The 71,700-nt window shown below is 47.0% G+C and overlaps 4 protein-coding genes across 5 annotated transcripts in view; 3 read left to right on the top strand and 1 right to left on the bottom strand.

Annotated features, from left to right (window-relative positions):
- The window catches only part of LOC122931896 (mitochondrial uncoupling protein 2-like), a 23,041-nt gene extending 17,407 nt beyond the window's left edge, over positions 1 to 5,634 (top strand). For both annotated transcript variants that reach the window (XM_044285957.1, XM_044285956.1), the window contains exons 4-7: positions 1 to 45; positions 271 to 372; positions 4,102 to 4,282; positions 4,728 to 5,634. The exon at positions 1 to 45 is cut by the window's left edge and continues 153 nt beyond it. In XM_044285957.1, the coding sequence (XP_044141892.1) occupies positions 1 to 45; positions 271 to 372; positions 4,102 to 4,282; positions 4,728 to 4,842 (443 nt within the window). In that variant the 3' untranslated portion in view covers positions 4,843 to 5,634. The remainder of the gene's footprint in view (positions 46 to 270; positions 373 to 4,101; positions 4,283 to 4,727) is intronic.
- Positions 5,635 to 20,980: 15,346 nt separating this feature from the next.
- LOC122932640 (mitochondrial uncoupling protein 2) lies at positions 20,981 to 27,610 on the top strand. The gene is made up of 8 exons (XM_044287166.1): positions 20,981 to 21,131; positions 23,039 to 23,198; positions 24,266 to 24,474; positions 25,072 to 25,279; positions 25,492 to 25,686; positions 25,775 to 25,876; positions 26,175 to 26,355; positions 26,517 to 27,610. The coding sequence occupies exons 3-8, from the start codon at positions 24,349 to 24,351 to the stop codon at positions 26,629 to 26,631; spliced, it is 927 nt and encodes a 308-aa protein (XP_044143101.1). The 5' UTR covers positions 20,981 to 21,131; positions 23,039 to 23,198; positions 24,266 to 24,348; the 3' UTR covers positions 26,632 to 27,610.
- Positions 27,611 to 32,070: 4,460 nt separating this feature from the next.
- DNAJB13 (DnaJ heat shock protein family (Hsp40) member B13) lies at positions 32,071 to 36,975 on the bottom strand. Its single transcript, XM_044285177.1, has 9 exons — positions 36,968 to 36,975; positions 36,783 to 36,902; positions 35,702 to 35,805; positions 35,200 to 35,361; positions 34,905 to 35,062; positions 34,698 to 34,811; positions 34,496 to 34,609; positions 33,534 to 33,610; positions 32,071 to 32,311 (listed from the first exon to the last, which is right to left on the bottom strand). The coding sequence occupies exons 2-9, from the start codon at positions 36,848 to 36,850 to the stop codon at positions 32,158 to 32,160; spliced, it is 951 nt and encodes a 316-aa protein (XP_044141112.1). The 5' UTR covers positions 36,851 to 36,902; positions 36,968 to 36,975; the 3' UTR covers positions 32,071 to 32,157.
- A 279-nt stretch (positions 36,976 to 37,254) lies between these two features.
- Positions 37,255 to 70,656, top strand: LOC122931170 (histone-lysine N-methyltransferase PRDM9-like). Its single transcript, XM_044285176.1, has 10 exons — positions 37,255 to 37,310; positions 37,812 to 37,950; positions 42,973 to 43,161; positions 56,919 to 57,021; positions 60,277 to 60,366; positions 60,441 to 60,520; positions 60,614 to 60,695; positions 65,326 to 65,426; positions 65,514 to 65,583; positions 67,791 to 70,656. The coding sequence occupies exons 2-10, from the start codon at positions 37,831 to 37,833 to the stop codon at positions 68,327 to 68,329; spliced, it is 1,374 nt and encodes a 457-aa protein (XP_044141111.1). The 5' UTR covers positions 37,255 to 37,310; positions 37,812 to 37,830; the 3' UTR covers positions 68,330 to 70,656.
- The last annotated feature ends 1,044 nt before the right edge of the window (positions 70,657 to 71,700 follow it).

Genomic DNA, 71,700 nt, shown 5'->3' with positions numbered 1-71,700 from the left:
ATAGGACCATCGCCAGGGAGGAAGGAGTCCGAGGACTGTGGAAAGGTGGGAGACCCGAGGACCAAATCCACATAGATTCATATAAGTCAGGAATATCTACAGAAACAATGTCCACGACGTTTCCCCTTCCTTACTGAGCGTTCTCCATTTTCACACACATCGAGCCAACAGGGGGCGCTAAGTCATTATAACACACAAACAGGAAATATTTTTATTATATAGATCTGTACAGACTATAATGGGTTAATAATTTCCTTTTTCTCCACACAGGTACTGTACCCAACATTACCCGCAACGCCATCGTAAACTGCGCAGAACTAGTGACCTACGACCTGATCAAAGAGGCCATCCTTAACCGCCAGCTGATGACAGGTGAGGATTACTGTGTGCGAACATTGGAGCCTCCGATATCTGCTATCCCCGCAGTACAGGACATTCCAATACCTGCAGTGCCAGTACATTATACCGCTATATAGTGATAACAGACAGCCGATTACTTATCTGTACACCGTCATCAAGATAATGGAGAGGACGATATGTCCACCGCGAAATATTACACCTGACGGATAACAACTCCCAAGTACCTTCAACAGCACAACAGATACAGAAAAACACAATAATGTTCTTATAGTAGTTATAGTCTTGTACATAGGAGCAGTATTATAGTCGTTATATTCTTGTACATAGGAGCAGTATTATAGTAGTTATAGTCTTGTACATAGGAGCAGTATTATAGTAGTTATATTCTTGTACATAGGAGCAGTATTATAGTAGTTATATTCTTGTACATAGGAGGAAGTATTATAGTAGTTATAGTCTTGTACATAGGAGGCAGTATTATAGTAGTTATATTCTTGTACATAGGAGCAGTATTATAGTCGTTATATTCTTGTACATAGGAGCAGTATTATAGTAGTTATAGTCTTGTACATAGGAGCAGTATTATAGTAGTTATATTCTTGTACATAGGAGGAAGTATTATAGTAGTTATAGTCTTGTACATAGGAGGCAGTATTATAGTAGTTATATTCTTGTACATAGGAGCAGTATTATAGTAGTAATATTCTTGTACATAGGAGGCAGTATTATAGTAGTTATATTCTTGTACATAGGAGCAGTATTATAGTAGTTATATTCTTGTACATAGGAGGCAGTATTATAGTAGTTATATTCTTGTACATAGGGGGCAGTATTATAGTAGTTATATTCTTGTACATAGGAGCAGTATAACTTAGTAGGTTATATTCTTGTACATAGGGGCAGTATTATAGTAGTTATATTCTTGTACATAGGAGCAGTATTATAGTAGTTAATATTCTTGTACATAGGAGCAGTATTATAGTAGTTATATTCTTGTACATAGAAGGCAGTATTATAGTAGTTATATTCTTGTACATAGGAGCAGTATTATAGTAGTATATTCTTGTACATAGGAGCAGTATTATATAGTTTATATTCTTGTACAATGCGCAGTATTATAGTAGTTATATTCTTGTACATAGGAGCAGTATTAGAGTAGTTATATTCTTGTACATAGGAGGCAGTATTATAGTAGTTATATTCTTGTACATAGGGGCAGTATTATAGTAGTTATATTCTTGTACATAGGAGCAGTATTATAGTAGTTATATTCTTGTACATAGGAGCAGTATTATAGTAGTTATATTCTTGTACATAGGAGGCAGTATTATAGTAGTTATATTCTTGTACATAGGGAGCAGTATTATAGTAGTATATTCTTGTACATAGGAGCAGTATTATAGTAGTTATATTCTTGTACATAGGAGGCAGTATTATAGTAGTTATATTCTTGTACATAGGAGCAGTATTATAGTAGTTATATTCTTGTACATAGGAGCAGTATTATAGTAGTTATATTCTTGTACATAGGAGGCAGTATTATAGTAGTTATATTCTTGTACATAGGAGCAGTATTATAGTAGTTATATTCTTGTACATAGGAGGCAGTATTATAGTAGTTATATTCTTGTACATAGGAGGCAGTATTATAGTAGTTATATTCTTGTACATAGGAGCAGTATTATAGTAGTTATATTCTTGTACATAGGAGCAGTATTATAGTAGTTATATTCTTGTACATAGGAGCAGTATTATAGTAGTTATATTCTTGTACATAGGAGGCAGTATTATAGTAGTTATATTCTTGTACATAGGAGGCAGTATTATAGTAGTTATATTCTTGTACATAGGAGGCAGTATTATAGTAGTTATATGTCTTGTACATAGGAGCAGTATTATAGTAGTTATATTCTTGTACATAGGAGCAGTATTATAGTAGTTATATCTTGTACATAGGAGCAGTATTATAGTAGTTATATTCTGTACATAGGAGGCAGTATTATAGTAGTTCTATTCTTGTACATAGGAGCAGTATTATAGTAGTTATATTCTTGTACATAGGAGGCAGTATTATAGTAGTATATTCTTGTACATAGGAGGCAGTATTATAGTAGTTATATTCTTGTACATAGGAGGCAGTATTATAGTAGTATATTCTTGTACATAGGAGCAGTATTATAGTAGTATATTCTTGTACATAGGAGCAGTATTATAGTAGTTATATTCTTGTACATAGGAGGCAGTATTATAGTAGTTATATTCTTGTACATAGGAGCAGTATTATAGTAGTTATATCTCTTGTACATAGGAGGCAGTATTATAGTAGTTATATTCTTGTACATAGGAGGCAGTATTATAGTAGTTATATTCTTGTACATAGGAGGCAGTATTATAGTAGTTATATTCTTGTACATAGGAGCAGTATTATAGTAGTTATATTCTTGTACATAGGAGGCAGTATTATAGTAGTTATATTCTTGTACATAGGAGCAGTATTATAGTAGTTATATTTCTTGTACATAGGAGCAGTATTATAGTAGTTATATCTTGTACATAGGACACTAGTATTCTTGTACATAGGAGCAGTATTATAGTAGTTATATTCTTGTACATAGGAGCAGTATATAGTATATATTCTTTGTACATAGGAGCAGTATTATAGTAGTTATATTCTTGTACATAGGAGGCAGTATTATAGTAGTTATATTCTTGTACATAGGAGCAGTATTATAGTAGTTATATCTTGTACATAGGAGGCAGTATTATAGTAGTTATATTCTTGTACATAGGAGCAGATTATAGTAGTATATTTCTTGTACATAGGAGGCAGTATTATAGTAGTTATATTCTTGTACATAGGAGCAGTATTATAGTAGTTATATTCTTGTACATAGGAGCAGTATTATAGTAGTTATATTCTTGTACATAGGAGCAGTATTATAGTAGTTATATTCTTGTACATAGGAGCAGTATTATAGTAGTTATATTCTTGTACATAGGAGGCAGTATTATAGTAGTTATATCCTTGTACATAGGAGCAGTATTATAGTAGTTATAGTCTTGTACATAGGAGCAGTATTATAGTAGTTATATTCTTGTACATAGGAGCAGTATTATAGTAGTTATATTCTTGTACATAGGAGCAGTATTATAGTAGTTATATTCTTGTACATAGGAGGCAGTATTATAGTAGTTATATCCTTGTACATAGGAGCAGTATTATAGTAGTTATATTCTTGTACATAGGAGCAGTATTATAGCAGTTATATATAAGTGTGAAAGTAGCCTAATTAGTTTGCAGTCATCAGTGACTTTAAGGGCTTATGCCCATGAACATAAGGGCTCCGGGCACGTGTTGTGGACCACAAATAGCGGTCTGCGATACATGGGCACTGGCTGTGTGCACTCCATGCCGCAAATACGGACCCATTGACTTGAATGGGTCTGCGATCTGCAAGATCTAGCAAAAGATAGAAGATATCTCTTGTGGTGCGGAGGCACAGACCCAAAAGCCCATGCAAGCGCTTCGTAGTGTTTCCGTGGACTTTCGGGTCCATGCTTTTGCCGTATCTTGCAGATCACAGACCCATTCAAGTCAACGGGTCTGCCATTTGCAGCACAGAGTGCACACGGCCAGTGTCCATGCATTGCGGACCGCACGGGCACAAAGCCCTAATAATGGGTGCACAGGATGATATTAGATTATTTTCAATCCCCTGTATTGTGATGAATCGTTTCCAGATAACCTTCCGTGTCATTTCGTGGCTGCATTTGGTGCTGGTTTCTGTACGACAATCGTGGCCTCTCCGGTGGATGTAGTGAAGACCCGATACATGAACTCTGCAGCTGGTCAATACAAGAATGCATTGAACTGCGCCTTCACCATGCTGGTTAACGAGGGCAGACTGGCATTTTACAAGGGGTAAGCTAATAACGGATTGGTACAAAATAAACCACAAAGGGCACATTGCAGAAATCTGCAATGCCTTTAGACGGCGACCATGAAAAAGGGAGACCTCACCACTGCTTTGGCTTTCACCTATTACAACTGTCTCTTCTTCAACACCGCACCCTCATGCAAACTTAACACAAGCTGCAAGCTTACATGCTGCACACCTTCTGTACTTCTTCAAGCAGTACTGTATAGGGTTGTATAGTCTGGATACAACTGTGACAAACCCTCAGCTGTGAGAAGTATTAGGTCAGGACGGATTTTTTTGTTTTTTTGGTGTAAACGAGAATGCTTACATTCACTGACAGCAAGCAGCAATATTGAAATGGACGGTAAATTGAAATAGGAATAGACGAGACTTCACGTGACACGTTCGAGGTGCATTCTTTAATAATTTTTGGGTTCCTTTCCACAGGTTTGTCCCGGCGTTCCTCAGACTCGGCTCCTGGAATATCGTCATGTTCGTCAGCTACGAGCAGCTGAAGAGAGCTATGATGATGGTCAATGGCTCCTGGGAAGACCCCCACTAAAGAGCGGTGACATTTAGGGGTCAAAATACTTCCCGGTGACCAGGTTAAGCCACTTGCCTCTTGTTGAGGGAGTCAAAGGTCATGCCTTCTGGATGCCAACCTACCCTTGCCTATAGACACGCGGCAGCCATGTAGCGGGGGGAGACGGCGTGAGCCGGCTGTGTGATAACGGAACCTGGAGGATTACATGGAGGCGGATTGTATCTCATAGTGTTGCCGTGCCAATATCTGACTGTAAATTGCTTCGTTAGCACTTAATTTGAACTTTAAAGGTGCCACGCCTTGTGCCATCTGGGTATAAAACAGGGTAAGGTCCAAGAGGACAGAGAGCAGATCAGGACTGTGAAATCTACAGTACATATCTGTACGTTTAGTGAAAAACATTTCCCTGTGCCAGGAGGCTGGCCATAAATGATGAATGGCGCACCGCAGAACTGATGGCGCCCAGCGGGAGGGTGGCACTGCTGCCCCTAAGGTCCATTGCAATCATAAGTCCCCACCACTAGAGGACCAGCAGTAGGCCCCTATCAGAACCACTGACTACTGGCACTGTGCCCGCTGTGCCCCCATCACTGTACTCTGGAGAATTTTAGGGAACAAGATGGATGAACCAACTGGTCACAATGGTAAAAATCTAATCGCTGGATGACTGTGTCTTAAAGGGGTATTACACCAACTGGTGAAATCCTTCACAACGACCAATACCAGGAGACCCGATGAGGACGCCTGACGTTCAGGATCCATTCCATGTTACCGCACCATACATGTGTCATGTTTACTGCAATGTGAAGCATTAAAGTTTACAGATAAAGATCATGCAGCCTACTGAACTCTATATTATTGGTGTATCTAAGCCTATCATGTGTGATTGTGTCTGCTGAGCTGTGTATCTAATCCTATCCTGTGTGATACTGTCTGCTGAGCCGTGTATCTAATCCTATCATGTGATACTGTCTGCTGAGCTGTGTATCTAATCCTATCCTGTGTGATACTGTCTGCTGAGCTGTGTATCTAATCCTATCCTGTGTGATACTGTCTGCTGAGCTGTGTATCTAATCCTATCCTGTGTGATACTGTCTGCTGAGCCGTGTATCTAATCCTATCCTGTGTGATACTGCCTGCTGAGCTGTGTATCTAATCCTATCCTGTGTGATACTGTCTGCTGAGCTGTGTATCTAATCCTATCCTGTGTGATACTGTCTGCTGAGCTGTGTATCTAATCCTATCCTGTGTGATACTGTCTGCTGAGCTGTGTATCTAATCCTATCCTGTGTGATATTGTCTGCTGAGCTGTGTATCTAATCCTATCCTGTGTGATACTGTCTGCTGAGCTGTGTATCTAATCCTATCATGTGTGATACTGTCTGCTGAGCTGTGTATCTAATCCCATCATGTGTGATACTGTCTGCTGAGCCGTGCATCTAATCCTATCCTGTGTGATACTGTCTGCTGAGCTGTGTATCTAATCCTATCCTGTGTGATACCGCCTGCTGAGCTGTGTATCTAATCCTCTCCTGTGTGATACTGTCTGCTAAGCTGTGTATCTAATCCTATCCTGTGTGATACTGTCTGCTAAGCTGTGTATCTAATCCCATCATGTGTGATACTGTCTGCTGAGCTGTGTATCTAATCCTCTCCTGTGTGATACTGTCTGCTAAGCTGTGTATCTAATCCTATCCTGTGTGATACTGACTGCTGAGCTGTGTATCTAATCCTATCCTGTGTGATACTGCCTGCTGAGCTGTGTATCTAATCCTATCCTGTGTGATACTTTCTGCTGAGCTGTGTATCTAATCCTGTCCTGTGTGATACTGCCTGCTGAGCTGTGTATCTAATCCTATCCTGTGTGATACTGTCTGCTGAGCTGTGTATCTACAGGGAGTGCAGAATTATTAGGCAAGTTGTATTTTTGAGGATTCATTTTATTATTGAACAACAACCATGTTCTCAATGAACCCAAAAAACTCATTAATATCAAAGCTGAATATTTTTGGAAGTAGTTTTTAGTTTGTTTTTAGTTTGAGCTATTTTAGGGGGATATCTGTGTGTGCAGGTGACTATTAATGTGCATAATTATTAGGCAACTTAACAAAAAACAAATATATACCCATTTCAATTATTTATTTTTACCAGTGAAACCAATATAACATCTCAACATTCACAAATATACATTTCTGACATTCAAAAACAAAACAAAAACAAATCAGTGACCAATATAGCCACCTTTCTTTGCAAGGACACTCAAAAGCCTGCCATCCATGGATTCTGTCAGTGTTTTGATCTGTTCACCATCAACATTGCGTGCAGCAGCAACCACAGCCTCCCAGACACTGTTCAGAGAGGTGTACTGTTTTCCCTCCTTGTAAATCTCACATTTGATGATGGACCACAGGTTCTCAATGGGGTTCAGATCAGGTGAACAAGGAGGCCATGTCATTAGATTTTCTTCTTTTATACCCTTTCTTGCCAGCCACGCTGTGGAGTACTTGGACGCGTGTGATGGAGCATTGTCCTGCATGAAAATCATGTTTTTCTTGAAGGATGCAGACTTCTTCCTGTACCACTGCTTGAAGAAGGTGTCTTCCAGAAACTGGCAGTAGGACTGGGAGTTGAGCTTGACTCCATCCTCAACCCGAAAAGGCCCCACAAGCTCATCTTTGATGATACCAGCCCAAACCAGTACTCCACCTCCACCTTGCTGGCGTCTGAGTCGGACTGGAGCTCTCTGCCCTTTACCAATCCAGCCACGGGCCCATCCATCTGGCCCATCAAGACTCACTCTCATTTCATCAGTCCATAAAACCTTAGAAAAATCAGTCTTGAGATATTTCTTGGCCCAGTCTTGACGTTTCAGCTTGTGTGTCTTGTTCAGTGGTGGTCGTCTTTCAGCCTTTCTTACCTTGGCCATGTCTCTGAGTATTGCACACCTTGTGCTTTTGGGCACTCCAGTGATGTTGCAGCTCTGAAATATGGCCAAACTGGTGGCAAGTGGCATCTTGGCAGCTGCACGCTTGACTTTTCTCAGTTCATGGGCAGTTATTTTGCGCCTTGGTTTTTCCACACGCTTCTTGCGACCCTGTTGACTATTTTGAATGAAACGCTTGATTGTTCGATGATCACGCTTCAGAAGCTTTGCAATTTTAAGAGTGCTGCATCCCTCTGCAAGATATCTCACTATTTTTGACTTTTCTGAGCCTGTCAAGTCCTTCTTTTGACCCATTTTGCCAAAGGAAAGGAAGTTGCCTAATAATTATGCACACCTGATATAGGGTGTTGATGTCATTAGACCACACCCCTTCTCATTACAGAGATGCACATCACCTAATATGCTTAATTGGTAGTAGGCTTTCGAGCCTATACAGCTTGGAGTAAGACAACATGCATAAAGAGGATGATGTGGTCAAAATACTCATTTGCCTAATAATTCTGCACGTAGTGTAATCCTATCCTGTGTGATACTGTCTGCTGAGCTGTGTATCTAATCCTCTCCTGTGTGATACTGTCTGCTGAGCTGTGTATCTAATCCTATCCTGTGTGATACTGTCTGCTGAGCCGTGTATCTAATCCTATCCTGTGTGATACCGTCTGCTGAGCCGTGTATCTAATCCTATCCTGTGTGATACTGTCTGCTGAGCTGTGTATCTAATCCTATCCTGTGTGATACTGTCTGCTGAGCTGTGTATCTAATCCTATCCTGTGTGATACTGTCTGCTGAGCTGTGTATCTAATCCTATCCTGTGTGATACTGTCTGCTGAGCTGTGTATCTAATCCTATCCTGTGTGATACTGTCTGCTGAGCTGTGTATCTAATCCTGTCCTGTGTGATACTGTCTGCTGAGCCGTGTATCTAATCCTATCCTGTGTGATACTGTCTGCTGAGCTGTTTATCTAATCCTATCCTGTGTGATACTGTCTGCTGACCTGTGTATCTAATCCTATCCTGTGTGATACTGACTGCTGAGCCGTGTATCTAATCCTATCCTGTGTGATACTGTCTGCTGAGCTGTGTATCTAATCCTATCCTGTGTGATACCGTCTGCTGAGCTGTGTATCTAATCCTATCCTGTGTGATACTGACTGCTGAGCTGTGTATCTAATCCTCTCCTGTGTGATACTGTCTGCTGAGCCGTGTATCTAATCCTATCCTGTGTGATACTGTCTGCTGAGCTGTGTATCTAATCCTATCCTGCGTGATACTGTCTGCTGAGCTGTGTATCTAATCCTATCCTGTGTGATACTGTCTGCTGAGCCGTGTATCTAATCCTATCCTGTGTGATACTGTCTGCTGAGCCGTGCATCTAATCCTATCCTGTGTGATGCTGTCTGCTGAGCTGTGTATCTAATCCTATCCTGTGTGATACAGTCCCCAGTATGAATGAATGTCCTCGGACGGGTCACATGTGGGTTCTGATAGGACAAGGTCTGAGTGTTCGCCGTCACTGTGGGTACAGCGTAGACGCGGAGGACGCAGTTCCTGGAATCCTGGCCGGGTCTCCATGTCCCGTACGATGCCGGTGATGGGACTGGGGACATCTGTTTCCTTGGTCAGTGGAAAATAAAATATAGCGATGGCACAAATACCATGTATGACTTAAAGGGCAACTCCGCCTCTTATACCCCTCTGCCTGGATGCAGCCACCATTAATATAGATATATGGCATAAAGGTGATCCTGGGTGTGAGCGGGATCTCCTCCTCCTCACTGCCAGTAAAAGGAGGTGACAACCATTCTGCCCGCCCTATAGGGATGCTTGGAGTAGTAGTCACGTTGTCTCTTTCCCACGTCCCCTCTCTAGTGCACATTCAAAGATATTTCCAGCTTTAAGGGGAACCCCGTCCTATTTCAGTCATTTCTGTTTTGATTCGTTCATTTTTGACACTGACAAAAAAGGTTGTCACACCCCGCCCTCTTCACACCTGACCGGGCTATGACGGGAGACCGTCCCATGTTTAGAAGCCCTTTAATGGTCCCCTGGGTCCCTAGGCATAGCAGCGTATAATGCCCCCCTCTGTAGTCCCAATTGTCCCCTTCTTCCTTGGTGCCCCCTGTAGATAATGCCCCCCTCTGTAGTGCCAGGTATAATATAATATCACAATACAGCATAATATACCGCCATATAGCATCATATAATGACCCTCTTATACCGATGTCCTCTGTCCCCGACTCCTTCCACTCAGGCTTATAATAGTGTTATTTACACAGAACACGACTGGATGGATCCGGCTTGTGACACCGGACACCGTGCACCGCGCTGGTGCAAATATCCGCCACCTGCGTCTCCTGCGCGGTCACATGATTAATTATAGCTACATGAGCTTCAGACAAGGCTGAAAACATCCCTAATCACACGTCCTAAATATACCGCACCCCCTAATTACACGCCCTAAATATACCGCACCCCCCTAATCACACGCTCTAAATATACCGCATACCCCTAATCACACTCCCTAAATATACCGCACCCCCCTAATCACACGCCCTAAATATACCGCACCCCCCTAATCACACGCTCTAAATATACCGCATACCCCTAATCACACTCCCTAAATATACCGCATCCCCCTAATCACACGCCCCCTAAATATACCGCACCCCCCTAATCATATGCCCTAAATATACCGCACCCCCCTAATCACACGCCCTAATATACCGCACCCCCCTAGTCACACGCTCTAAATATACCGCATCCCCCTAATCACATGCCCTAAATATACCGCACCCCCCTAATCACACGCCCTAAATATACCGCACCCCCCTAATCACACGCCCTAAATATACCGCACCCCCCTAGTCACACGCTCTAAATATACCGCACCCCCCTAGTCACACGCTCTAAATATACCGCATCCCCCTAATCACACTCCCTAAATATACTGCACCCCCCTAATCACACGCCCTAAATATACCGCACCCCCCTAATCAAACGCCCTAAATATACCGCACCCCCCTAATCATACGCCCTAAATATACTGCACCCCCCTAATCACATGCCCTAATATACTGCACCCCCCAATCACATGTCCTAAATATACCACACCCCCCCTAATCACACGCCCTAAATATACCGCACCCCCCTAATCACACTCCCTAAATATACAGCACCCCCCTAATCACACACCCTACATATACTGCACCCCCCTAATCACACTCCCTAAATATACCGCACCCCCCTAATCATACGCCCTAAATATACTGCACCCCCCTAATCACACGCCCTAAATATACTGCACCCCCCTAATCACATGCCCTAAATATACAGCACCCCTCAATCACATGTCCTAAATATACCGCACCCCCCTAATCAAACGCCCCTAAATATACCGCACCCCCCTAATTACACGCCCTAAATATACCGCACCCCCCTAATCACACACCCTACATATACTGCACCCCCTAATCACACGCCCTAAATATACTGCACCCCCCAATCACATGTCCTAAATATACCGCACCCCCTAATCACACGCCCTAAATGTACAGCACCCCCTTAATCACACACCCTACATATACCGCACCCCCCTAATCACACTCCCTAAATATACAGCACCCAAATATAGTGCCAAAATAATACTGCCATACTGTACGTGGCGTGCAGACGGGCCTCGTCCACATTATGGTGCACTATAAACCCGCACTGGAGATTTATATTCTTGCTATTTGTGTATTGTTTATCGCATACATCAGACTATACCGCCCCAGATTTCTTCTACATTTCAGTATCGTATTGCTGGAGCATGCTGGGAATGTAGTCTCTTCCTGAAGACACCACCATATGGCGGCATACCTAGCTCATGTACATAATAAGGCTTTAATTATGGAGACATTTCTCCTGGGTCATGTGACTCTCTAGTAATACCTAACAGCCATCCCTTCTATTAATGAGACCGCCATATCGAACACCAGCACTCTGCCCCATGGGGCCTCATGTAAAAGAAAATCCAATACAAGTGCAGACAAGAAATTGAGGAGTTGCCCATAGCAACCAATCTAGCATGAAGTGATTTGATTGGTTGCTATGAACCACATGTAGGAAAAGAAGGCTGTGATCTGATTGGTTGTTATGGGCCAGGTTAGAAAATGAAAGCAGCGATCTGATTGGTTGCTATGGGCCCCTTCCCCCCTTTTTGTCTGTCACTGTTCACATTCCCGCTGTTGTTCCCTTTGTTGTATCTTCTTCAGTCATTATAAGACGTCCTAAAGCTGTGAGCCCCTTATTTACAGTAAACTGCGCCCCACCCAGACCCCCTGACTGAGCTGTATGTCACATAAGAGAGGGGAGGAGATCCCTGCAGAGATGTAATTGTGACCGCAACCACCCGACCGTACCGCCATTAATCACTGAGGCTAAAGTATCCGGTACCGGATCCGGCCTAGCGGCGTCCTGCCGTTCACTGCCAGACAACATTGACTAGAATGGGATCCAGGACGGTTTCTGGCATAAGTGCGGGGTTTCAGCTGGGCCAGGGATCAGCTGTTGTGAAACTACAACTCCCAGCATGCACAATTGCTTGCTTGTTCTCAGATCTCCCACTGAAGTGTATAGAGCATGCTGGGAGTTTTAGTTTCACAACAGCTGGAGGTTGCTGATCCCTGGTCTAGACAAAAACTGCCGCACGCACACAACGCTCCTGTCAGAAACCGGCCATATGCCTGCCGGATCTCATAGTCAATGGGCTCTGGCGGTGCACAGCCCTCTCCGGCAGAATGTTCCTCGGGACAGCGGCACCGCGTGTGTGAAAGTGGCCTTACTGATAGAGATAGATAGAGAGATAGATAGATAGATAGATAGATAGATAGATAGATAGATAATAGATAGATAGATAGAGGGATAGATAATAGATAGATAATATATAGATAGATAATAGATAGATAGATAGATAGATATGGGATAGATAGAGAGATAGATAGATAGATAGATAATAGATAGATAGATAGATAATAGATAGATAGATAATAGATAGATAGATAGATGATAGATAGATAGATAGATAGATAGATAGATAGATAGATAGATAATAGATAGATAGGTAATAGATAGATAGATAATAGATAGATAGATAGATAGATAGATAGATAATAGATAGATAGGTAATAGATAGATAGATAATAGATAGATAGATAGATAGATAGATAGATAGATAGATAGATAGATAGATAATAGATAGATAGATAGATAATAGATAGATAGATAATAGATAGATAGATAATAGATAGATAGATAGATAGATAATAGATAGATAGGTGATAGATAGAGATATAGATAGATAGATAGATGATAGATAGATAGATAGATAGATAGATAGATAGATAGATATTAGATAGATATGAGATAGATAGATAGATAGATAGATAGATGATAGATAGATAGATAGATATTAGATAGATATGAGATAGATAGATGATAGATAGATAGATAGATAGATAGATAGATAGATAGATAGATAGATAGATATTAGATAGATATGAGATAGATAGATAGATAGATGATAGATAGATGATAGATAGATAGATAGATAGATAGATTAGATAGATATTAGATAGATAATAGATAGATAGGTGATAGATATGAGATAGATAGATAGATAGATAGATAGATAGATAGGAGATAGATATGAGATAGATAGATAATAGATAGATAGATAATAGAGAGATAGATAGAGGGATAGATAGATAGATAGATAGATAGATAGATAGAAGATAGATGATAGATAGATAGATAGATAGATAGATAGATAGATAGATAGAAGATAGATGATAGATAGATAGATAGATAGATAGATAGATAGATAGATAGAAGATAGATGATAGATAGATAGATAGATAGATAGATAGATAGATAGATATAAGATAGGGCCGGGGCTATCCATAGTAGTCAGTATATTGGGCAGACTAGATGGGCCAAGTGGTTCTTATCTGCCGACACATTCTATGCTTCTATGTTTCTAAATGAGATAGATATAAGAGATATTAGATAGAAATAAATAGATAGAATAAAAAAAAGGAGCAGCGCCTCCAGAGATAATCGCAGGCACACGTTACCATAGCAACTATGTAGAAAAACAAATAAGTAGCCGCACACACTAAATGCTCTAGGACTGGGTGAACAGGGTCAATTACCCGACGCCCATACTTACTATTAGGCCTTATTCGCACAGTCAGTGTTTCGTCAGTGATTTTCATCAGTGATTTTGAGCCAAAACCAAGTGCGGGTTCAAAACACAGAACAGGTGCAGATCTTTCCCTTCCACCTTATGTCTGTGTAGGATCCACTCCTGGTTTTTGCTCACAATCACTGATGGAAATCACTGACCAAACACTGACGTGTGAATGAGGCCTTAAGCGGAGTAGAAGGTCTTAGCGCATATAATGCGGGCCCATCTGCCAGACGTCACGGTGGCTTCTCATCAGATGGGACCTGCTCTAACACGCAGTGTCCACCTGTTTACTTAGTGGTGTGCTGCTACGTTTTTGTTTTTCTCCATAGATAGATGCGGTCTGGTCACTGTGGGGTTAATGTTACACTCCCTTCAGTTCTCAGTAATTATAAACCTTCCAGGACTCCAGGAAAACAGGACTTGGTTCCTGCGCTGCTATTGGCTGGTCGGGTGGGGGGTGCTGTCCTGCTCCTCCAATAGGAGAGAAGCTGGGAAACCGTCAGACTCTGTAGATTGGAGATCACAGTACTGGCCACATTGCAGCCATGTGGATTAACCTACCTCACTGCCATGATCCGTGTGCCTGAAAGTTTTAGAAGAATGTGGCTGATTATGTAATACTGGGCGGAGTTTATTTACAAGTTTAAAGGGGAACTCCATATTCCCAGGATAAAGGGGCCAGGGCTGTCATAATGCACCCATGCCGCAGCTGCCATTACAGACGTCACGCAGCTTTCCACCAAGACCTCTGAACAGTAAATGTGCCAGTGCACCAATACCGTGCCCCTGTGGCTGCTGTAATAGGGGATAACTTGGTTGTCAACCAGCATTCCCAGAAACATTTTTTTTATGGACATATTATTTTCTGGAGTGGTTGAGCAGCAATGAAGTAAGTAACACACCCATCATCCTCTAAGTAAAGGACACCTGTGGGTAACATGAGCTGGGTGTGATCAGGAAATGACATCATGGGCACGGTTTCCTCTGTCAGACAATTGTCACCCTGAGGCTGGCTATTTGAGGAGGCTTCTGGTTCCTCAATTTATTGTAGCAAATATCACCATATGCTGCAGGACAAAGGACCACTGGACACCAGGGACCCCAAACCACTGGACACCGGTGACACCGGACCACTAGACACCAGTGACCCCAAACCACTGGACACCAGGGACACCGGACCACTAGACACCAGGGACCCCAAACCACTGGACACCATGGACCCCAAACCACTGGACACCGGGGACACCGGACCACTGGACACCGGGGACACCGGACCACTAGACACCAGGGACCCCAAACCACTGGGCACCAGGGACCCCAAACCACTGGACACCGGGGACACCGGATCACTGAACACCAGCAAACCACTGGACACCGGGGACACCAGACCACTGGACACCAGGGACTGAGACACAAATCCATTAGGCACCAGGACTTAAATACGAAGGTCCAAGGATAGGAACACACAACCAGTAGGCATATAGGACTGGAGAACAGAACCACCAGACACCAGGGAACAGGGCACCAAACCACTAGGCACCATGGACAGGAATATCAAACCACTAGGCACCAGGGATAAGACAGGAGGGACCATGGATAGTAACACACAACCAGTAGACACATAAGGAAGAACAGAACCACTGGACAAAGGGGAACAAGGCATCAAAGCAATGGAAACCAGGGAATAGGACACCAAACCACTAAACGCCATGGATAGGTGCACAAAACCACTAGACACCAGGGATGGAGGCACAAATGAATTAGGCACCAGGGATTAGACAAAAGGGACTTTGCAAGGACCCATAAGAAAACAGGGACATGAACATACAACTACTAGACACATAGGACTGGAAACAAGACCACTGGGCACCAGGGAATAGAACAAGAAACCACTACATATCATGGATAAAGGACACCAAAGTTCTAGCAAGGACCCATAAGAAAACAGGGACATGAACATACAACTACTAGACACATAGGACTGGAAACAGGACCACTGGGCAGCAGGGAATAGAACAAGAAACCACTACATATCATGGATAAAGGACACCAAAGTTCTAGACACCAGGGACTGGAGAACAGAACCACTAGACTCCAGAGACTAGGGCACCAATTCAAACGGGTTTGGAAAACAGGGCCATAGTACATCAGGGAATGGGCCACGAAACAACAGGGATTGGGGTACTATAGGTCTATAGCTTTGGAGAAAAGAACCACTGGACACCAAGACATGGGGTGCCCAGCAATCAGATAACTGAGATTGGAGCAGAGAACCTCTAGACGTCATCGAATGGGACACTAAACTACCAGATCCCCAGGGCCTGGGGCACTAAACCAGCAGATACCAAGGACTGGACACTAAACCGCCAGACAGCAGGGACTGGGCACTAAACCCACCAGATACCAGGGACTGGAGCATTAGCCCACGAGACACCAGGGATTGGAGCACATAACCTTCAGACATGAGGGACTTAGCACCAGCACACAAGTACCTAGGGATTGGAACATGCAGCCACTAGACACCAGGGACTGGAGAACAGAACCAAAAGGCACCAAGGAACAGGACACCAAACCACTAACAGCAGGGACACCAGCCCCCCACAGCAAGGGTTGGAGAACAGACTCCAGGGACTGGGGCACCAAACCACTAGACACCAGGATTAGAGCACAGGACCACTGGACACTATGGATTAGGTCACTAAACTACCAGACATGAGGGACTGTGGAGATACGTTTACAGCGATCAGCCATATCAATAATACTGTGCGGGTCCTATGGACTCCACCAGACCTTAAAGGGCCCAGCAGTAACTTTTTCAGCGGTTTGCTCTACAGTACTTCTTCTGGGGGATTGGAGCAGATATCACATCAGTGACTTGGGTGCTCATGATTTCCATTGCTAGTTCACCAGATGTCCCTTCTTGGACCACTTTTGGTAGGTACTAACCACTACATATCAGGAGCACCCCACAAGACCAAATGTTCTGGAGATGGTTCTTACACAGTCTTCTACACATCACACTTGGGTCCTTCTCAAAGTGGTTCAGCTCCTTACACTTCCCCATGTTTCCTGCTTCCAACTCATCACCTTCAAGGACTGACTGCTCACCGGCTAAAAACTAATATACTGCCATATAGACAGTGTTTTTCACTTCACCTGTCCCTTGTACCTACAGTGCTGTCCATAATTATTCATACCCCTGGCAAATTTTGACTTAAAGTTACTTTTATTAAACCAGCAAGTAATTTTTTGACGGGAAATGACATAGGTTTTTCCCAAAAGATAAGACAATGTACAAGAGGCATTATTGTGGGGAAAAAAACATTTCTCAGCTTTTATTTACATTTGAGCAAAAAGTGTCCAGTCCAAAATTATTCATCCCCTTCTCAATAATCAATAGAAAAGCCTTTATTGGCTATTACAGCGATCAGACGCTTCCTATAATTGCAGACCAGCTTTTTGCAGGTCTCCACAGGTATTTTTGCCCATTCATCTTTAGCAATGAGCTCCAAATCTTTCAGGCTTGGAGGGTCTTCTTGCCATCACCCTGATCTTTAGCTTCCTCCACAGATTCTCAATTGGATCCAAGTCTGGACTCTGGCTGGGCCTTTCCAAAACGTTAATGTTGTCTTCTGACCATTTCTTCACCTCTTTTGCTTTGTGTTTTGGGTCATTGTCATGCAGAAATGTCCACTGGTGCCCAAGGCCAAGTTTCTCTGCAGACTGCCTGATGTTGTCGTTGACAATCCTCATGTATTGCTCTTTTTTTATGGTGCCGTTTACTGTGATCAGGTTCCCTGGTCCATTGGCTGAAAAACACCCCCAAAGCATTAGGTTCCCACCACCATGTTTGACAGTGGGGATGGTGTTCTTTGGGTTGAAGGCTTCTCCTTTTTTACGCCTAATGAAGGAAACATCATTGTGACCAAACAATTCCATTTTTGTTTCATCTGACCATAACACAGAAGACCAGAAGTCTTCTTCTTTGTCCAGATGAGCTTTTGGAAAGGCCAAGCGAGGTTTTGTGTGCCTTACCTGGAGAAGTGGCGTCCTCCTTGGTCTGCAGTGTGCAGTGTCCGTTGGATTGTCTGCCTTGAGACATTGCCACCAGCAGAGCCCATATTCACCAGGATGGCCTTGGTGGTGATCCTTGGATTCTTTTTCACCTCTCTAACTATCCTCCTGGCCAGCACAGGTATCACTTTTGGCTTCCGACCACGTCCTCTGAGATCTTCCACAGTGCGGAACATCTTGTATTTTTTGCTCAAATGTAAACAAAAGCTGAGAAATGTTTTTTCCCCACAATAATGCCTCTTGTACATCGTCTTATTATCTTTTGGGAGACACCTATGTCCTGACCGCCACCTGGTACTGCAGCCGTCAGCTCTGATATTTAGTAACTGCTGGTCATTATTACCCCGTCTGGTCTATATTAGGTTATATCAGGGGTGCACAAGCCATGACCCTTTTACCGGAGCGCCGCACAACGATGGATTAAAGGTCCCCCGGGTGTCTCTAGCAGGAGCAGGTCAGGTCCCCCGGGTGTCTCTAGCAGGAGCAGGTCGGGTCCCCCGGGTGTCTCTAGCAGGAGCAGGTCGGGTCCCCCGGGTGTCTCTAGCAGGAGCAGGTCGGGTCCCCCGGGTGTCTCTAGCAGGAGCAGGTCGGGTCCCCGGTTATCTCTAGCAGGAGCAGGTCGGGTCCCCCGGGTGTCTCTAGCAGGAGCAGGTCGGGTCCCCCAGGTGTCTCTAGCAGGAGCAGGTCGGGTCCCCCGGGTGTCTCTAGCAGGAGCAGGTCGGGTCTCCCGGGTGTCTCTAGCAGGAGCAGGTCGGGTCCCCGGGTATCTCTAGCAGGAGCAGGTCGGGTCCCCGGGTGTCTCTAGCAGGAGCAGGTCAGGTCCCCCGGGTGTCTCTAGCAGGAGCAGGTCGGGTCCCCGGGTATCTCTAGCAGGAGCAGGTCGGGTCCCCCGGGTGTCTCTAGCAGGAGCAGGTCGGGTCCCCCGGGTGTCTCTAGCAGGAGCAGGTCGGGTCCCCCGGGTGTCTCTAGCAGGAGCAGGTCGGGTCCCCCGGGTATCTCTAGCAGGAGCAGGTCGGGTCCCCCGGGTGTCTCTAGCAGGAGCAGGTGGGTGTCTCTAGCAGGAGCAGGTCGGGTCCCCCGGGTGTCTCTAGCAGGAGCAGGTCGGGTCCCCCGGGTGTCGCTAGCAGGAGCAGGTCGGGTCCCCGGGTATCTCTAGCAGGAGCAGGTCGGGTCCCCCGGGTGTCTCTAGCAGGAGCAGGTCGGGTCCACGGGTGTCTCTAGCAGGAGCAGGTCAGGTCCCCCGGGTGTCTCTAGCAGGAGCAGGTCGGGTCCCCGGGTGTCTCTAGCAGGAGCAGGTCGGGTCCCCGGGTATCTCTAGCAGGAGCAGGTCGGGTCCCCGGGTATCTCTAGCAGGAGCAGGTCGGGTCCCCCGGGTGTCTCTAGCAGGAGCAGGTCGGGTCCCCGGGTGTCTCTAGCAGGAGCAGGTCAGGTCCCCCGGGTGTCTCTAGCAGGAGCAGGTCGGGTCCCCGGGTATCTCTAGCAGGAGCAGGTCAGGTCCCCCGGGTGTCTCTAGCAGGAGCAGGTCGGGTCCCCGGGTATCTCTAGCAGGAGCAGGTCGGGTCCCCCAGGTGTCTCTAGCAGGAGCAGGTCGGGTCCCCGGGTATCTCTAGCAGGAGCAGGTCGGGTCCCCCGGGTGTCTCTAGCAGGAGCAGGTCGGGTCCCCGGGTATCTCTAGCAGGAGCAGGTCGGGTCCCCGGGTGTCTCTAGCAGGAGCAGGTCGGGTCCCCGGGTGTCTCTAGCAGGAGCAGGTCGGGTCCCCGGGTGTCTCTAGCAGGAGCAGGTCGGGTCCCCGGGTATCTCTAGCAGGAGCAGGTCAGGTCCCCAGGGTGTCTCTAGCAGGAGCAGGTCGGGTCCCCGGGTGTCTCTAGCAGGAGCAGGTCGGGTCCCCGGGTATCTCTAGCAGGAGCAGGTCGGGTCCCCGGGTGTCTCTAGCAGGAGCAGGTCGGGTCCCCCGGGTGTCTCTAGCAGGAGCAGGTCGGGTCCCCGGGTATCTCTAGCAGGAGCAGGTCGGGTCCCCCGGGTGTCTAGGGGGCAGGGCAGAGCAGGTCGGGTGCCCCGGGTGTCTAGGGGGCAGAGCAGGTCGGGTCCCCCGGGTGTCTAGGGGGCAGGGCAGAGCAGGTCGGGTGCCCCGGGTGTCTAGGGGGCAGAGCAGAGCTTGTACAAAGCTCCCACTTTGGATGCCCCAGTTACAATAGAAACAGTGAAAAATCTTTTTTTTTTAAAGTGTCAGTGTACCCAGAGGCCTTTTAATTACCCCTTGGGGGACATATGTGGCAAATATATATATATATGTATGAAAAGGAAAGTAAAAAAATAAATAAATGAAAAATAATAAAATAAATAAACAATAAAATACAAGTTAAGAAAAATAATAAACAGGAAAATTTGCAATAGAAAAGAGTCAGTGTCTCTCAGATTCTTTTAATGACCTCTTGGGCCAAAAACTATATATAAAAAATGATAAATAAAAGTGAAAACCATAAATGCCCAGCCGACCACTGCGGTCAATCATTCCTCCCATTCACTTTGCATCCGCCTGCGCAATAGCCGATGCAAACGAGCGCCGATCAACAATTTTTTTGGCGGCCACGTGACAATGCAGCCCCCCTGGGTTATATAGAACTGCTAATACCAAGGAAGCTCTGAAGCAGCAGCTGCTTGTCCTCCTGAGCAGACTGTGCTGAGACTTTTAGTTCTACCAGGTGCCTGCTGCTATTTGATTGCATTGCATAATATCAGTTGTGTAACCAGTGACACCTGCTGCCTGGAGGGGGTCAATCTTGGGATGGGGAGCTGCTAGAATATGGGATGGAGCATGTTAGGGTTGTAGGGTAGGATGGGGGTTGGGTGCAGGGTTGCAGGCTGGAAGTGGTGAGCACTGGCCCTCCCCCACCTCCAGTCTATATAAAGCAGCAGAGACTGGTTTTCAGTGACTCAGCCTTTCTTACCCAGCTGAGGACAAGCACTTCTCATCCTCCTGCTCCCGCCATTGTTACATCCCAGCCCCCCCTCCAGGCTCCAGACCCTCCACCAGCATTGACTCCCTTTCTTCTCTTACTGGTAAGTGTCTCCATGTTTGTCTATGAACCGTAGATACATTGTCGCCACCTGTCACTAAATAGGAGCATTTGATACAATGTTGCAGTTTGTATTTGATTTCTTTTTTGTAGAAAAGTTCTTAAATGTGTCTTCTGACATTCGAATTGACTTTTATTTATTTTTTTAACCACTGTCACCCTCCACCTGTGGTGTACATAGAGAAGTAAGGGCCCCATAGCAAGGATCGGCCCAGGCCCCCCACACAGGACAGAAGGGTTTCCGCCTAAACCCCTCTCAATGACCCTTGGGCCATTTTTGTTTTCTCTAGAGGGTAGAGTCCTGACTGAGTTCTCACCCCAAGTAGAAGAGGGGATGATGCCAACTGGACCCCCTCCTGCCCTGGGCCCCATAGCAGTCGCATGGTCTGCTGCTATGGTAGTTACGCCCGTGCCCTCCACCTATGTGGCATTATGTCTGTTGTGGTAACCTGTGGTTGGAGGACCCCTTTAATACCTGCTCTGCTGTATTTCTAATTAGTGGTGATTCTCGGTGGAAGAAACTCTTCAACCATAGGGCTAAGGCAACTTTCACACTAGTGTTAATATTTTCCGGTATTGAGATCCGTCATAGGGTCTCACTACCGGGGGAAAAAACTGCTTCCGTTTTGTCCCCATTCATTGTCATCGGGGAGAAAACGTAATGGAACAGAGCGCTCCAAACTGTATTCCATTCCATCTGGTTGTGTTCCCACACCGGAGAGCAGCACGCTGCTGATTTCTGTCATGGGACGCAGAGCAATAGAAAACGGATCCGTCCCCCCCCCCCCCCCCCCCATTGACTTTCAATGGAGTTCATGACTGATCCGTCTTGGCAATGTTACAGATAATACAACCGTCTGCAGCCGTTATGAACGGATCCGATTGTATTATCGGTAACGGAAGCGTTCTTGCCGGATCCAGCAAAACACTAGTGTGAAAGTAGCCAAGCTGTGGCCCCTTTGTTCTAGAGATTCTTTGGGGGGGGGGGGGAGGGGCTTTCAGTTTATAGACCCTTAGGTGTCAAGTTCCCCTTTAAAATCCCTATTTGTCACTTGTCTTAGACCTATCAAACACTTGGTGACGACTGGTATATGTCTAGAACACCCACCCACAAGTGTCACCCAGCTTTCCTGGATGGCAGATCTGCCTACGACCTGATGCGTCCCCTCCTAACAAGATGTGCCTCTGCCTTTCTGGACCCGAAGAAAGCTGGGTGACCACCCACGTCAGAGCTGTAATGGGGGGGGCCTTGCACCCTAATTGGGGGGGGGGGGGGTTTAATAGTCACAGCTCCTTAGCCAAATAACATAGACAGTGGTGTCCTCTGTAGGTGGTTTTCATTGCTGGGAGCGGATGTTGAAGGGGGGGGGGGGGGCGGTCAAGTCCTTATCTGTTAACTGCACATCTGGAGATGGAAGCAGGGGACCCCATACAGACAGTGGACCATAAGGGGTTAATGGTCACAGGAACAGTGGGTGTTATCGGTCACCCGTATGGAGGTTCTCGCCCCATAAAGTGGTGATCACGAGGGACGGGAAGGTGTTTAGTTATTAAAGTATGGCTGATAACGGGGAACGATGGGCTGCACCGTAACCTATAGGGCGATATTCACACCCGGCAGATCTGTTGCAGAATTTTCTGTAATTGAAAATCCCTCCTATTGTCGGCAAACACACTGGTTTCCATAAAGTTCCGCCCCGGATCTGCTGTGTGAATGGACCTTGGATCAGTAAACGTACCGTACAGGTGCGGCGTGAAAAGAGCCCGACTGGTATCGGGCACATCAGGATGCTCTGTGGTGCGCCATAGTTTTTAAAACTTTATTTTTTTTTTTCTAAAATTTTGGTCTTTCTTATTGCTGACATCCCTTCTCGCTCTCCTCTCTTCCAGCATAAGTATTATGGTTTTACAGCATCGTTTTTACCAACACTTTTCTATGGAAAGCAAAGGGTATCGTGTATCCACTGCCGGTGGTAAATCTGACGGGCGCGACGCCTTCAGAGAAGCCTGATCTTCAGACCTGTCTCCACTCCAGCTGAGATACTTGAAGGTAACGTCCTCTCTGGACCGTGTGGGATTAAAGATTACAAATTAAAATTACAATTTAAGTTAATGATAGAAAACGAGGTAATAAACGGACTGGTTTCTGCAGGGTAGGGTTCTCACACCTTCCACTGTGTGGCCCCCGGTTCCACAAGGTGTGGCCCTCCTGTTCTGCAGACTTTAGACTTGACCTGGTGGTAATATGATGCTGGGGGTTGTTGTTCTTACAGGAGATAACTGTGGAGACAGACTGTTCCCTGTTGTACAGGATGTAGGTGAAAGGTCCCAGCCAGCGCAGGAGATAAGGGGGGGGATGGGGCCTTGTAGAGAGAAAGAAAACGACGTCACGAAGAAAAGTGTAAATTAAGAAAATTACCATAGAAACATAAAAAAAAGCTCTGTACATTTTATTTTTTATGGTCTAGACAAGTTCCCTTACATATCGGACAGTCTTGATGCGTTAGGTTTAGCTAGGCTTTGGGCCGCAACGCACGTCACCTGGTCGGACGGCGGCATCGCAACCAACGAAAAGGAACAAGGTTGCGTTGTGACCCCCCCCTCCCCCCCCTAAAGTTGCCGCGACAACTTACTTTCAGATTGCAACGTGATCGCACTCTCGCCGGCTGTGACGCTGCCGCGCTGTAGTCGGCGATGTGTGGCGGACAATCTGTGTTTAAAAATAAACAAACTAAAAATAAATAAATACTGCATTGAACAGAATTAATAATGCCTAAAATAAAATTTAATTGGTTTCATATAGATGTAAAATATATATTAGCTAAAAAAGTAAAAATACGCTTCATCCTGGAACCGTATGGGTCTGGTCCCCTGGGGATGGCTGCGTACAATGGCCGTGGTGAACCGGACTGAACCGGCCGCTTCTATAGGAACCATTGTTATCGTCTGCTGGTGGGGGATGGAGCGATGCACAGAATCTCCAGAATCCTCCAAGTGCAATGTTACATTGTGTTCTGTTTGCAACATGTGGATATTATTTTATGTTCCGAATCTTGTCGTTTTTGGTGCAATCAATTTTTACACAATTTTATTTAATAATTTTTTTTTTTTTTTTAGGATCGGGCGGAGTTGATCTGCCTTGTCTTATCACTACATCACTATAACCCCAGTCATCTTCTTGATTATTTGCATCATCCAAAATGGTTGGCTTCAAACCCACCGACGTCCCCCCTACCGCCGCAGTGAAGTTCATTGGCGCAGGTACGGCAGCGTGCATTGCTGACCTGTTCACCTTCCCTCTGGACACTGCGAAAGTCCGTCTCCAGGTGAGTCCCGGGGGTCCATACATTCATCCTAAGGCCTCTCGCACGAACGTGTGTCGTCGTCCCCCGTGACCGGGCTGCAAACCGGAAATTGCAGGTCCACAATGCACGGGCACCGACCATGCGGATCGCAGACCCATTCACTTGAATGGGGTCCGTTCCGCAGAAAAGATTGAACATGTTCTATCTTTTTGCGGAACGGAACACCACAGAATCGCATCGTAGTGCTTCCGTTCTGCATCGCATAACCGGATTTGCGGACCCATTCAAGTGAATCGTGGATGTGAAATGCACACGGCCACGGGAGACACACGGTCGTTTGGAAGAGGCCTAAAACTGCCATTTAGTGTTAATCTGTTCCTGGGAAAGCTGGGTGACGGGCATCGCAGATTTTTGAGGGTTGTCCGATATCTGCCAGGCTACCCCCCCCCCCCCCTACTACATAATCTGCCATTTTGAATCCTAGAAAAGCTGGGTGACAACTAGTATTGCTGCATTTCAGCTCTGGGTAGGGGTTGTCACCCAGCTTTCCTGAGAGCTGATAATCCATACAGTGGATAGACCTGTGTAGCTACATCTACCTTCCCTCCCCCCATGTAGCTCCAAGGAGAGACCAAGACATCAGTCAACGTGAAGTCTTCCCAGTATAAGGGCGTCTTCGGAACCATCTCCACCATGGTCAAGACTGAAGGACCACGGAGCCTTTACAACGGGCTGGTGGCCGGTCTCCAGCGACAGATGAGTTTCGCGTCCGTCCGTATCGGACTCTATGACTCTGTCAAGCAATTCTACACCAAAGGATCTGAACGTAAGTAGACCGCACTAACTGCGTGGGGTTTTTTCTACTCCAGTCACATCCAAAGCTGCACAAAAAAAAATGGTTTCCTGCACCGGACACTGTCTGCACAGTCACCCTGCTTGTTCAGTGTCTGCACAATGGGAGATGTAGCAATGTTTCAGCATTAGTAGGGTTAATGACGTCGTGAGCAGAGTTTTATCATCCGTGGCTTTATCCCACAGATGTCGGAATCGGGAGCAGACTTCTCGCCGGCTGCACGACCGGAGCCATGGCCGTCGCAATCGCTCAGCCCACGGATGTGGTGAAGGTGCGCTTCCAAGCTCAGGCCAAAGTCTCCAGCTCCAGAAGATACAAGGGGACGATGGACGCCTACCGGACCATCGCCAAGGAGGAGGGCATGCGCGGCCTCTGGAAAGGTTTGCACTGAACTTTTGGTTTATTTCCTTTTCTTCATTGCAAAAAAAAGTAGGTTTGAGGTTTATATTTTTTATTTTTTTCACGTAGGCACCGCCCCCAACATCACCCGAAACGCCTTAGTAAATTGCACTGAGCTGGTGACCTACGACCTCATCAAGGACGCCCTCCTGAAATCCAACCTCATGAGCGGTGAGTGTTCCCGTCATTAAAAAAATCCTCAAATTTTAAACTTCAGCAATTGGGCTTCTTTAAAGATCTGATTGCTGTAAGTGAATGGAAACCTTGATTGCTTAAATCCAGATCCGGATGTCTGTCCTTGGGCTGATTGCTCAGTTGGCTCTCGCTGGAATGAGTGGTCTGTGATCAGGACAGATATCCATCCTCTGGTTGCTGTCAGTGAATGGAAACCTTAGCTGAATTTCATTGCAAACCGTTAATATGTATGTGTGAGATGGCGCTGATGGTGACCCCCTGTCTAATCCTGCAGACACCCTCCCGTGTCACTTCACCTCTGCGTTCGGCGCTGGTTTCTGCACCACGGTGATCGCTTCCCCCGTTGATGTAGTGAAGACAAGATACATGAACTCTGCCAAGGGACAGTACCAAAGTGCCCTGAACTGTGCCCTCACCATGGTGCGGCAGGAGGGACCCATGGCTTTCTACAAGGGGTAAGTGCTGACAATTGGGCAACTTGTGGAATCCAGTAGAACAGCGCCCCTAGTGGCCAAAACTGGGAACCCCTCTAATGCCTTGAATATTGACTGTCAATTTGGCGGGGATCTTAAAGGAGAAGCGTCCGTAATAACCCGCCGCCTCTCTCCTCACGCAGGTTCATGCCGTCCTTCCTGAGGCTGGGCTCCTGGAACGTCGTGATGTTTGTGACTTACGAGCAGCTGAAGAGAGCCATGATGTCCGCCCGCGTCTCCTGGGAGGCTCCTTTCTGAGGCGCCGCTCTGGCCTTTGGGTTGTAACCTCTCCCCCCTCCCCCGGCCTGTCCTCTACCTCTTAGTACGGTTTACGTTAGGCCCCCCCCCTCCCCCTCCGTCCTTACTTCACACTTATTTCTGGCCACTTGGAAATAAAAAAAAAAATAAAAAATAAAAAAAAAGGAATAATTAAAAAAACTAAAATTCCCATTCTTCACCAGTCTAGGAGCGAGCGGGAATGTCCTATGGCGGCCATGTTGCCATCTCCTAGTTTTCTGTAACAAAAAGGGAACTTTAAAAAAATATATATCCCCCCCCCCCCCCCAATATTTTACTTCAGCTTTTAGTGTTTTTTTATTTTTTTAATAAGAATTTGTCAATTTTGATGCCTGAGTTCAGGTTTAGCTCCAGTTTTGAGAATTTACATAAAATTTAGTATTTGGAAGTCTTTTGCTTCATTAATCCTGTGAGTTATTCACTAGTCACAGCCAAAGCTGCATTCAGAAGTATCATACTGGTCGGCTGGTGCCCCTCAGTTGTCAATTCCCAGCACGTTCTGACAGCTGGCTGTCGGGGCATGCTGAGAGTTGTAGTTTTGCTTCATCTTGGGGGCTGATGCCATCCGTGCATTACCAGAGCTTTTTCTGAACTGCCAGTACAGTGCAGCTTTGGTTGTGACTACAGTATGGTTATCCTAGTAGTGTTTGCAGGATTACTGGTCTGGTGGTTGTGTAGTCATATGGGGCCACAGTTATCGGTTGCAGCTTTCAATTCCTTCAAGCACACCACAAGCTGCAACCCAAGGTGACTTCCGCTTTTATTTTTTTTTGTTTGCTCATCTGTTGCGTGACGGTCACACTCCAGGGGCTGCTGACGTGACTCATCCGCCGACTACTCCCCTCACCCTCCTCAGGACCAAACCACTCCTGTTCACGTTTTTAATTGTCTTTTTTTGTATGACTTTGCATGAACTAAAAATAAAGATGCACAAAACGGTCGCCTCGCAGCTTATTTACTGGGAGGGAGAGAAGCGAAACCGCAGCACAGGCTGGATGAGGCGATGTAGCAGAGCTCATTCAGCGATTTGATGGGTTTTCCCTTCTTGAGAACGTGGGGTGATGCCAGTCCGATTATCTGACGCTTGTCTAGCGCCAGAACTGCCTTTATTTCAAAGACGGGGGTGCACTTCAGGAATTCTGGGTGCCGGCTGCATTGGGGTCCCTGCTGTCTCCTGGGGATGGGTGAACTGGTGTCTTACAAGTTCGGGTTTTATTACAATTCTGATATAGAACTCCGTCATGGCCCGCGGTATCGGGATTGTAATAAAACCCGGACTTGTAAAGCGCAAGTTCGCTCATCTTTCTGAGAATCGGCTGAATACAGACTTGCTTCAAGGGGTTGTCCAAGATTAGCAGAACATGGCGCCACGCCGAACCACAGGTTGTATGTGATAACGCAGTTCACGTCCATGCAGCTGCAGTACCGGAGACGACCTGTGGCCAGGGGGTGGTGCTGTTTCTGAAACGTGGCTGCTAATCTTCAGCACCTCCTAAACGTGCCATCCATTACCCCCAGTCTGGAGCGGTCACTACCCAGGGGGCGGCCGACAGACCCAGCAGTGAACACGGCGGATCACTGACTGATTTTGAATGTAAAATAGGGCGGCTTACTTACAAGCCTGCAATGTACGGGGAGACGCTCGAGGTCTGTGTGCGGTAATAGACATACAATGGCAATAATAAAATACTGCAGCCAGGGCTAGGCTGTAAGAGTGAATGGAAAAAAGGTCATTTATTAAGACTGGAGTTTTAGATGCCGGCCTTAAAGGGGTTGTCTCCATATACAATGATATGCCCCCATTGTCTTGTGGGTGTGGGCCCCAGCAGCTATATAGCGAACAGAGCCCCGCAAGGTGGTGGCTGGAGGACTCTGGTCTGGCCACCACCAAGCTGGCTCCCCATAGAAGTGAATGGGAGCGCACCGCGCATGTGCACCCCTGCTCCTATTCATTTTCTATGGGGCCGACTGATAGCTGATCAAGCGCTCGGCTATTTTCGCCGGCCCTGTAGAAAATGAATGGAGGGCGGCTGTGCATACACCCGCCTTCACTTGCTGGCTCCGTTATCGATGTAGGTGTGGGACCCACACCCAGGGCCGATTCTAGGTGAAATGGAGCCCGGGGGTGAAAAACAAGGTGCCCCCCTCATGACTTTTACATAAGAAACTGTATATTGTGTGGCACAGTGTAGCGGTATACTGTATATTGTGGGGCACAGTGTAGAGGTATACTGTATATTGTGGGGCACAGTGTAGCGGTATACTGTATATTGTGTGGCACAGTGTAGAGGTATATTGTGGGGCACAGTGTAGCGGTATACTGTGTATTGTGTGGCACAGTGTAGAGGTATACTGCATATTGTGGGGCACAGTGTAGCGGTATACTGTGTATTGTGGGGCACAGTGTAGTGGTATATTGTGGGGCACAGTGTAGCAGTATACTGTGTATTGTGGGGCACAGTGTAGCGGTATATTGTGGGGCACAGTGTAGCGGTATACTGTATATGGTGTGGCACAGTGTAGCGGTATACTGTATATGGTGGGGCACAGTGTAGCGGTATACTGTATATGGTGGGGCAGAGTGTAGCGGTATACTGTATATGGTGGGGCAGAGTGTAGAGGTATATGGTGGGGCACAGTGTAGCGGTATATGGGTATAACAAACATATTTCACATGAAAACTTAGTTACTTGGCCCTTGGGGGTCTCGGACGCCACTTCCACACTTTGGCCGGGGGCTCGGCGGAGCTGATGTTGTGTTTTATCCTGAGAGAGATTTCATAATAAGGATTTGGAGAAGGGGCAGAGGCAGTGTCGGACTGGGGTGCCTCGGGCCCACCAGTAAAATTTATTTTGGAGGCCCACCGTACGGATACATTCAAATACTACCTGCTCACACCGCAGCAAGATGCTACCAGATGATTGAATATGGGGGTCCCTGCAGCAACTTTGAGAAGGTAGGTCCTGGTTGAGGTTCTGTACATTGAGTATATGTATGTAGTGCTCAGGGGCCCACCGGGGGATTTACCTGTACCCGTGGGCCAGTCCGAGCCTGGGCAGAGGGATAGCAGAGCAGGGAGAGGCTGGGGCTGCTACTAGGGGGTCATACCATGGGGGAGTAATAAAGCCCACCATAATGCCCCCCCAGTAGAAATAATTCTCCTTATGTCACAGTGCAAAAAAATACCCCTTGTAATGCCCCCAGTTAAGCTAATGTCCCCATAGTGCCCCCATAATGTGGAAGTATAAAATACCCCTATATAATGCCCTTAGTAAATGCCCTCAGTGTCCTCCATAATTTGTAAGTATAAAATACCTTCTCAGTGCCCCCATAGATGACCCCATAGTACTCCTCTCCCCTTCCCCATAGTACCCACCATAATGTGTCCCAGTATAAAATAAATAACCGTTATTTGTGGCCTCAGTAGATGCCCTTATAGTGCCCACCAATAATGTGCCAGTAATAAGTGCCCCCATAGATGTCCCCCTAGATCGTGTGCCAGTAGCCAGAGCCCCCCTAGATCGTGTGCCAGTAGCCAGAGCCCCCCTAGATCGTGTGCCAGTAGCCAGAGCCCCCCTAGATCGTGTGCCAGTAGCCAGAGCCCCCTAGATCGTGTGCCAGTAGCCAGAGCCCCCCTAGATCGTGTGCCAGTAGCCAGAGCCCCCCTAGATCGTGTGCCAGTAGCCAGAGCCCCCCTAGATCGTGTGCCAGTAGCCAGAGCCCCCCTAGATCGTGTGCCAGTAGCCAGAGCCCCCCCTAGATCGCGTGCCAGTAGCCAGAGCCCCCCTAGATCGCGTGCCAGTAGCCAGAGCCCCCCTAGATCGCGTGCCAGTAGCCAGAGCCCCCCTAGATCGCGTGCCAGTGGCCAGAGCCCCCCCAGATCGCGTGCCAGTGGCCAGAGCCCCCCCAGATCGCGTGCCAGTGGCCAGAGCCCCCCCAGATCGCGTGCCAGTGGCCAGAGCCCCCCTAGATCGCGTGCCAGTAGCCAGAGCCCCCCTAGATCGTGTGCCAGTAGCCAGAGCCCCCCTAGATCGTGTGCCAGTGGCCAGAGCCCCCCATATCGTGTGCCAGTGGCCAGAGCCCCCCTAGATCGTGTGCCAGTGGCCAGAGCCCCCCATATCGTGTGCCAGTAGCCAGAGCCCCCCCCCCCCCCCCCCGCCATGATGTAGCCACCAGTATTGTACACAAAAATAAATAAACTCCCATACTTACCTCCATGTCAGCGATGTGATGCAGCCTCTTCCGGCCTGTGTCCCGCGCTGTACGGCTCAGGCGGCGCCGCCACCACCGGCCTCTGATAGGCTGCCAGCCTAGTGCCTGCAGCCTATCAGAGGAAGGGGAAGGAACACACCCCTCCCCTGCCCGTTCACATTTGCAGCACTTCCATCTGTATGGCAGATTCATTTTACAGCATGGAGCCATGAACGAGATGCTGAGCAGGTCGCTGATCTGGGCAGTTTCTTATTAATGTCATTGTATTTTATACAGGTCACTAGCAGAAAGGAGCCGCTTCGCACGGGTATATTTCATCTAATGTTTGTGTGCGTTGTTAAAAGATATCGACAGTATCCCCCATAACTGTGACCTCTACAGCGCCCTGCCCCTTTAAAGCTGACCTACAGCAGTGAAGAAAGATGACTGGGTTGTTATGGAAACCTGGAGTAAAACTGTGTGTATGTGGAGACTAAGGGCCTGCGAGCTCTACTGGCTGATTAGGGATATGTGACCAGACTTCTATTGGCTAATGCTTTTTTGGGGAATATCTCACGCAGGGATGTCCTTTTGAACAGCTCACTCTCAGACTGCAGCACTGTGCTGTCTGAGTGTAAGCTGCAGGGAGAAAGTCTCCCTCCCTCCCTCCCTCCCATTTCAGGTGACTACCTCTTGAAGCTCATCAAGAGAATGCCGAGAGTGTGCAAAGCAGTAATCAAAGCAAAAGGTGGCTACTTTGAAGAACCTAGAATATGACATATTTTCAGTTATTTCCCAATTCCCACTTTTTTGTTATGTATATAATTCCACATGTGTAAATTCATAGTTTTGATGCCTTCAGTGTGAATCTACAATTTTCAGTCATGAAAATAAAGAAAACTCTTTGAATGAGAAGGTGTGTCCAAACTTTTGGTCTGTACTGTATATATATATATATATATATATATAGATTGTTATATGTGTCTATTGGTATATATGCCTGGAGTATTTCCCCATATTGTGCATGCTTATCCCACTGGTGGCTTTTGCCCCCTTGATTTTGTTACTGGCAGTGATGTCACTGCACCAGAGATGATGTCACTAGGCCCTGGGTAGTCTCGTCTCCGCCCAGCTGTATGACCAATCCCTCTAGTGGTGCAGTGCTCTCTCTGCACTGTGTGAACAGCTATGATCGCACTGGAGATCTCCTACTGTCAGATGTCTCTTTATTATCAGAGTCCACACAGTACACTGGTGAAGATCGGATACGCGGCTGGGATACATGTATCACGCGGGTCAGGACAGGAGGGCTTTCCGGAGCAGCTGCTTCTTCTGTGGCGTCAGATGTTCTGGAAACTGGATATCAAACTGGACGATGAGGTCGCCCCTCATCGTGATGTCTCCGGCCGTCCGCATCCCCTCCCCGGGGACAACTTTACTGTATTTGGGGCTGAAGGGAAGAAGAAAGTGGTAAGCTTAGCAACCATCGGGGTACGTGTAAAGAGGGGGCACCTCATCCCCAGAACAGGAGGTCCAAGGCCTATTGCCCACCCCGTCTCCTCTAAGGATGGACCCACAGTGTCATCAGGCAGCAAGTACCATGTCACCTGCGTATCCTACACCCTCAAATATCCAGGAGCCTGGTCCTCCCCTCTATATGGAGAGCTGCTGCCATAAGACCTCACCCCGTCAGTCACAACAAAGCCACTGCCAGGCGAATAGCACTGATTATCTGGTGTCGGGGGGGGGGGGGGGGGGAGATACACTGGGCACGTGAAGGTGATGTGTGGGAAGCGTAAGGATCTGGGCGACTAAGGGGTCAAACGATGATGACTAGGGCACAGCATCTCCAGAACAGCCAGTCTTGTGGGGTGTAGAGGTCAGCACCTACCAAAAGTGGTCCAAGGGGTCAATGATGGCCAAGGCTCAGAGTCCACAGGGGAGCTACTGTAGAGTCCATTGCTGTTGTTGATGATAGAAAGGTGTCAGCTGATGCTGGACATGTCTGCCTGCTGTATAGCCTTCAGAAGGGTCGGAGCACCCATGCTGGCACCTGTCCACCACCAACAATGGACACATAAGCATTAGAACTAGATCAGAAATGGTCTGAGGACCATTAACAGATCAAGGTGATGACTCGTCTCCAAATTTTTCAGATCTCCATCCGACCATCATCTGTGGGATGTTCTGGAACAACAAGTCTATGGAGGCCCCAGCGAGCGGCTTAGGATCTACTGTAGATACCACAGGACTCCTAAGAGGTCTGGTGGAGTCCATGCTGGAGATGAATCAACCAGAGTGCTTCACCTGCGAGGGGCTGCCCCCACTGCTGCTGATGCTCCCACCCTGCCACTTGATGGACATCCTGCCTGGCCTTAACAATCTTGCACCTGCGTCGCTGCTCCGAGTAGTGGCACAAGCGCAGAGGCTCCGCTTCCGGAGCGGTGACTGTTCATGCGCTGCGACCCAGAAATGAAGCCGTCCCCATGCGCAGTCGCTGTTCCTGGCAGAAGAGCCTCGGCACTTGAGCCACTACTTTTGGCAGCCCCTTGCAGGTGAAGAACTGCGGCCCTTCAACTGTCCGGCTGTCTGACTACAGGATTGCGCTGCCGTCGCAGAGGGGCCCCAAAGGTCGGACCCCCATCCTGTGGACAATCCCTTTAAATACTTACTGTACAATGTCATTGATGGGAATATTCAATATCCTTTCATCCAGTGTTTCCACTTCCACAGTGCAGCCGATCAGAGCCTGCAGAAAACCAGAGATTACGGGTTAAGTGCTGCCCCCTTCTGGGCATTGTGCGAAATCCTACCACATCCCAACACAGGACTATAAAATAAGTCCAGTACGCCATTTCCAGGGGGTGGGGGGCGCTGGCGCATGTTGTGCAGTGTGGGAGACAACAGACAAGTGAGAGAATTATGGAGGGCGCCATATAACGGAATAAAATTCTGTTAATCCGGCATTAAGTGTGTGGGGGGGTCATAGGAAAGCATATGAAACTCTATAAGGCTCATGTACATGCAATGCACGACCGTAGGGCCACATGAATGGGGTCCGCAATCTGCATACGGCGGTCCACACCGCAAAAAAGGAGTGCATGCGCAGTACTTTTTTGCCATGTGGAGGCACAGGACAGAAACCCCACGGAAGCACTCCGCTCCACACCCCACCTTCCGGATTGCGGACCCATTCATCTGTCATGTGGTGCACAAATGGCCGATGCCCGTATATTGCGGACCGGCTCTTTGCGGGCGCAATACGGGTGGGCCCGGCTGGCACACCTTCGTCTGCATGAGCCCTTATAGAGTTTCATATACTTTTCTATGACCATCCAATCAGCCAGAACCCCCCAACCCATTAGGAAAGTTTTGGCTTTGTTCTTCTCTCGTCAGTGCTGCAGTGTAAAGCATCCCGTTTGCTCTGGGGTTGCCATGGTAGCATCAACAGACTTCTGGGTGCCGACATCCTGTCATGGGACCTTTACCCACATGACAGGAAGTACCATGCAGTTACTCTGTTCGTTGCCCCCATGGCAACCCCAGAGCAAGCACCATACATGACAGCCTGTAAGCGCCCGTAGCGCGTTGCGTTCTGTACGGCACACATACGTAGTTTAATTTTATTTTTTACCTTGCCAAGTTCGATGTTCGCGGTGTAGATCAGGTCGTCCCCTTGTCTTACAAAGCGGGGGTGGGGCTTCTCCTTCACGATGAAGACTATGTCCGCCGGGATGATGTTGGGCCCCTGGAGACAGAATACCACTGATATTTCAGTCTTAAAGGGGCACACGGCTAGGGGGGGGGGGGGGGGGGAAGCAGCGTCCGGTTCTGACCTGGTCGCCCTCAGTGGGAAACGTGATCCTGGTGCCCGCTTTCCAGCCGGGGTGGGCGTCTATGGAGAGGATCTTATCCCGTATACTGGACGTGTGGCCGTCTTCATTCATCACCTGGGGGTCACAGGGTGACGTACATGTTATAGGGGGCGTAAGGCTAATCCGCTTTACAGGCCCCTCCCCCTTTTCTATGCCCCCCCCCCTTACCCTGCGGGAAATTCTGATCTTCTTTGTGCACCCAAAATACAAGTCCTCCAGAGACAGGAAGAGATCGCGCTCGATCGGGGGGTCCTGCTTCCTGACTCCTCTTCCTCGCAGACCCCCAAATCCCGTGTTCACTTCAGAACCGTCTGGGGTGAAGAAATCTGGAGCAGAGACAACAAAGGAGCAGGTGAAAACGAATTCCTGGATCCCGAGCTTGTGTGGGCGCAACTACAACCCCCAGTGGGATCCCTGGGGGTCGCGGGCTACATCCAAACCGGTCACCTCCGCCTGTACTCACCTGCGAATGGATTATCTCCCCCGAAAAACTCCTTGAAGGTCTTGTCGGGGTTCCCATGATACACGTAACCTGAGGTCCAGGCGTCCGGACCCCCAAACTCAGCCGGGATCCCACCTTTCAGACCCTCCTCTCCGAACTTATCATACGTCGCCTTCTTTCGAACTGCTCAGACAAGCCAAAGTATACAGCGTAGGTGGAGGAAGACATTTCAATTCCTCAACATTTACAAAACCTCTGCTTGCTGGCAGTGTGTGCAAGTTTTTTTTAACATCCAGAAGGTGAAGAACTTCTCACAGCTGAGGGTTTGTTACAATATATTAGTCTAGACTCTGGCCAATCCTCTGTGAGAAAACACATCAGCACAGACCTCTCTCCCGTCCTATTTGTTACAATGTATCAACGCAGAGAAGGGATTGTCTACAATGGATGCAATGGTAACAGACCCTCAGCTGTGTTCATCCACATTTTGGAAATACACAGCTTCAGACTACAATCTACTCACGGTCACTGAGGACATCGTAGGCCTCGGCGATCTGCCGGAATCGGTGCGGGGCGGAGGGCTCCTTGTTTTTCAGCGGATGGAACTTCAATGCCAACTTCCGGTACCTGAACCCAAGTAGCAGAGAAAACCATCAACAAGTTGCTGTTAACTGATCTCTTATTTGTCGTGAATAGATTGAGGGCCTCATTAACCCTTTAACGCCTCGACCACCCACAGTTTCTGATATTCAGATCGGTTATTACTATATCTACATGAGGGGAGGGGGGTCATTTGTATGGGGCGCTGCAGTGGTCTCCAAGCTGTCGCTCTCCAGCAATTGCAAAACTACTACTCCCAGCATGCCGGCAACTGGTGTGCTGCAATGGTTTCCAAGCCGTGCCTGTTTAGGAATTGCAAAACTACTACTCCCAGCATGCCCCGACAGCCTTCAACTGGTGTATTGCAATGGTCTCCAAGTTGTGGCTCTCCAGCAATTGTAAAACTACTACTCCCAGCATACCGGTGACTGGTGTGCTGCAATGGTTTCCAAGCCGTGCCTGTTTAGGAATTGCAAAACTACTACTCCCAGCATGCGCTGACAGCCTTCAACTGGTGTATTGCAATGGTCTCCAAGTTGTGGCTCTTCAGCAATTGCAAAACTACAACTCCTAGCATGCCCCGACATTCTGCGGCTGGTGTATTGCCAAGGGTCTCCAAGCTGTAAGTCTGCAGGAATTGTAAAACTACTACTCCCAGCATGTCCAACAACCAAAGACTGGGGTACTGCAATGGTCTCCAAGCTGTGGCTCTTCAGCAATTGAAAAACTACTACTCCCAGCATGTCCAAAGACTGGGGTACTGCAATGGTCTCCAAGCTGTGGCTCTTCAGCAATTGAAAAACTACTACTCCCAGCATGCCACAACACAACAGCTTGCGACTAGTATGTGGCAATAGTCACCAAGGAATTACAAAACTACAATCAGAGGCTGGGGGACTAGAGGCCAAACTATCATTCCGCCTGTATATCCTGACTGATAAATGAGTGTCAGCTCCTCGGGTCACTTGAACAGTTCACACGTTGCGTTATCTAGCCACACTTACGCTTTTTTAATCTCCGCATCCCCGGCGCTGCGGGTTATCTCCAGCACCGAGTAATAATCCTGCCCCATGATGACCGAGCCCCGGCAGCTTGTAACTAAGGACGCCCGGCCGCAGTGCAACCTGGGAGAGATACAGCACTGTTACCATGGTGACGCCCAGCATGCCTTGCTGGCTAATCTTCTAACCTGTGAGAGTGCAGCTCTAGCCTCCGCCTGAAGATGGCAGCAGCGTCCTACAGGAACTCTTTGTTTTCGTAACGGCGTCCATCTTGCCTGTGATATTTCATATAGCTTTACAATCAGCCGGCGGCCATGTTGTTGAAGACCACTACTTTACTACAACTGACGGCGTGTTTCGTGGGGATTCTGGAAATTGTAGTCCAATCGTATACGAGTGCTGATGGTTTGTATCTAGCACGGACTACAACTCCCGTGATCGCTTGCGCGCAGAATGCAGCAGGTACCCCACAAACAGGAGATCCTAATGTGATCCAGCGCTGCCGATCCACCCTGCTGCTCCAGGATTCTGGTATGAATGGCTAGGAGCCGGATTATCATGTCTTTATGATATTTCCTGCCATGAGACATGGCTGAACACCCCAAGGAGCTGCTGCCCGTAGATTTAACATGGCCCCAGCCTCCTAAAGGTCACAACTAGCCAGAATTAGCTCTGTTGGGATTGCATTAGTAATAATGGCTCCTCGGGGGCGGGGACAAGGCTTCAGCATACTAGAGGGTGACTGACAGTAGGAGTGGCCACCCAGGTCATTCTCAGTTGGTAATATACTGACTAAAAACTGAAATTAAAAACATCAGTGGCAAGAAATACAGAGTTCAGACTTTATGCTATCGGGGAAATGTGATTTTACTCCCTTTTTTTAGGTGCCCTCGAAGTGAACATATTGGTTTGTCATGTGCTGATGACTTCAGGGGCCACAGTCGAAGGGGGGTGATGGGCCACAGGGATGATATATAGAGGTTGACATGTTCTTCTGTACCGCCTGCCATTTTTGTTATTTTTGTCCCACAGCCGCCATCGACCAGTGAACATGGAGATGCCCCTCATGGATCACGTCCGCCACTCACTCATGATTGACAGGAACAAAGACGTGATTATAGACAAGCTCCTGAATCTGACGCTGGAGATTATCTGCCTGCTGACCGGAGAGGTGAGGGGCCACGCCATGATCCTTCTGGATATGGTCGCTGGCAGCTTCAGAGGTCGTGCTGATTATGTCCTCCCGTTTTCGTGATGTCAACCGTGATGTCAACCACTGAACACATATAGACCCCAGACCAGACCGTTGAACACATGCAGACCCCAGACCAGACCGCTGAACACATATAGACCCCAGACCAGACCGCTGAACACATACAGACCCCAGACCAGACCGCTGAACACATACAGACCCCAGACCAGACCGCTGAACACATACAGATCCCAGACCAGACCACTGAAGACATACAGACCCCAGACCAGACCGCTGAACACATACAGACCCCAGACCAGACCGCTGAACACATACAGACCCCAGACCAGACCGCTGAACACATACAGACCCCAGACCAGACCGCTGAACACATACAGACCCCAGACCAGACCACTGAAGACATACAGACCCCAGACCAGATCGCTGAACACATACAGACCCCAGACCAGACCACTGAACACATACAGACTCCAGACCAGACCGCTGAACACATACAGACCCCAGACCGCTGAACACATGCAGACCCCAGACCAGACCGCTGAACAAATACAGACCCTAGACCAGACCGCTGAACACATACAGACCCCAGACCAGACCGCTGAATACACACAGAGACCAGACCACTGAACACATACAGACCAGACCGCTGAACACATACAGACCCCAGACCAGACCGCTGAACACATACAGACCCCAGACCGCTGAACACATGCAGACCCCAAACCAGACCGCTGAACAAATACAGACCCTAGACCAGACCGCTGAACACATACAGACCCCAGACCAGACTGCTGAATACATACAGAGACCGGACCACTGAACACATACAGACCCCAGATCAGACTGCTGAACACATACAGACCCCAGACCAGACCACTAAACACATACAGACCCCAGACCAGACCGCTGAACACATACAGACCCAAGACCAGACCGCTGAACACATACAGAGACCAAACCAGACCGCTGAACACATACAGACAACAGACCAGACCGCTGAACACATGCAGACCGCTGAACACATGCAGACCCCAGACCAGACCGCTGAACACATGCAGACACCAGACCAGACCGCTGAACACATGCAGACCCCAGACCAGACCGCTGAACAAATACAGACCCTAGACCAGACCGCTGAACACATACAGACCCCAGACCAGACCGCTGAACACATGCAGACCCCAGACCAGACCGCTGAACACATGCAGACCCCAGACCAGACCGCTGAACACATACAGACCCCAGACCAGACCGCTGAACACATACAGTTCCCAGACCAGACCGCTGAACACATACAGACCCCAGACCAGACCGCTGAACACATACAGACTCCAGACCAGACCGCTGAACACATACAGACCCCAGACCAGACCACTGAAGACATACAGACCCCAGACCAGATCGCTGAACACATACAGACCCCAGACCAGACCGCTGAACACATACAGTTCCCAGACCAGACCGCTGAACACATACAGACCCCAGACCAGACCGCTGAACACATACAGACCTCAGACCAGACCGCTGAACACATTCAGACCCCAGACCAGACCGCTGAACACATACAGATCCCAGACCAGACCACTGAAGACATACAGACCCCAGACCAGATCGCTGAACACATACAGACCCCAGACCAGACCGCTGAACACATACAGATCCCAGACCAGACCACTGAAGACATACAGACCCCAGACCAGATCGCTGAACACATACAGAACCCAGACTGCTGAACACATACAGACCCCAGACCAGACCGCTGAACACATACAGATCCCAGACCAGACCACTGAAGACATACAGACCCCAGACCAGATCGCTGAACACATACAGACCCCAGACCAGACCACTGAACACATACAGACTCCAGACCAGACCGCTGAACACATACAGACCCCAGACCGCTGAACACATGCAGACCCCAGACCAGACCGCTGAACAAATACAGACCCTAGACCAGACCGCTGAACACATACAGACCCCAGACCAGACCGCTGAATACACACAGAGACCAGACCACTGAACACATACAGACCAGACCGCTGAACACATACAGACCCCAGACCAGACCGCAGAACACATACAGACCCCAGACCGCTGAACACATGCAGACCCCAAACCAGACCGCTGAACACATACAGACCCCAGACCAGACCGCTGAACAAATACAGACCCTAGACCAGACCGCTGAACACATACAGACCCCAGACCAGACCGCTGAACACATACAGTTCCCAGACCGCTGAACACATACAGACCCCAGACCAGACCGCTGAACACATACAGACCCCAGACCAGACCGCTGAACACATGCAGACCTCAGACCAGACCGCTGAACACATTCAGACCCCAGACCAGACCGCTGAACACATACAGACCCCAGACCAGACCACTAAACACATACAGACCCCAGACCAGACCGCTGAACACATACAGACCCAAGACCAGACCGCTGAACACATACAGAGACCAAACCAGACCGCTGAACACATACAGACAACAGACCAGACCGCTGAACACATGCAGACCGCTGAACACATGCAGACCCCAGACCAGACCGCTGAACACATGCAGACACCAGACCAGACCGCTGAACACATGCAGACCCCAGACCAGACCGCTGAACAAATACAGACCCTAGACCAGACCGCTGAACACATACAGACCCCAGACCAGACCGCTGAACACATGCAGACCCCAGACCAGACCGCTGAACACATGCAGACCCCAGACCAGACCGCTGAACACATACAGACCCCAGACCAGACCGCTGAACACATACAGTTCCCAGACCAGACCGCTGAACACATACAGACCCCAGACCAGACCGCTGAACACATACAGACTCCAGACCAGACCGCTGAACACATACAGACCCCAGACCAGACCACTGAAGACATACAGACCCCAGACCAGATCGCTGAACACATACAGACCCCAGACCAGACCGCTGAACACATACAGTTCCCAGACCAGACCGCTGAACACATACAGACCCCAGACCAGACCGCTGAACACATACAGACCTCAGACCAGACCGCTGAACACATTCAGACCCCAGACCAGACCGCTGAACACATACAGATCCCAGACCAGACCACTGAAGACATACAGACCCCAGACCAGATCGCTGAACACATACAGACCCCAGACCAGACCGCTGAACACATACAGATCCCAGACCAGACCACTGAAGACATACAGACCCCAGACCAGATCGCTGAACACATACAGAACCCAGACTGCTGAACACATACAGACCCCAGACCAGACCGCTGAACACATACAGATCCCAGACCAGACCACTGAAGACATACAGACCCCAAACCAGATCGCTGAACACATACAGACCCCAGACCAGACCGCTGAACACATACAGATCCCAGACCAGACCACTGAAGACATACAGACCCCAGACCAGATCGCTGAACACATACAGACCCCAGACCAGACCACTGAACACATACAGACTCCAGACCAGACCGCTAAACACATACAAACCCCAGACCAGACCGCTGAACACATACAGACCCCAGACCAGACCGCTGAACACATACAGACCCCAGACCGCTGAACACATGCAGACCCCAAACCAGACCGCTGAACAAATACAGACCCTAGACCAGACCGCTGAACACATACAGACCCCAGACCAGACTGCTGAATACATACAGAGACCGGACCACTGAACACATACAGACCCCAGATCAGACTGCTGAACACATACAGACCCCAGACCAGACCACTAAACACATACAGACCCCAGACCAGACCGCTGAACACATACAGACCCAAGACCAGACCGCTGAACACATACAGACACCAGACCAGACCGCTGAACACATACAGACAACAGACCAGACCGCTGAACACATGCAGACCGCTGAACACATGCAGACCCCAGACCAGACTGCTGAACACATGCAGACACCAGACCAGACCGCTGAACACATGCAGACCCCAGACCAGACCGCTGAACAAATACAGACCCTAGACCAGACCGCTGAACACATACAGACCCCAGACCAGACCGCTGAACACATGCAGACCCCAGACCAGACCGCTGAACACATGCAGACCCCAGACCAGACCGCTGAACACATGCAGACCCCAGACCAGACCGCTGAACACATGCAGACCCCAGACCACTGAACACATACAGAGACCAGACCAGACCGCTGAACACATGCAGACCCCAGACCAGACCGCTGAACACATACAGACCCCAGACCGCTGAACACATACAGACCCCAGACCAGACCTCTGAACACATATAGACCCCAGACCAGACCGCTGAACACATGCAGACCCCAGACCAGACCTTCTAAGCACATACAGACCCCAGACCAGACCTACTAAGCACATACAGACCCTAGGCCAGATCCCCTAAGCACATATAGACCCTAGGCCAGATCCCCTAAGCACATATAGACCCTAGGCCAGATCCCCTAAGCACATATAGACCCCAGACGAGACCACTAAACACACACAGACACCAGACCCCTAAACACATACAGACTGCAGACCAAACCCGTAAACATACAGACCCCAGACCAGACTCCCTACCAGGAATAAGGTGAGGTTAGGCGCCTGCCTATATCATAGATAGAAACATGTTTCCAGCCTCTGACTAGAGCGCCCTCCAGTGGTCTGGGGCGGATTGACCATAGACCTTACAGGGAAAGTTCCCGGTGGGCCAATGCCCAGAGGGCCGCCTGGGCCCCCCTCAGGGCCGGCCAGTGGAAGTTTTTGAGGATCTATTTTGTGATGGACTGTGCTATTTGGCCCTGTTGGGGTGGTATAATGTGCCATGATATGGTATTGGGGGCCCTGCCTTCCATCAATCTTTTTCAGGGCCACTTTAAGTTCCCAGTCCGCCCCTGCCCGTGGGTAGACTCCAGTGGGCATCTATATTAACCCTTTGCTCGTCTCTGTCGGACGATCCCATGAATATCATTGATGAGATTTCTCTCTCTTTAGGATTATGTCGTTGTGAGGAAATCCGGGGACCAATGTGCGTCGGAGAAGAGGGGGCGTCGTGTGTCAGACAAGTGCAGCGAGGCCCAGAGTCTAGTCACAGGTGGTTCTCTTCCAACTCCAGTGACAGAGGAGAATCCTGCCCGGAGGATCCAGGGACGGGCCAAGAATCATCACTCAGACACTAAAGAGGTGATCATTTTTTTTATTGACCCCCTTCACCAGGATGCTTAGTGTAGTAGTTTTTCTAATAGATGTGTTATTTCATCAAATCAAAGAGAAATAAACCTCCCAGGCTGTGAGCTGTGCGCTGGGCGAAGGAGACGCCCAGGAGAACAAGGGCAGTCTCTGCCCAGTATAACCAAGTCCCGGAAGATACCGGAGGACATAACGGGAGAATGGAGCGGTGCCCGGGGATAATAGTAAGTGCAGTGAGATCCCTGGGCGCCGCTCTACATATCATGATACTTAGTTCAGAATTTTTTGGCAGCTGAAAGGTCCTCTTTAATACAAATCCCAGGGGCGGGTGCTGGCGGGGAGCTGCGATTAGCGTCAGTTAACCCCTCAGGTGCCGCACCCGCTTCCTGTATTAAATGTTAATTATATTATCATTGGCGACGCAGTGCGCCCCCCCCCCCAGTATTAAAATCATTGGTGGCAGTGGCAGTTCCGATCGGAGCCCCCCAGCAGTGTAATCCTGGGGCTCCGATCGGTTACCATGGCAGCCAGGACGCTACTGAAGCCCTGGCTGCCATGGTAATCTCCCTGCTGCTGTGTGTACTATGCAGAGGGCAGCAGGGACAGTGTGAGCTCCTAGTCACCCTAATAGAGCTCTATCAGGGTGTATAGGACAAGGGATTAAAAGATCCCAGGTTCTGGCCCCTAAGGGGGGGAAATAGTTATTAAATAAAAAGTAAAAAAATAAAGAAAAAAGTAAAAAAATAAAGAAAAAAGTAAAAAAAAAACATAAAAATCTTAAGTATAAATCACCCCCTTTCCCAATTTTACATATAAAATATATAAACAATAAATAAATAAAGATATTACATATTGCCACGTCTGAAAAGTCCAAACTATTAAAATATAAAAAAAAATGTCCTATGCGGTGAGCGCCGTAACAGAAAAAATAAATAAATAACTGCGCGATTCGCCATTTTTTTTAGTCACCTTACCCCCCCCCCCCCCCCCAAAAAAATAGGATCAGACTCTTCTATTATGGGCTGGACGTTCCATAAAATGCGGAATGCACGCAGCTTTTTTTGGTGGTTTATTTTTTTTCGCGTGGTATCTAATGGTATTGAGTATCGCAATACTTTTTTATGGTATCGAAACCGAATCAAAATTTTGGTGTCGAAACAACCCTAGCCGGAAAGATGTGTCTGAATATGAAGACGTGCTAGCCTCACTGCTCTCAATTCTCTAAAATTGGAGGACTTCATCGCTTCATCTTTCGTCCATTTTCTCTGGACCCATAGATCGTCTCTATGGGCACCCCAGCCCCAAGAGGAGGCATCTGATGTGAGAATTTTCTGGCGATGGGGGTTCAGATCCCTGCCTTGCAGTAGGTGATTCGACAAGATCCACCACGTCAGGTCCTGGCGTGTTGAGGGAAATATCACTATCTTCCTGTCCAATGAACCGTAATTTCTGTTCCAGCTGGATAGAATATTGTTTCGTAACGTTCTCATGTGGGCTTTGGCCCAAGGAACGGCCTCTGTGGATGAGGTCAGGAGACCCAGTATCTTCATTGCTTGCCGTATAGAGATCTTGGTCCTAGACAGGAGGTGACAAATTCCTCTGTGAATAGAAGACACTCTTTGTGGTGACAACTTGATTGAATCCAGTATGTAACCCAGAAACTTTATCTGTTGTCATGGAATCAAAGTGGATTTCCGTTTGTTTATGAGGAAACCATGAGACTCAAGCATCTGAATGGTTACTTGCAGATGAAAGTTCATCTGATGGTTGGAGCTTGCCAATCGTCCAGGTACGGAATACGTGTGATACCCTTCAGCCTCAGAGCTGCTGTGAGGACAATTGATACCTTCGTAAAAACCCTTGGTGCAGATGTTATGCCGAAGGGAAGGCAGGTGAATTGGAGAAGAATCGCTAGTCTCAGAAACCTTCTATGACTGGGGGAAATCGGAATATGCAGATAGGCATCTGTTAAGTCTATTGACGCCATATAATCCTCTTTTCTCAGGATCCTTAGGACCAACCTCATCGATTCCATCTTGAACTTCTTTTTCACGAAGAACTTGTTCAGGAAAGTTAGATCGATTATCAGTCTCCATTTTCTTTCTGGCTTGGGTACAAGTATACGCCTTTGAACTGTTCCTTCGGAGGCCCTGGTTCTAGCGCGCCCTTCTGGATAAAATCCTGAAGAAGATGAAAGATGACCCGATTTTTGGGGTCGCTTAGACAAAATCGATCTGGAGGAAGGAAAGCGAACTCTAGGACATATCCATTTTTGATTGTAGAAATGACCCAGGCATCTGTGGATGTGAGAGACCAAACGTGTGAAAACTGTCTCAATCTTGCGCCAACTCTTGGCTGGATGTTGGCGTCATACAGTTGTGTTCAAAATTATTCAACCCCCACTGAAATTGAGTGTTTTGGCCAGTTTGACATTGATTTTGATCATTTCAGTCATCTTGTTTACAATTAAATCAAAGAGGCCCTTGTAAGTCAGACAAATCTAACATAACATTTATAATGAAATAACCACAAATGTCTTTTCTGTGCTTACATCACTATCAGTTTTATTCAACCCCCAAGTGACATTCGATCTTAGTACTATAACAGCTTTTAAACGTGAAGAATAGCTTGACACAAGTGTCTTGCAGCGATCTACGGTCCAGTTCAGTCCCATTCTTAGGCTTGCGTGCTGCAACTGCTTTCTTTAAGTCCCACCAGAGGTTCTCAATCGGATTTAAGTCTGGTGACTGCGATGGCCACTTCAAAATGTTCCAGCCTTTAATCTGCAACCATGCTCTAGTGGACTTGGAGGTATGCTTGGGATCATTGTCCTGTTGAAAGGTCCAACGTCTCCCAAGCCTCAGGTTTGTGACGGACTGCATCACATTTTCATCCAATATCTCCTGGTACTGAAGAGAATTCATGGTACCTTGCACACGCTGAAGCTTCCCTGTACCTGTAGAAGCAAAACAGCCCCAAAGCATGATTGACCCCCCGCCATGCTTCACAGTAGGCAAGGTGTTCTTTTCTTCATAGGCCTTGTTCTTCCTCCTCCAAACATAGCGTTGATCCATGGGCCCAAACAGTTCTAATTTTGTTTCATCAGTCCACAGAACACTATCCCAAAACTTTTGTGGTTTGTCCACATGACTTTTGGCATACTGCAGTCTTTGGAGACAGCAAGGGGGTGCGCCTTGGAGTTCTGGCATGGAGGCCTTCATTACGCAGTGTGCGCCTTATTGTCTGAACTGAAACTTCAGTACCCACATCTGACAAATCTTTTTTCAGTTCCTCAGCAGTCACACGGGGACTTTTCTCCACTTTGCGCTTCAGGTAGCGCACAGCAGTCGAAGTCAGCATCTTCTTTCTGCCACGACCAGGTAGCGTTTCAACAGTGCCCTTTGCCTTGAATTTGCGAATGATGCTTCCTTCGGTGCCTCTTGGTATGTTTAACATCTTTGCAATCTTCTTATAGCCATTGCCCTTCCTGTGAAGAGAAATCACCTCTTCTCTTGTCTTCATGGACCATTCTCTTGACTTCGCCATGTTTGTAAACACACCAGTAAATGTCTAGAAGGAGCTGAGTATCACAGTCCTTTTACATCTGCCTAATTGGTGCTTATTATGCTCGATTGCTGCTCCTTGACATCCACAAGTGTTTTCAATACCTGATCGAAAACACTTGAATGAACCTCTGTTCTTAAGAGTGGTAGTCTTTAAGGGGTTGAATAATTGTGTCAATGAAGAAATCACAAAAAAAACATTTAATACTGTATTACAAAAACAATTGATGTCATTTTAGTTGCATTTAGTTCTTTAAAAAGTCCTTGTAAGATTTCATTCTGAACACAATTACAAATGTACAGTAAATTCCCTAAAACCCTTTACAGCATTGGGGGTTGAATAATTTTGAACACAACTGTAACTCAGACTTTTTATTCGGTTTCTTTTTATATTCACATCTCTCCTGTTTGTGTCATGGACGGTGTACAGGAAATAAGGCAAAGCAACATGTATAAACGACTCGCTGGATCCAAAAACTAAGGAACCAAGGGAGACCCCTGCAGAAGACCTGGCACTTTCCCTGGCTGCTCAGCCTATGCAAAGATCCGAATGGTGGAGGTTTGCATATCCACGAACCTTGACTATAAAGCCCTGAGCACCCTACAATAGTGAGGGGACACGACCACCGGCTCCCTACACAAGACACGGAGGGAGTCAGGGTCACCTGGGATCCAGCAAACAGATATTAACAGATAAAGGTACACTTAGCTTTGAAGCAAACAGGAGGACAGATCAGCGTGCACACACACTCCAGGAAGTAATATAAGCCGCCCAAAAAAGCATTCTGGGGAGGCATTTAAAGGGAAGCAATTAACACATGACAGCTGAGAGAGGCTGACGAGAGGAGGAGCTGAATACCACAACACAGAAATTCAAGGAGGAGGTTCTGAAAGGCCTCTGTCAGAGCTTCTCAGCTGTCTGGTTGTGACAGTACCCCTCCCTCTACGAGTGGACTCCGGACACTCAGAACCCACCTTCTCAGGATGGGACCTATGGAAAGCCCTGATGAGACGAGAGGACTTAATGTCCGTCACTGGGACCCACATCCTCTCCTCAGGACCATACCCCTCCCACTGAACAAGGTACTGAAGAGAACCGCGGACAAGACGAGAATCCACAATCCTAGAGACCTGAAATTCAAGATTCCCATCAACCATAATCGGAGGAGGAGGCAAAGGCGAGGGTACAATGGGTTGAACATAAGGTTTCAATAAGGACTTATGAAAAACATTATGGATCTTCCAAGTCTGAGGAAGATCAAGACGGTATGCAACAGGATTGATGACAGACAGGATTTTGTAAGGCCCAATAAACCTAGGACCCAACTTCCAGGAGGGAACCTTCAATTTGATATTCTTGGTAGACAACCACACCAGATCACCAACATTCAGGTCCGGACCAAGCACACGTCTCTTATCAGCCACACGCTTATATCTCTCACTCATGCTCTTTAGATTATCTTGAATCTTTTGGCAAATAGATGACAAAGACGAGGAGAATCTGTCCTCATCAGGTAAACCAGAAGACCCCTCTCCCGAGAAAGTCCCAAACTGTGGATGAAACCCATATGCACCAAAAAATGGTGACTTATCAGAGGACTCCTGACGACGGTTATTTAAAGCAAACTCAGCAAGGGACAAAAAAAAACACCAATCCTCTTGATTCTCCGCCACAAAACAACGCAGATATGTCTCCAGATTCTGATTGACGCGCTCTGTCTGGCCATTCGACTGCGGGTGGAAAGCAGAAGAGAATGACAACCGAACCCCCAAGCGAGAACAGAAAGCCTTCCAGAATCTGGAAACAAACTGCGTGCCCCTATCAGAGACTATGTCTGAAGGAATACCGTGCAATTTGACAATGTGATCAACAAATGCCTGCGCCAGCGTCTTAGCATTGGGCAAGCCAGGAAAAGGGATGAAATGCACCATTTTGCTAAAACGGTCCACCACCACCAGAATCACAGTCTTCCCCGAGGAACGAGGCAGGTCCGTGATAAAGTCCATGGACAGATGTGTCCAAGGACGGGAAGGAATGGGTAAGGGAAGGAGAGGACCTGATGGCCGTGAATGAGGGACTTTGGCACGAGCGCAAGTCTCGCAGGCTGCCACAAAACCCTCAACCGACTTACGAAGCGCAGGCCACCAGAATCTCCGAGCGATGAGATCCAGTGTGGCTCTTACCCCCGGGTGCCCAGCAAGGACCGTATCGTGGTGTTCTTTAAAAATCTTGTGTCTTAAAGCGAGAGGCACAAACAACCTCCCAGGAGGACAAAGATCAGGAGCCTCTGACTGGGCTGCCTGCACCTCTGCCTCCAATTCAGGAAAAAGAGCAGAGACCACCACACCTTCAGCCAAAATGGGACCCGGGTCTTCAAAATTCCCGCCTCCCGGAAAACAACGTGACAGGGCATCTGCCTTCACATTCTTAACTCCAGGGCGGAACGTGACAACAAAATTAAACCTAGAAAAGAACAACGACCATCTGGCCTGTCTCGGGTTCAGACGCTTGGCTGACTCCAAGTAGGCCAGATTTTTATGGTCAGTAAATACGGTAATAGGGTGTCTGGCTCCCTCTAGCCAATGGCGCCATTCCTCAAAAGCCAACTTGATGGCCAACAATTCCCTATCTCCCACATCGTAATTTCTCTCTGCGGAGGAGAGTTTTCTTGAGAAAAAGGCACACGGTCGCCAATTGGCAGGAGAGGAACCCTGAGACAAGACCGCCCCCACACCCACCTCAGAAGCATCAACCTCAACTATGAAGGGTAACGAAACATCAGGTTGCACCAAGATGGGAGCGGAAGCAAAACTCTCCTTGATATCAGAAAAAGCCTTACGCGCCTCTACTGACCAAGAAGAAAAATCTACCCCGTTTCTGGTCATATCAGTGAGTGGTTTAACAATAGAGGAATAATTCAAAATAAACTTCCTGTAATAATTGGCAAAGCCCAAAAAACGCATCAGCGCCTTCTGATTCTCAGGAAGCTCCCACTCAAGCACAGCGCAGACCTTCTCGGGGTCCATGCGAAAACCAGAAGCGGAGAGAAGAAACCCCAGAAATTGAATTTCTGGAACCGCAAACACACATTTTTCCAGTTTCGCATATAATTTATTCTCCCGCAGGATGAGCAAGACCTGACGTAAATGTTCCTTATGAGTTTTGAAATCGGGAGAAAAAAATCAAAATGTCATCCAAATACACCAATACAAATTTTCCCATCAAATGATAAAAAATGCTGTTCACGAAATGCTGAAAAACGGCTGGGGCATTCATCAAACCAAAAGGCATAACCAAATTCTCAAAATGGCCCTCAGGGGTATTGAAGGCCGTCTTCCATTCGTCCCCTTCTCTGACCCTGACCAGGTTGTATGCCCCTCTTAAATCTAATTTGGAAAAGACTTTAGCCCCAACAACCTGGTTAAATAGGTCCGGGATCAGAGGAAGCGGATAAGGGTCACGAATTGTGATATTGTTCAGCTCCCTGAAATCCAGACATGGTCTTAAAGAACCATCTTTTTTCTTAACAAAGAAAAAACCAGCGGCAACAGGTGACTTCGAGGGTCGTATGTGTCCCTTTCTCAGACTCTCAGAGATATAAGCACGCATAGCGCCCCTTTCAGGTTGGGAAAGATTGTATAAACGAGATTTAGGCAGCTTGGCGTCTGGGATCAGATTAATAGGGCAATCGTACTCCCTGTGCGGGGGCAAATCCTGAACTCCACTCTCAGAGAAGACATCCGAAAATTCAGAGAGAAAAGATGGTACAGTCTTAGTAGCAACCTCAGAAACAGATGTCGTGAGGCAATTCTCTCTGCAAAAGTCACTCCAACCATTTATTTGCCTCGCTTGCCAATCAATGGTGGGGTTATGCTTAGTGAGCCAGGGTAGCCCCAACACAAGAGGAGTAGGCAAACCGCTAAGGACGAAACATGACACATCCTCAACATGAGCATCACTCACAATTAAATGGATATTGTGAACTATGCCCTTTAATGACTTCTGAGAAAGTGGAGCGGAATCGATAGCAAACACAGGAATATCCTTTCTCAAAGCGCACACCTGGAAACCATGAGTTATCGCAAAGTGATTATCAATGAGATTGACCGCTGCTCCACTATCCACAAAAATCTAACAAAAAATGTTCTTGCTCTCTAGCGCCACCCTAGCCGGCAGGACAAAACGGGAACTACAAGCAAACGGAAAACCTTCAATCTCCGCCTCAACCCTGCCAATAGTAACAGACGGAACATTTTTCAAAGATTTTTTCCTCTTTGTTTCTTTATTATACCCAGAGAACTGCCTGAATCTCCTAGAGGGACAAATATTTGCCAAATGATTAATACCTCCACAACAAAAACAAACCCTCCCATGCGGGCTGAATCTTCTATTGTCAGAAGCAATCAACCCCAGCTGCATGGGCTCCTGCTCAGAAGGGGCTGACAGCGACTGAGACCCCTGCGCAGAGAATGGGACCGCTGCACAGTCCTGGGACCGAGTATGACAGGAAGGAGAGATCTATCCTCTCTCTCTAAGACGCCTGTCAATACGAACGGCCTGAGACATAGCAGAGTCCAAAGAAATAGGCCTTTCATGAAAGGCAAATGCATCTTTCAATCCCTCTGAAAGACCATGGCAAAATTGACTTCGGAGCGCAGCATCATTCCAACCAGTATCAGCTGCCCATCTCCGAAATTCTGAGCAGTATATTTCTGCGGATTGTTTACCCTGGCATAGGAGACGTAGTCTAGACTCCGCCAGAGCAATACGATCCGGATCATCATATATCTGACCCAGGGCTAAAAAGAATTCATCCACTGAACGGAGGGGGAGTGCCCCCTCCGGCAGCGAAAAGGCCCAGGACTGAGCGTTACCCCTGAGCAGCGATATAATGATCCCCACCCTCCGTTCCTCATCACCAGAAGAATGGGGAAGAAGGCGAAAATGGAGTTTGCAAGCCTCTCTAAAACGCACAAAATTCTCACTACCCCCGGAGAACGTATCCGGGAGCGAGATCTTAGGCTCAGAGCAAACTCCATGAACGCCAGCTGAACCGGTCACTTGAAGCTGAGAAAAAGTCCTGCGGAGATCAGCTACCTCCAATGAAAGACCCTGGAAGCGTTCAGCCAAAAGTGAAACCGGATCCATGCTTGAGACGGTTATGGCGGCTTATAATGTCATGGACGGTGTACAGGAAACAAGGCAAAACAACATGCATAAATGACTCGCTGGATCCAAGAGCTAAGGAACCAAAGGGAGACCCCTGCAGAAGACCTGGCACTTTCCCTGGCTGCTCAGCCTATGCAAAGATCCGAATGGTGGAGGTTTGCATATCCACGAACCTTGACTATAAAGCCCTGAGCACCCTACAATAGTGAGGGGACACGACCACCGGCTCCCTACACAAGACACGGAGGGAGTCAGGGTCACCTGGGATCCAGCAAACAGATATTAACAGATAAAGGTACACTTAGCTTTGAAGCAAACAGGAGGACAGATCAGCGTGCACACACACTCCAGGAAGTAATATAAGCCGCCCAGAAAAGCATTCTGGGGAGGCATTTAAAGGGAAGCAATTAACACATGACAGCTGGGAGAGGCTGACGAGAGGAGGAGCTGAATACCACAACACAGAAATTCAAGGAGGAGGTTCTGAAAGGCCTCTGTCAGAGCTTCTCAGCTGTCTGGTTGTGACAGTTTGCCACGAAAAGACCTTTGTCTGAACGGCTGTCCATTTCCGAATCTAGGCAATCTCTTTCTTTGGAAACAAAAGGACCTGAACAAGGTTTTCTTTTTAGAATCTGGAAATACTGAGCCCTTTCCTTCATTCAGAGACTCAAGGATTTTATCTAACCGGGGCCCGAAATAGCGATGTGGGCTGGATTTTTTGTCAATGTATCTCCTGGCCATTGTTTTTATCCAGAGCGCTCTTCTTGCCGCATTAGTGAGAGGCAAGGAGTTTGCTGAAAATATTGCAATATCAAGTGGAGCATCACATAAAAATTCTGAAGCAGCTTTTATCACAGTTTTTTTTAAATGTCTTCTCTAGCCACTTCCTCCTCCAGGTCATGGGAGACAGCCAAATTCTTAAAGCCCTGGCTACCGGAACGGATGATAACCCAGCCACACAGGCCGCTGAAGTGGATGCATAATCTCTTTTTAATAAAGACAACATTTTCCTATCCATAGGATCTTTAATAAGTGATGCCTCGTCTGAAGGCGAACAACTACTAAATCATCCTTAGGCACTGAGGCCCATTGTTCTGAAAATGTCTCATCCAGTTTATATATGGATTTTAGCCTGGATCCTGTGATGGGTTATCCCAGTCCTGCCTGATCCATTGATTAAGGACCGGATGACCGGGTAACGTACTTCCCTTGGTTTTAGGAAAATAAAAAAGTTTATCTGATTTAGACTTCCCAGAAGTATCTCTGTCAGACTCTAATGTCCGTCAGGATTATAATAATCACCAGGATCCTCAACAGAAACATCAGATATGACTTCACCCTCGGACAGGCACTCCTCGTCAGAAGAGGATAAAAACAATTGTGGTGGAGGAGATCTGATAGAATGTCTTGGCCTCTTATCTGCTGACTTGAGGTCAGTTGACTTTCAAACCACATAATAAAGTCCATATTCCCTGACTGAACAGATGCAGCAGAAGACATGCAGTTTGCGCACATATCGGCAGCTATTTCGTCACACTTTTGACAAAAACGTTGTCTAGCTTTTCTTTTCTTTTTACCGGATTCCTCATGTGAGGCAGACATTTAGTTAAAAGACAACAGAGTCAGAATTAATAAGCAGCCAAACCCCTGGAGAAGTTTAAATATAACGTAGTCTACCATGAATGGCAACCAGCTTAAGGTAAACAAAGGAGAACATCCTGCAAAGTTCCATAAATTCCAAGCAGACATCCCGAATCCCACATGAATCACCATACTTACCGCAGTAAGCAGCGGGTTAAGCGTCCTGGCTGAGCGCACTTGCATCTCGCCGCATGCACGCGATTAAATAGCCGGACTTCCGGCCGCCATGTGCATGGAACTAGCTCCCCCCCAGCTACACATGCACGCCGGGTTAGTTCCTTCAGTAGTCGGAAATCATCATCGGCTTGTGGAGCGGAGCACTGTAAGAATACACAGGGAAGGTGCGTCTGTTCCACCTTCAGGTTGAGGGACAGACAAGCCTGTATGCGATCTGGAAGGGATCGGGTGGTTTTGCAGAAGTTGACACCGTGTCTATCTAGGACCTAGAGAATAAAAAAATACGAGTCTCTGGTCTTGTGTGTAGACTTATATGGCCGGTTAAATAGTCAATTAATCAAGTTTATTGCTTTATAATGTGTCTCTATCCTAATTGTACCTAGGGGACTTAACCCCATTCGTTATGTGCTGCCAAGGACGATCAGGAAATTATATTATTGTGTAAAACTAAAATAAATCATACATATTAGGTATCGCCACGTCCGTAACAACCTGCTCTATAAAAATATCACGTGACCTAACCCCTCAGATGAACACCGTAAAAAGAAAAGAAAACTGTGTCAAAAAAGCTATTTTTTGGTCACCTTACATCACAAAAAGTATAATACCAAGTGATCAAAAAGTAATACGGACCCCAAAATAGTACTAATCAAACCGTCATCTCATCCCTCAAAAAATGAGACTCTACTTAAGACAATCGCCCAAAAAAATGAATGGCTCTCAGAATATGGAAAGACTGAAACATGATTTTTTTAAATTAAAAAATGCTGTTATTGTGTAAAACATAAATAAATAAAAAAAAGTATACATATTAGGTATCGACGTGTCCGTAAGAACCTGCCTGTATAAAACTATCACATGAACTAACCCCTCAGGTGAACACCGTAAAAAAAATAAAAAATAAAAACGGTGTAAAAAGAAAGCAATTTTTTGTCACCTTACATTACAAAAAGTTTAATACCAAGTGATCAAAAAGTCATATGCACCCTAAAATAGTGCCAATCAAAACAAATCATCTCCAAAATTAGACCTTACATAAGACAGTCACCCAAAAAATAAAAATAAACTATGGCTTTCAGAATACGGAGACACAAAAAAAATGTTTTTTTCAAAAATGCTTTATTATGTAAAACTGAAACAAACAACCCAAAAAAGTTGTCATATTTGGTATTTTCACATTTGTAACAACCTGCTCTATAAAAATAGCACTTGATCTAACCTGTCAGATGAACATTGTAAATAACAAAGAATAAAAACGGTGCCAAAACAACTATTTTTTTGTTACCTTACCTCACAAAAAGTGTAATATAGAGCAACCAAAAATCATATGTACCCTAAACTAGTACCAACAAAACTGCCACCTTATCCCGTAGTTTCCAAAATGGAGTCATCTTTTGGGAGTTTCTACTCTAGGAGTGCATCAGGGGGTCTTCAAATGTGACATGGCAACTATATGCGTTCCTTTCCTGCCACCCTATCCCGTAGTTTCTAAAAAAACTTTTTGGGAGTTTCTACTCTAGGGGTGCATCAGGGGGGCTTCAAATCGGACATGGTGTCCAAAAATACAGTCTAGCAAAATCTGCCTTCCAAAAACCGCATGGCATTCCTTTCCTTCTGCGCCCTGCCGTCTGCCCGTACAGCAGTTTACGACCACATATGAGGTGTTTCTGTAAACTACAGAATCAGGGCAATAAATATTGAGTTTTGCTTGGCTGTTAACCCTTGTTTTGTTATTGGAAAAATGGATTAAAATGGAAAATCTGCCAAAAAAGTGAAATTCTGAAATTTCATCTCCATTTTCTTTTAATTCTTGTGTAACACCTAAAGGGTTAACAAAGCTTGTAAAATCAGTTTTGAATACCTTGAGGGGTGTAGTTTCTAGAATGGGGTGGTTTCTATTATGTAAGCCTCACAACGTGACTTCAGACCTGAACTGGTCCTTAAAGAGGACCTTTCACTGATTTTTACACTGTGAACTAAGTATACAGACATGTACAGCGGCGCCCGGGGATCTCACTGCACTTACTATTATCCCCGGGCGCCGCTTCGTTCTCCCGCTATTCCCTCCGGTATCTCCGCTCACTAAGTTATAATAGGCGGAGATTTCAGTCCCAAAGTTATGGTAGGCGGAGTCTGCCCTTGTTCTGCTCTAGCGCTGGCCAATCGCATTGCAGAGCTCACAGCCTGGGAGAAAATAACCTCCCAGGCTGTGAGGTCTGCGCTGCGATTGGCCAGCGCTAGAGCAGAACAAGGGCAGACTCCGCCTACCATAACTTTGGGACTGAAATCTCTGCCTATTATAACTTAGTGAGCGGAGATACCGGAGGGAATAGCGGGAGAACGAAGCGGCGCCCGGGGATAATAGTAAGTGCAGTGAGATCCCCGGGCACCGCTCTACATGTCTGTATACTTAGTTCACAGTGTAAAAATCAGTGAAAGGTCCTCTTTAAAAAGTGGGTTTTGGAAATCTTCTGAAACATTTCAAGATTTGCTTCTAAACTTCTAAGCCTCCTAACGTCCCCAAAAAATAAAATGGCATTCACAAAATGATCCAAACATGAAGTAGACATATGGGGAATGTAAAGTAATAACTATTTTTTGAGGTATTACTATGTATTATAAAAGTAGAGAAATTGAAATTTGGAAGTTTGCTAATTTGTAAGAACTTTTGGTAAATTTGGTATTTTTTTATAAATAAAAAGGAAATATTTTGACTCAATTTTACCACTGTCATGAAGTACAATATGTGACGAGAAAACAGTCTCAGAATGGCCTGGATAAGTACAAGCGTTTTAAAGTTATCACCACATAAAGTGACAGATGTCAGATTTGCTAAAAATGGCCTGGTCCTTAAGGTGAAAAATGGCAGGGTCCTGAAGGTGTTAATAAATAGCATTTGTATGCAAAAAATACTGTGAGCCAGCCGTTTATTATATTGTTTATTTATATGATTACGGCCAGCTGGTAACCGGTAGGTTGAGCTCCAGTACTTTGCTGGTTAAGCTTCTCTAAAGTTTATTAGTTTTGTTACAATCTCACCCAGTGTATGAGCCAAACAGGAATGTAGACTGATACATTTTACCTGCACTGATACACTGTAACAAAGCATCAGTGCCAGACATAGATTTCTGCTGCTAACGTCCTTAGCTCACAGGTTATTCCATCTTGTGACGCACATAACCTGTCCTCCTGCTTTGTAGTTGCCCATAAAGTCTGAGGATGCCGACGTCTCCGCTTGGGACTATGCAGCGGAGCAGAAGGACGTTGTGGTGGTCAGTGGTCCGGAGTGGCGCTCCGCAGCCGGTATGTTGTTCTAATTGTGGTCCGTAGAAATAGAGGTTCACCTGTGATTGCGATAATATTCATTACTCGAATGCTCAGCTTCTGAAACAGAAGAAAACTTGGGGACCGCCGCCAGTCGCTAGAATGAAGCAGTGATATAAATGTCATGTACATAAATGGTAGTCACCCAGACAGGAAGTGCAGCGGTCGCCAGGTTCCCCCTCTGCAGAATGTAGCCAGCTGAGCAGTAAGAGAAGAGATAAAGATGGATCCTGCTGTGGTGGGTACCACCAGGTATACACCGTACATGTAGGTAGTCTAGTGCAGTGAGGCAGGATCCTCCTTTAACACCTTTAACACGTTTAACCCCTTGAGGACACATGACGTACCGGTACGTCATGTGTTGTTCCGATCACCGCCGCCCAAATCATGAGCAGGCACCTCGGCTAAATGCGCGGGGGGATGTCTCCCGTGACCCCCCCCCCCCCCCCGTGTCGGCAATCAAGCAAACTGCAGGTCAATTCAGACCTGCGGTTTGCTGCGCTTTCTGCAGTTTCTGATCCCCGCGATCCCTGACTGCGGGGATCAGAAACTTTAAAATGCCCAAAGTAAAGATTTTTCACCCCCCCTGCACCCCAGAATGATTTTATGCCGGCAGGTGGTGCGAGCGGTGCGGGAGGCGGGCGGTGCAGCAGGCGGGATCGCGATCCCCCGCCCGCCTCCTCTTGAATGTTCATAGGCGTCCTTTAGGTATACCAGAGTGTCAGCACATTGCTGACACTCGGGTATAAACGGCAGACATCTGTGCTGTGATGTCAGCCGTTTAACCCTGTATGGAAAAGGTTAACAGTCAGGGAGCTCCCTCCCTCTCCCATCGGGGGGCTGCTGTGCGTTTGCAGCCCCCAGACAGGATGGGGTCACAGAGGGAGGGAGCCCCCCTCCTTACCCTTCCCTGTCTGCTCAGTTGTGGCAGACGAGGAAGGTTCCCATGGCAACAGGACGCCTTCTCAGGCATCCTGCTGTCCATGGTGCTGAACAGATCTGTGCTAAAGGCATAGATCTGTTCAGACAAAGTGTAAGTAAAATACAGTACAATACCCTATATAGTGTACTGTACTGTATTATACAGACATCAGACCCATTGGATCTTCAAGAACCAACTGGGTCTGGGTCAAAAAAAAGTGGAAAAAAAAGTGAAAAAAGTAAAGAGAAAAAAAACACATTTATCACTGAATAAAAAAAAAATACACTACACATATTAGGTATCGCCGCGTCCGTAACAACCTGATCTATAAAACGGTCATGTTACTTTCCCCGCATGGTGAACGCCATAAAAATAAAAAAATAAAAACTATGAGGAAATTTACATTTTGCCCACCCTATTTCTCAAAAAAGGTAATAAAAGTGATCAAAAAAGTCGCATGTACGCCAAAATAGTACCAATCAAACCGTCATCTCATCCCGCAAAAATCATATCGTACCCAAGATAATCGCCCCAAAACTGAAAAAACTATGGCTCTTAGACTATGGAAACACTAAAACATGATTTGTTTTTGTTTCAAAAATGAAATCATTGTGTAAAACTTACATAAATAAAAAAAAGTATACATATTAGGTATCGCCGCGTCTATATCGACCGGCTCTATAAAAATATCACATGACCTAACCCCTCAGATGACCACGTAAAAAAATTAAAATAAAAATGGTGTAAAAAAAGCAATTTTTTGTCATCTTACGTCACAAAAAGTGTAATAGCAAGTGATCAAAAAGTCATATGCACCCCAAAACAGTGCCAATCAAACCGTCATCTCATCCCACAAAAAATGAGACCCTACCTAAGATAATCGCCCAAAAACTGAAAAAACTATGGCTGTCAGACTATGGAGACACTAAAACATGATTTTTTTGTTTCAAAAATAAAAACATTGTGTAAAACTTACATCAATAAAAAAATTGTATACATATTAGGTATCACCGCGTCCGTGACAACCTACTCTATAAAAACATCACATGATCTAAACTGTCAGATGAATGTTGTAAATAACAAAAAAAAAAGTTCCAAAAAAGCTATTTCTTGCTACCTTGCCTCACAAAAAGTGTAATATAGAGCAACCAAAAATCATATGTACCCTAAACTAGTACCAACAAAACTGCCACCCTATCCCGTAGTTTCTAAAAAAAACTTTTTGGGAGTTTCTACTCTAGGGGTGCATCAGGGGGGCTTCAAATCGGACATGGTGTCCAAAAATACAGTCTAGCAAAATCTGCCTTCCAAAAACCGCATGGCATTCCTTTCCTTCTGCGCCCTGCCGTGTGCCCATACAGCAGTTTACGACCACATATGGGGTGTTTCTGTAAACTACCGAATCAGGGCCATAAATATAGCATTTTGTTTGGCTGTTAACCCTTGCTTTGTTACTGGAAAAAAAATATTAAAATGGAAAATCTGCCAAAAAAGTGAAATTTTGAAATTGTATCTCTATTTTCCATTAAATCTTGTGCAACACCTAAAGGGTTAACAACGTTTGTAAAATCAGTTTTGAATACCTTGAGGGGTGTAGTTTCTTAGATGGGGTCACTTTTATGGAGTTTCTACTCTAGGGGTGCATCAGGGGGGCTTCAAATGGGACATGGTGTCAAAAAAACAGTCCAGCAAAATCTGCCTTCCAAAAACCACTACGGCGCACCTTTCCCTCTACGCCCTACCGTGTGCCCGTACAGCAGTTTACGGCCACATATGGGATGTTTCTGCAAACTACTGAATCGGGGCAATAAATATAGCATTTTGTTTGGCTGTTAACCCTTGCTTTGTTACTGGAAAAAATGGATTAAACTAAACTTCTAAGCCTTGTAACATCCCCCAAAAATAAAATATCATTCCCAAATTGATCCAAACATGAAGTAGACATATGGGGAATGTAAAGTAATAACTATTTTTGTAGGTATTACTATGTATTATAGAAGTAGAGAAATTGAAACTTGGAAATTTGCAATTTTTTACAAATTTTTGGTAAATTTAGTATTTTTTTTATAAATAAAAAAGATTTTTTTTACTTCATTTTACCAGTGTCATGAAGTATAATATGTGACGAAAAAACAGTCTCAGAATGGCCTGGATAAGTCAAAGTGTTTTAAAGTTATTAGCACTTAAAATGACACTGGTCAGATTTGCAAAAAATGGCCCGGTCCTTAAGGTGAAATAAGGCTGTGTCCTTAAGGGGTTAACAACCTCAGAAATAAAAATCATATATATATTTTTTTTTACATTTCCCCAAGGAAATTCTGCCCCAATTCCAGTGAGAATTTTGGAGCCGAGTGTTGCTGGTCATCAGGACCCTACAGACCCCAAAGCAAGTTACATACCAGGTCAGTGATCAGCTCTGCGGGGAGAGAAGCAGCTTCTGATACCACGTATACTTACCACTGCTTTGTCTCCTCAGCTGCACATAGCACCGAAAGTCCCCCCAGAAAATGTCGGACCCCCCTGGGTTCTCAGGAGTGTATCACGCAGGAGCACCAGGTACATTGGATCATCAGGTCTCCTTCACTCCAGATTGAGGGGGGGGGGGGGGTTATAATATATTCATATAATGTGACGGTTTGCATTTGGCAGGCTGAGCCGCCGGGGGATGGGATGCTTCATCAGGAGTGTAAGGAGGAGGAAGACGCGGCCATTCCTGGTGACGACGACTCAGGTAAGTTTGGATAATAACCACTCTGCCTCATTGCCTGAGATGGACCGGACCGCTACAGGATTCCTCCACCAGTCACACAGATACACAGTCATGTTATCAGTCTGATTTTAGGAGGAGAAGCTAGCTACTTCCTCCCTCAGTGATAGAACTAGACTTCCCAGCATTCCTTGTCTATGATCTTATTTCCCAGGCTGGCTGCCTTTTATAAGTAGGAAAAGCTAGCTACTTCCACCCTCAAATATAAAACTAGACTTCCCGCCATTCCATATTTTTCTACCTTTTATCTCCCAGGTTGGCAGTTATATGTAGGAGGAGAAGTTAGCTACTTCCCAGCACAATGATAGAACTAGACTTCTTAGCATCCCTTGATGTTCATCTTGTTATGTGCCAGGCTGGCTGCCATTTTTATGTAGGAGAAATTCGATACTTCCTCCTGGTGTAAAAGACCTAGATTTCCTAGCATTCCTAATTTGTAATCTTTTATGTTCCTGGTCCCCAATTACACATAGAAGAAGTTAGCTACTCCCCCTTTAATAATAGAAGTAGGCTTCGCAATATTCCTTGTTTTTCAGCTTGGTATGTCCAGAGCTGTATGCTATTTACTGGTTGAATTAGACTGCCCATACCTCATAACCAGCATTTATATGTAGGAGAAGTTAGCTACTTCCTCCCTCAATGATCGAACTAGACTTCTGTCACAACCAGACAGCTGAAATGCTCTGACAGAGGCCTTTTTAGAACCTCCTCCTTGAGTTTTCTTTGTTGTGGTATTCAGTTCCTCATCTCGTTAGCCTCTCTCGGCTGTCATGTAGTTGGACTGATTGCTTCCCTTTAAATTCCTCCCCATAATGCTTTACTGGGCGGCTTATACTTCTTCCTGGAGTGTGTGTGCATGCTGATCCTGTTTCCCAGTCTGCTACAAAGTTAAGTGCTGTACATTTATCTGTTATTTTCTCTTTGCTGGATCCCAGGTGACCCTGACTCCCTCCGTGTCTGGTGTAGGGAGCCGGTGGTCGTGTCCCCTCACTATTGTAGGGTGTTATATAGTCGAGGTACGTGGATATGCAACCATCCACCTTTGGGATCTTTGCATAGGCTGAGCAGCCAGGGAAAGTGCTAGGTCTTGTGCAGGGGTCTCCCTTTTGGTTCCTTAGCTTTGGATCCAGTGAGTCATATATGCATGTTGCTTTGTCTTGTTTCCTGTACACCGTCCGAGACATTATAAGCCGCCAAAACCGTCTCAAGCATGGATCCGGTTTTACTTTTGGCTCAACGACTTCAGGGTCTTTCATTGGAGGTAGCTGATCTCCGCAGGACTTTTTCTCAGCTTCAAGTGACCGGTTCAGCTGGCGTTCATGGAGTTTGTTCTGAGCCTAAGATCTCGCTCCCGGATACGTTTTCCGGGGGTAGTGAGAATTTTGTGCGTTTTAGAGAGGCTTGCAAACTCCATTTTCGCCTTCTTCCCCATTCCTCTGGTGATGAGGAACGGAGGGTGGGGATCATTATATCGCTGCTCAGTCGTGGGAGTTTTCCATGCCGGTGGGGGCACGGCCTCTCCGTTCAGTGGATGAATTCTTTTTAGCCCTGGGTCAGATATATGATGATCCAGATCGTATTGCTCTGGCTGAGTCTAGACTACGTCTGTTATGCCAGGGTAAACAATCCGCAGAAATATACTGCTCAGAATTTCGGAGATGGGCAGCTGATACTGGTTGGAATGATGCTGCACTCCGAAGTCAATTTTGCCATGGTCTTTCAGAGGGATTGAAAGATGCATTTGCCTTTCATGAAAGGCCTATTTCCTTGGACTCTGCTATGTCTCAGGCCGTTCGTATTGACAGGCGTCTTAGAGAGAGAGGAGAGACACAAGATTTTTAAGGAACACCACGATACTGTCCTTGCTGGGCACCCGGGGGCAAGAGCCAAACTGGATCTCATCGCTCGGAGATTCTGGTGGCCTGCGCTTCGTAAGTCGGTTGAGGGTTTTGTGGCAGCCTGCGAGACTTGCGCTCGTGCCAAAGTCCCTCATTCACGGCCATCAGGTCCTCTCCTTCCCTTACCCATTCCTTCCTGTCCTTGGACACATCTGTCCATGGACTTCATAATGGACCTGCCTCGTTCCTCGGGGAAGACTGTGATTCTGGTGGTGGTGGACCGTTTTAGCAAAATGGTGCATTTCATCCCTTTTCCTGGTTTGCCCAATGCTAAGACGCTGGCGCAGGCATTTATTGATCACATTGTCAAATTGCACGGTATTCCTTCAGACATAGTCTCTGATAGGGGCACGCAGTTTGTTTCCAGATTCTGGAAGGCTTTCTGTTCTCGCTTGGGGGTTCGGTTGTCATTCTCTTCTGCTTTCCACCCGCAGTCGAATGGCCAGACAGAGCGCGTCAATCAGAATCTGGAGACATATCTGCGCTGTTTTGTGGCGGAGAATCAAGAGGATTGGTGTTCTTTTTTGTCCCTTGCTGAGTTTGCTTTAAATAACCGTCGTCAGGAGTCCTCTGATAAGTCACCATTTTTTGGTGCATATGGGTTTCATCCGCAGTTTGGGACTTTCTCGGGAGAGGAGTCTTCTGGTTTACCTGATGAGGACAGATTCTCCTCGTCTTTGTCATCTATTTGGCAAAAGATTCAGGATAATCTAAAGAGCATGAGTGAGAGATATAAGCGTGTAGCAGATAAGAGACGTGTGCTTGGTCCGGACCTGAATGTTGGTGATCTGGTGTGGTTGTCTACCAAGAATATCAAATTGAAGGTTCCCTCCTGGAAGTTGGGTCCTAGGTTTATTGGGCCTTACAAAATCCTGTCTGTCATCAATCCTGTTGCCTACCGTCTTGATCTTCCTCAGACTTGGAAGATCCATAATGTTTTTCATAAGTCCTTATTGAAACCTTATGTTCAACCCATTGTACCCTCGCCTTTGCCTCCTCCTCCGATTATGGTTGATGGGAATCTTGAATTTCAGGTCTCTAGGATTGTGGATTCTCGTCTTGTCCGCGGTTCTCTCATTGGGAGGGTTATGGTCCTGAGGAGAGGATGTGGGTCCTAGTGACGGACATTAAGGCCTCTCGTCTCATCAGGGCTTTCCATAGGTCCCATCCTGAGAAGGTGGGTTCTGAGTGTCCGGAGTCCACTTGTAGAGGGAGGGGTACTGTCACAACCAGACAGCTGAGAAGCTCTGACAGAAGCCTTTCAGAACCTCCTCCTTGAGTTTTCTTTGTTGTGGTATTCAGTTCCTCATCTCGTTAGCCTCTCTCAGCTGTCATGTAGTTGGACTGATTGCTTCCCTTTAAATTCCTCCCCATAATGCTTTACTGGGCAGCTTATACTTCTTCCTGGAGTGTGTGTGCATGCTGATCCTGTTTCCCAGTCTGCTACAAAGTTAAGTGCTGTACATTTATCTGTTACTTTCTGTTTGCTGGATCCCAGGTGACCCTGACTCCCTCCATGTCTGGTGTAGGGAGCCGGTGGTCGTGTCCCCTCACTATTGTAGGGTGTTCAGAGGTTATATAGTCGAGGTACGTGGATATGCAACCATTCACCTTTGGGATCTTTGCATAGGCTGAGCAGCCAGGGAAAGTGCTAGGTCTTGTGCAGGGGTCTCCCTTTTGGTTCCTTAGCTTTGGATCCAGTGAGTCATATATGCATGTTGCTTTGTCTTGTTTCCTGTACACCGTCCGTGACAACTTCCCAGCATTCCTTGCTTTGACCTTATGTTTCCATTTATGTTGGAAAAGTTGGCTACTTCCTCCCTCAGTGATAGAATTAGTCTTTTCTTGATTGTCAGCCTGGCTGCCATTTTTATGTGGGTCGAGAAAAGAAGCTAGCTACTTCCTCCCTCAAATATAAAACTAGGCATCCCAGCCTTCCTTGATTTTTATTTTGTTTTTTGTACTTGTATCCCAGGGTGGACTTCATTGATATGTAGAAGGAGCTAGCTACCTCCGACCTCATTTAGGTAGACTTTCCATCAGCCTTTGTTTTTCAACCTGCTGTGGCTCACACTACCATTTATATGTTGGAGGAGAAGCTAGCTACTTCCCCTCTCAGTGATAGAACTAGACTTCCCAGAATGTCCGTTTTATGTAGAATGAGAAGTTAGCCACTTCCTCCCTCGGTGATAAAAAGTAGACTTCCCGGCTTATTTTTAGCCTGTTATGTCCCAGGTTGCTAATTAGATGTAGAAGAAGAAGCTAGCTACTTTCACTCCTTATTTTCAGCTTGTTATGTTCCAGGCTGGATATCAGTTATAGCTACTTCCCCCTCACTGGTTGAACTAGAGTTTCCAGCTGTCCCAGGCCACCATATATATTGGAGGAGAAGCTAGTCACTTCCTCCCTGATGATAGAACTAGATCTCACATCATTCGTCGTATTCGCCTTATGGCTGCCACTTATATGAAGAAGTTAGCTACTTCCTTCCTCGATGAAGGAACTATACCCCCCAGCAGTTCTTGGTTTTTGTGATTGACTACCGGACCTCATCCCAGGAAGCTGGAGAAACCTCTTGGTGACAGATAAGGAAGCCCCTCCGACAACTGATATGTCACTGCCAGACAGCTACCGCCTGTCCCAGAAGCGTACACTGCACACGTGGGTTCAGGTTTCATTTTTTTTATTTCTTGCAGGTGAAGATGATTCCACAGACCTCCAGGAGCGATGCCGGAATCCTGCCTCCTCCGAGGATTTTATAGAGGAAGATAATGAGATGATCTCACAGGAGTATCCGGTACAGTGACCTCATGCGATATACAGTGTGCACATGTCCCTGTATGAGGACATACCGTCCATTATAACGCACGTTCCTGTATTACAGTCCGATGTCTATGATGGGTTAATTCACCGGCCGTGTAAAGAGGAGGCAGGGCCTGATTACATAAACTCAGGTAAAAAATTACGGTATGTTTGGTATGTACGGGCGATCCCTTTAAGAGGTCCATCGTTGCCATTAGAAGAGTTCAGCGAAGCTCTAACATAGTCCGTGTGATGAGGATGTGTGGGGTGAGCTCCTCGCCCGTCCTATCTACCGAGTGCTGACCGGGAGATACCTGAATATAAAGTGGCAGCGGGAATGATGATGGCGATAAGGAGAGATGATCGGCAATTGACTAGAAGGGTCTTCAGAAACAGCCGAGTGGAGCGGTCAGCGGCAGGGCCACTCAAGTCATACTGGTCGGACCCTCACCAATACCTAGGCACAGAGACCCCCACTATTAATAATTACAGTTTAAAAATATCAATAGTTTTATTATCATCAGTTTATATATAGTATTATTAGATAACATTATTGTATAGTATGTGTGATATAGTGAACTTTATATATTGTTATTGTGTAGTATACGTTATACAGTAGTATAGCAAAGTATAGTATATATTATACAGTATTATTTAGTATTTTAGCTAGTTATATATTATATACATTATATAGTAGTATATGATGATACAGTAGAGACATTATTATGTAGAATTATTATATAGTGCACATGATATAGTATAGTGTATATTATGGGGTGTCATAGTGTAGTATTATTCTACATTATAGTAATATAGCAGAGTATATATTATGTAGTATTATAGTATATATTATATAGTTTTATGTGGTATAATATATTATATATCATAATGTAGGATTATAATATATAGTAATATGTAGTATTATAGTGTTATGTACTATTATAGTAGAGTACATACTGTTATGCACTATGTAGTAGTATGACACAGCATAGTATACCGTATATTATGTAGGATTATAGTATTATTATGTAATGTTATAGTATATATCAGCAGTGGTGAACCTATGGAGGCAGCACCCACACCCTGGAAAAAGTCTATGGTGTACCAATATGCCTTAGGGCCCATTCAGACGGCCATAGTGCTTTGCAGATTCGCAAAACATGGATACCAGCCGTGTGCGTTCTGCTATTTGCGGACCGCATATGGCCGCAACCATAATAGAAAATACCTATTCTTGTCCGCAGGACAAGCTCTATCTTCTCCGTGGAGCCGCGGAACTGAACCACGGATGCGGACAGCACATGGTGTGCTGTCCACATCTTTTGCGGCCCTGTTGAAATGAATGGGTTCGCACCCGTACCGCATATGGCCGTCTGAATGAGCCCTTAGACTTGTCCTGCCATACATCAGCACAGGCAGCGCACTGAATGGAGGCAGGTATTATAGCTAATGATAAAGTACATGGAAGATTTACAGTCAGGTCCATAAATATTGGGACATCGACACAATTCTAACATTAGGCTGAAAAAACATTCCTGTGGTGATGTCAGTGATGACCTGTGGTGACGTCAGATCACATGCTCCAATCACATGGTCCATCATGGAGCATGTGATCTGACATCACCACAGGTCCTTTAGCCGGCAGCTCATCATTAAAGAAGTAAATAAGAGACCGGGAACTACGCGATCAAGAGGAGAAGGTGAGTTAATTTTTTTTATTTTTTTTAACCCCTCCAGCCCTATTATACTCTGCATTCTGTATTCAGAATGCTATTATTTTCCCTTATAACCATGTTATAAGGGAAAATAATACAGTGAATAGACTGTCACCTAGCAACCATGCGTGAAAATCGCACCGCATCCGCACTTACTTGCGATTTTCACTCAGCCCTGTTCATTTCTATGGGGCCTGCGTTACGTGATAAACGCACAATATAGAACATGCTGCGATTTTCACGCAAAGCACAAGTGAAAATCACCGCTCATGTGCACAGCCCCATAGAAATGAATGGGTCCGGATTCAGTGCGGGTGCAATGCGTTCAACTCCTGCATTGCACCCGCACGGAAATCTCGCCCGTGTGAACTCAGCCTAAAGCGCATCTTGTTCGTTTCATTTCATATCCCTTGTGGTGGTGTATAGAGCCAAACATGTTAGAATTGTGTCCATGTCCCAATATTTATGGACTGTAGTATTCTGGGTAAATTGCGGTGTTGGCGCTGGTGATAAATAAGAGGGTTGCAGTTTGTGCTCTCGGTCACCGTCACTGGTAATCTGTAGGATTATAGCGTTATATTGTATTATGTTACATATATATTACAGTGTTCTATACAGTAACTCATTATTCTCGCTCGCTGTAGGTCCGGCCGGCTCCTCGCTCACCGCGGTGCTGATTGGTCACTACTCACAGACCGAAGACCGATTCCCCGATCCCTCAGACCCGGCTGTCTGTCAGAAACCCCCCAGCGCTCCTCCTCTGCTCTTCTGCTCCATCTGCGGCGTTCACTTCAGCTCAGAGACGGCATTTGCCGCTCACCAGCGACTCCACGCGGAGGAGAAATCCTACGACTGCGCCTACTGCGGTAAATCCTTTAACCAGCGCTCGCGTCTCCTGTCGCACAAGAGGAAGCACACGGGGGAGAAGCCGTTCTCGTGTCCGGTGTGCGGGAGATGTTTTGCAGAAAGATCCGCGCTCGTTACCCATCAGCGGATCCACTCCGGAGAGAAACCCTTTAACTGTAAAGAATGCGCCAGGAGCTTCGTCCAGAGATCCAGCCTCGTCAAGCACCAGCGCATTCACACCGGCGAGCGGCCGTTTGTGTGTTCTCAGTGCGGGCGCTGCTTCTCCCAGAGCTCCAATCTTGTCCGACACCAAAGAATACTCCACCAGTTTTTATAGACGCCCCCATCCCCCTTATCTGACTGTTATTTATAATGCTCTGCTCTAAATCGGAGGAACGATTTTTTAAGGGTGGCTAAAGATGAGAACGCAACTGGTTAAAGGGGTTATCCAAGATCTATAATGCCCCCTAAATGCCCGGGCCCCTCACACAGATTGTACTTACCCTGATGCCCGCACGGCCGCCGCTGCATCTCCCCGTTGCGCCTTTAATAAAACATACGTGGGGACAGGACATTAGCCAATAGCCGGCTGTGACGGAAGCGTCATCCGCGATTCTAGGGAGGCTTGTTCCCATCGCGGCCTGCTATTGGCTAACCACCCCCCATCGCGCGGATCAAACATCCGGCAGCAGTGGCCGTGCGGGCGTCAGAAGTGGCGCTGTTGCCAGGGAGTGGGGTAAGTACAATCTGTGTGAGGGGCCCGGGCATTTGGGGGGCATTATAGGGAGGGTCAGGCCGTTTCCATCACTTACAGTTCCTCTGTGGATTTTAAAGGGATTTTCCAGGAGTAGAACAGTGATAGCCTATCCTGAGGATAGCTCATCGGTAACTGATCGGTGGGGGTACAACTACTGGAGTTAGACCCCCACGGATCAGACTCTGATGACCTATCCTGAGGATGCAACTAAAGGTGGTATGCAAGCTACACTGCGTGACCAAAAGTATGTGCACCCCTGAACAGCATCCCATTGTGTTCCAAATTCACGGTCTCATCTGAGCCATTGGTGGCATTAATCTGAGCTCTGGGACCCCCACCTATCTCCGAAGCGGAAAGCCTGAAGCGAGCGGAGACAGCAACCATCCAGTAGCCGAGCGAGCTCACCGATATCCGAAACCCCAGAAGTGAAAGTAGAGCACGGGGGCCTGTTCTGGAGATAGACACGGGTGGGAGCCACACCTATCTGACATTGGTGGCATATCCTAGCGACCTCTCACCAATGTCTCCGCTGGGACAAGCCCTTTAATAAGGAAATAGTTTCCCGTAGATATTTTAACACAATCGGCCGGATTTTCGAGCGTTCAGCCAGAAGTGCGTCACTCCAGTTGGGTGTTGATGGGGTTGGAACTCCGTTACAGGGGGTTGCCTGGCCTAGGAGCAGACGATGCCAACGGTCAGAATCTGTGCCCAATTTAAACAAACCCACTCACCGGTCTGCGGTTCTGTTCTTATCCTCCAGGTTTCAGTCTCCGCTGGTGCTGTGACTGCAGAACCCAGTCACTGGCCTCAGCGGTACACGTCCGGGACGTGCTTGTGATCATTGCTTGGTCGCACCAGTCACGAGCCGTTTTTGGTCTGGCAGAGAACAGAAGAGGCTGGGAAAGGGGGCAGCGGTGCGGCACAGGGGAGCGGGCTTTTCTGTATTGGGGCCACTAGCAACTATGACGGACAAGCCCTTTAAGGCTAGGGCTACACGACGACGTGTCGCGCAACCATTTTTATAATGATAGTCTATGCTGGGACTTTCTAAAAACAGCTGATCGGCGGGGGTCTCGGACCCCCACCAATCACATACGGATGACCTATCATGACGATGGGTCATCAATATTAAAATCTCGGACAATCCCTTTAACTTGACAACAAGTGACCCACCTCCATAGAACCATCTTCCTTTTCCAGCTGCCACATGGAATTGAGTATGAGGAGACCCCGACCCATGGGCCTCTGTCGTACCCGAGAACCCTATGGATTTCAGCACTGGTTGGTCCTCTTCTGGACATCTAAACCTGCCAGTAACTGCTCTTACTGGTGACCAGTTGGCATGTGCAGGGCAGGAACGTGATGAACCGAGAGGTGGTTGGCCTCTTCACCATGAGACCTGGTCTACTACTGGACTCTGCACAATGGAGGTTTCAGAACCTCGTGGTAGGAGGGGGGCACATACTTTTGGCTACAAGAAGCTTTAGGGCACCAGTAGAAGGCGATACACCCTAAGGGAACATCTGGCATCCTGGAAACACAGCATCATAAGGATCTGACCCTCAGACCCCCGGTTGGGCTGGGATTGGCTGCATTGTGGGTGTCTGAACGAGGCCTATGGGTTTGCCCGTTAAATGGCTGCCATGTCTCGGTGGGGGCACTGGATGGTCGTGGAATAATAGGCTGCATTTTTATGAAGATCGATATCACCCCCAAAATTGCTGCCTCTGCCTGTACGTAGTGTGTACAGAACCTGATACATGTTTTTATATCACCTGCTGCAGCTCTGGATGCGACTGGAGTATAGGCCACAAATAAAGCTAATTATTGCCAGCATTATGTATATGGGTTTAAGGAGCTGCGTACCCAGTAAACTCGGACACTTCACACCTACATCTTTGCCTTAATAGGGTTGTGCATGAATTGTGGGTGGGGGGGTGTCACCTGGCTGGACCTGTAAGGGAAGGACACTTAAAGGGTCTGTCTCATCATGGACAATGGGGGCATATGGCTAGGCTCGGACCCGCACCGATATCGAGAACGGAGCCCCGCAAGGTGGTGGCTGGAGGACTCCGGTCCGGCCACCACAAAGCCAGCTCCCCATAGAAGTGAATGGGAGCATACCGCGCATGCGCAGCCCCCGCTCCAATTCATTTCTATGGGGCTGATGGAAATAGCCTTGCCAGCGCTTGGCTATTTTCGCCGGCCCCATAGAAAATGAATGGAGGGTGGCTGCGCATGCGCAGTGCGCCCTCCTTCACTTGTGGGGCTCCGTTCTCGATATAGGTGCGGGTCCCAGAACCTACAAGACAACGGGGGCATAGCCTAGTGATCTGCCCCCATTGTCCATGATGAGAAAACCCCTTTAAAGGGGCTCCCCGGGCATTGTTCCTAATCAGTGCTATTTAGTGAGCTGTGGATTGCTGTTTTACATAGTACCTACCTTCCCTCTCGCCTACGCCGCCGCCGTCTCCCTTGTGCACGCTCCAGGCCCTTCTTCCGGCCGCTTCTTTTCCTGTCCAGCTGCAGTGACTATAACACAGTATGTGGCTGCGGGAGGGTAAGTACTATGTAAAATATCTTCTCTCCACAGGTTAATTAGGGACAGCGCCCGGAGGACCCCTTTAACAATAAGCTGATCGGGAAGTTCTTTCTGCCATTAGCTGTAATCTGGCCGTGAGTTGTCCGTTTCCCTGCAGCTCCCCCACAGGAGAAACAACGTATTACACAGAGTCCATTCTTGGGTTCTCTGGGTAAGGGTTCATGCACACGACCGTATGTATTTTGCGGTTTGAAAAAAAATACAGACGACGTCTGTGTGCGTTCCGTATGATGTGGATCAGAACAGCTGGCCCCCGGACTATCCTTGTCCGTAATGCAGGCATACGGACAAACAATGCACACAGAGCAACTTCAGTGTTTTTGTGTGGACCCATTGAAATGAATAGTTC

Source organism: Bufo gargarizans, chromosome 3 (genome assembly GCF_014858855.1).
Source record: "Bufo gargarizans isolate SCDJY-AF-19 chromosome 3, ASM1485885v1, whole genome shotgun sequence".
Lineage (NCBI taxonomy): Eukaryota > Metazoa > Chordata > Amphibia > Anura > Bufonidae > Bufo > Bufo gargarizans.
This window is presented reverse-complemented; position numbering and strand designations above follow the sequence as displayed.

What these genes read in the sequence shown, in the direction of transcription:
- DNAJB13 (XM_044285177.1), bottom strand. Translation starts at nt 36,850, where the DNA reads ATGGGGCAGGATTATTACTCGGTGCTGGAGATAACCCGCAGCGCCGGG. An exon ending in GATGCGGAGATTAAAAAAGC is followed by an intron (nt 35,806 to 36,782) that starts GTAAGTGTGGCT and finishes ACTTGGGTTCAG; the next exon opens with GTACCGGAAGTTGGCATTGA. An exon ending in CGAACATCGAACTTGGCAAG is followed by an intron (nt 33,611 to 34,495) that starts GTAAAAAATAAA and finishes GGTTTTCTGCAG; the next exon opens with GCTCTGATCGGCTGCACTGT.
- LOC122932640 (XM_044287166.1), top strand. Translation starts at nt 24,349, where the DNA reads ATGGTTGGCTTCAAACCCACCGACGTCCCCCCTACCGCCGCAGTGAAG. An exon ending in CTGCGAAAGTCCGTCTCCAG is followed by an intron (nt 24,475 to 25,071) that starts GTGAGTCCCGGG and finishes CCCCCCATGTAG; the next exon opens with CTCCAAGGAGAGACCAAGAC. An exon ending in CTACACCAAAGGATCTGAAC is followed by an intron (nt 25,280 to 25,491) that starts GTAAGTAGACCG and finishes TTTATCCCACAG; the next exon opens with ATGTCGGAATCGGGAGCAGA.
- LOC122931170 (XM_044285176.1), top strand. Translation starts at nt 37,831, where the DNA reads ATGGAGATGCCCCTCATGGATCACGTCCGCCACTCACTCATGATTGAC. An exon ending in GTATCACGCAGGAGCACCAG is followed by an intron (nt 60,521 to 60,613) that starts GTACATTGGATC and finishes TGCATTTGGCAG; the next exon opens with GCTGAGCCGCCGGGGGATGG. An exon ending in TGATCTCACAGGAGTATCCG is followed by an intron (nt 65,427 to 65,513) that starts GTACAGTGACCT and finishes CCTGTATTACAG; the next exon opens with TCCGATGTCTATGATGGGTT.